Source organism: Diadema setosum, chromosome 9, assembly GCF_964275005.1.
Source record: "Diadema setosum chromosome 9, eeDiaSeto1, whole genome shotgun sequence".
In the NCBI taxonomy this organism is placed as follows: Eukaryota; Metazoa; Echinodermata; class Echinoidea; order Diadematoida; family Diadematidae; genus Diadema; species Diadema setosum.
The window spans coordinates 39,066,368-39,127,315 of NC_092693.1; the positions used below are offsets into that span (position 1 = coordinate 39,066,368).

Sequence of the window (60,948 nt, forward strand, 5' to 3'; positions counted from 1 at the left end):
TGTTGAAAAGGAATTTTGAGGCTTCTATCTAAAAGTTTATAGACCATGAATGATGGCATGAAATAAACTTTCCTCTCGTACAAAGAAAGTAGAAATACTAGAAACCTTGTGGAATTGTCATGATCGTGGCAGTATATGCAGTCTATTTAATATAGGTACTTCTCTCCGCATGGTTACTTGAGTATTTGCTTGGGTAAAGGCAGAGTTACCCGTAGTGACCGGATGGTCATGGCTGCTCGTTTAGGTCATGCTTTGCTGGGGAGTGTTGGTCGTGATCGTGTGGCGATACACTCAAGCAGTGCGCACACTGAAACAACCGCAGTAGCACTATAAAATAGCAGACAATCCAAAGTGAAGCACACACTGTGCACAGCTTGGTACAAAGCATTTTAAATTCATGCAGGGATGGACAGGTTTTGCAGTCAAATATGCATATTTTGTCCAATGAACATTGCATGATGCCTCGCTTTGGATTGCGATTGTAATACCAAATTCATAAGTCCAAGCAATAGATTTCATGTGAGTAAAACAAAATTTGAAGTACAATGGTACAAAGTAGAATCTTTTGTTTTAATGTTTTGTAGCTGTTTCCTACAAGTAGGCAGGGGTATCTCTATGAAAGTGTATGGGTACTTGTCAGATGCAGTGCAAAGCTCAGCTTGTCTGGTCGGGCTATTGGATCATAATCATATTCTTGATGTCCAGTTAAGTCTTTTTGTCATGGTGAACTGCAATTGAAATTTCAGTGGCATAATCATCCCATATTCTAATGCAATGATCAATTTTAATTTTTATTAAAAGTGTTTACTGCTGTCTTCAACACTTGTGTTATACCAGTACAAAAATGCACTGTGATCCAGGAGTCTGACAATTTACACTACCACACTTTGATCTGTTATTTAAAGGACAACACATGATGGCATTTTCCCCCAGTGCAGTATCAACCTTGCTGCTTTTGTGATAAATTAGGGTGAATGAAATATTTAATCATATATTTCTGGTCAGTTTTCCCCTATTTGCTTGAATTCATTTTATACTAGGGTGCATATACACCCCAGTTCATTTTATCAAGTTTTATTTTTCAAACGTAACCCATTGAGGACGGACTAATTTTGCTACAACATGCATTTCCCATAGACACTTGCCCTGGTATACTCGGGACTCGTCCTCAACAGGTTAAGAATGTTGATATAACTAGTATCACTTCAATGAAAATGTCCCTTTTTCTTGTCCACTGGAAAATATAGTGTTATACTGTATATGTTATAAATGTTATATTAACATTTGAAGATCAGTATATATCAGAAGGAAAACGATTCTTGGAGGATATTATTGCAACAGTGTCTTAATTTAGGAATCCATCATGTCATTCTGTGATGTGATTTTATTTTTGATGCTTGCCAGTCAATCCAAATTAATAGCTTCAGTTTTTTCAACAGTGTTTTCAAAAGTCATGTCCCAATATGCCATCAGTCTTTGCTCAATTATTTTTGTGTACTTATCCCCTAAAATTTAATTTTTTTGAGGCATTTATATGTTCTATAAAATCTCAAGTTGCAGTGGTGCTATCTAATTTTTGTAATTTGTGTTGCCAAGCTGTGTTGAGCTCTATTCTATTGTATACAAAAAACATGGAGTACTTTCTCTTTAGATCTCCAAACTACCATAGTTTTGTAGATTCTTAGAGACATTTCATGTGATAATGCGCCATATAAATGTTGTGAATTATCATTTCTTAGCAAAAGGTTACATTTTGGTATTTAGAGAAATATTGAGTTATGAGCTATGAAATTGCATTTTTATTGTGAAGTAACAATATTTTAGTCATGATAAAAAGGGGAAAATTTGATGCAATCATGGCATATACCGTGGTATGCTTTGCCTGTGCTAGATGCACAGTAATTCTGCATTACCAGAAGTGCACAAGTGAACAACCTCTCCATGTTGTGTGTGAGTGCATAAGATCACCTTATTCATCTGCATCACCTGATCACTAGCGATGAATATGTGATAGGGAGAATTAATCCTCGCATATCCAACACTCGATTATATAAACGGAATGCAATCCCATACCATGTGCAAGTCAACTTTAATAATAATTAAATCAAATGAGAAGAAGGGTAAAACTTCAAAACCAGACTTCAAATAAGAAATTTATGGAATTTTCAATGTTTACAAGTTTTCATGAAATCCTGTATACGCCATATATTTAGTGAGTCCAAATTTTTGCGAATCAGGACTTCACAACGATTTAGCGAGTGGTTAAATTCTTGATCGTGGAGTGCAGTACTGGTCAAACGGAGAAATGTCATGTGCATGTTACAATCAGACAGGGATCAGAGTTAATATTTTTGCGTGCCTTCAAATTTGTGAATAGCATCTGGCTCGCGAAATTCGCGAAAATAAAAACCTCGCAAAATATTTGGCTTATTAAAGACAGTAGTAAAACTGGCCATAACTACAATGTATGTGCAAAGTGGCTGAAGTGGTGATATCATCAAATCAGAACTCTCCTATTTGTTGGTTAACAAAATACCAAAACATTGTGTTTTGGTACATGTAGATATCATAAGAGCTACTAAGAACTGTCTCCCCCTAAAAATCCTCATTACCAGGTTAAAAAATGAATTTGGAGTAGATATGTGTTTATGTAGGTCAATGGGAAACCGGTGATACCACGACATAATCACTTTATCTGATGTGTTATATGTTGCTACTAATATCAACATTTTGTATTAACTTGTGAAACCTACTAATATCAACATTTTGTATTAACTTGTAAAACCTTGAATTTCCATAAATGATTCCAATTTTAAGGTCTGATTGTAAAGATAACTCAACCTTTCTGTTTGTTTGATCCTATCTTGACTATTCTGTTTAACCTTGGAGTCTTTGCTTTACTTTGTTATTCTTTTTCTGTAGGTGATTGCCTGGGAAGTGCAATGGAGTCACCAAAGAAGAAAAAACTGGCAGTTCCAGCATGCAAGAGGTCCGTGGATGATGGAGACACTCCAGATACATCGATGGAAGATCTATGTCGCAAGAAATTCAAACCAATTGCTCCCAAACCTGTGATCAGAAAGGACCAGCATCAGTCAGTACTCTCTGCAGCTCTTCCAGTCAAGAATGATGTTGCTGGGGGAAAGGAAGTCACAGTTCTTCCCTCACCGAAGCTGGATGCCAACAACTTGTATGTCATGAGGCCCAGTGGTTCCCTGCCACTGATGTGTGGAGGACCCATGATAATGCCGATACCAGTGCCTGTGGTGCCAGGCAAAGATGGTTCCTACATCCCACTGCAAGTCCCCATCCCCATTCCCGTCATGGTGCCAGTTGTCGTCAGTGTCAATCAGCCGGAGACTTCGAGTGCCTCCAGGAGCCCTGTGACTGTCACAGCAGACTCACAAAAGACCAAAGGGTCATCGGTTGTCAACATTACTGGTGCGCACGCAAGTAAAAAGGACAGCTCATTAGGGGCTTCTAAGCAAGATAAATCACCATCCACAGGAACCAAAACGAAACCGTGCAGATACAAGTATAGCATGATCAAGAATGGTTCCCTGTTCAAGGACATCTTACGTGGTGTCAGTGGGGACTTCATGGCAAACCATGGCATAACTTTTGAATTACCAGTTTCTACAGGTGAAGCTACCAGTACTACACAGGAAGCAAGTCAAGATGCATCTTCTGTGGATGGTATTAAAGACATAAGTAGAGAATCTCATGCCCCTAGTGACATTCCAAAAGAGGCATGTGCAACACCTTTGCAGACCAATCAGAATGGAGTGCAGATGATACAAAGCATTAATGTGACCCCATGTACTACTTTGTCAACATTGGAAGCTAGCAGGACACAACAAGCGCAAATTCCACCAGCTGAAAAGAGACCACCTCCTGTTTCTGTAGAAAGGCAAATTCCCATAACAGGAAACACTCGATGTACAACTCAGGAAGTTTCTGCACCAGGGAAGGGTGGACTTACTACACCTTCTGTCTCGAGCACTGCTGTAGTGCACAGACCACCACATCATGATTTTTCTACTCAGAAAACATATCTGAATCAACCAACTTCATCTTGTTCCAGCACAATCTTAACATCAAGTTCACACCATAACAATCTACAGCATCCATCCAGTACTAGTCTGCAGGTACCTTGTACTCCTACTGCCAATCTACAAGTGAGGCAAAACTCTGATGGAATATCGAGTGATCACCCACAGCCTAACAGAACTGATTCTAGTGTAACTTCATTGATCACAAGCACTCTACAGCCATTTGTCCAACCTATGATTCCTCAAAGCAGTTCTGGTGTTACAGTGACAAAAGCAACTCCGATGTCTTCAGTATCTGGATCAAATAACCCCTCACAAACCAGTTCTGCTTCTAATGTTCCAGTGGTCACCAGCAGTATTGTTCACAGGAGCCTTCCTTCATCCACTGCTGCTTTGGTAGAATCTATTAGTCATCCACAATGGAATTTTAGCCATGTCAATCAATTCAGAGGTATCCAAGGTACCCCTGGAAGCAGATTGCCTTCCCATCAATCCCAGAACATGCCCTTGTCTTGTAGTACTCCAAACAGAAATTCTGCACGTTTGGATGATTCCAGTCTGTACAGTATGGATGAAATGCATACCTTCAGTGTAGAGATGGACCAGTCATCAGGAAGCCTTTTAGGGTCTGATGACAATGTGAGTGCAGTCCTCGGTATGAGTGATGTTGGCATGCCTGTTTCTACCACCACTACTCTGTCAGACAGTCCAACACGACGAGCTGTTACAGCAATTGTCACACCTTTGCCTCGAAGTGCAGCTGGTACAGTGACCACTACAACAGGCGGGTCACAAACACAAGTATCAGAAACTGTCAGGGTTACATGTACTACACATGGCAGCTCCACAACTAATGTTGAATCTTCTACAGTGTCAATGCTTTCAATGACCAATCAGGCCACAGCCACTTCTACTCGCAATCATACAGGTTCATCAACTCAGTGTCAAACAAATCAAGTTTCTGGTGCAGAAGTGCGCAATCAGTGGAGTGGGGGTAATGTTGCAAGCAGCAGACAGCAACAGACCGGCCTTGTTTCTGTCCCCAGTCAGGCGAGTGTGCAGTCCCCGTGTACTGTGTCTACAAGTAACAACTGTGTACCACAGGTGAATGCAGCATTCCAGGGTCATAGCACAAGTACACAAGGAAATCCTCAAATCACTTCATTCCCAACTCAGAATAATATGGCATCTTGTAATGCTGGCCAGAAACTTCAGAGTATAACTTCACCACACAACCATGCAAGAAATTCACACCATGGCATTCACACGGCCACAACCTATTCCTCAAGTTCTCAAGCTGGGCATGAAATACAGAGACAGCAACGATCTGCATCATCGCATACATTAAGGTCACCAAGTGTGAATGTAGGACAAGGTGGGATTACTAACATTCGCTTTCCAAATACTTGCAGAACAGAACACCTGAATGTGCCACCCAGCAGCAGTGGTAAAGCTGTAAATAGCAACCAACCAGTTCCCAGGGATAGCGTTGCCACAAATGTGTCAAGGATTCCGGGTGGAGTTCGGAGTCAAAATGAACAGTCACACTATCCTGAAAATCGAGCCCCCAACATGGAAGTAAGGAATCACTCCCAAAGGGCTGGTGAAAATCAACAAAATCTCATGCAGAATGGTCCTGCTGTCTCTACACAGATTATCAATCCGGGAAGTGATAGGCAGAATATAACCAGTACTCAGAACCATCCTGTGTCAACCGCCTTCAGCAGTAGCACCTTCCATACAGCAACTCAGAGGCCCCAATTGCAGATGAATGCCACAAGAATGCCATCATCCTCAGACGTACATCCCGTCTGGCAACCCCAATGGACTGGAAATGCACAGGTGCGGCCCCACCATCCACCATTTGCCAGCAGTGTCGACCAGCACCATGTCACACGCCCATCAGCCACTGCACAGATGAGGCAGCAACCAGAGAGACCTACGCCTTCTGACGGCAATAATACGAGTGATACACTGATAGCGTCATCTACTGTGCAGTCTGTCCCACTCCAGAGTAATCTGACAGCTAGATCGGACATAGGTGAACAATTTCAAGTGAGCATGAGGACAGGACATCCAGCTGTTCCACCTACCCATCCTCCGCATACGAGAGCAGGAAATACAAATATTATCTCCACTTCTCATGCAGCTCAGGTACCTGTCTTTCCAGTAGCAAGTGAGAAAAGTGTGACTGCAGGTAATCATCCGAATCCTATGAATTTCAGCGCCCCAACAAATGAGCCAGGACCGAAAGTGCCGTACCCGTTGGTTCCTCCTATTATGTTTGGAAATTCTGCACCAGTTCCTGGGCTCCAAGTGGGAGGAATCCATGGTGTTCCTATACCAGGAAATTTCTCGAGTCACAGTGCTATGGGACAGAGTACTCAGGCACCTGCAATGATATCTGCTCCAACATCTCCTGTTCACCATCCCATCACCCCTGCATCACATGACAGACATCGTATGTATCTTCCATCTCATTACAGTACTCTCCACCGTCCTCTGTACATGCCTCCCAGTCCAGCTCCAAACTCTGAGATTCCTCTGCTCTCACCTCACTCATACGGCCAGCTTCATGTCCATGACAGTGTGTTGTACAGTCCAAGGTTTCCTTCATCTTTGCACAGACTCTCTCCTGGTGTGAATAACAACTTTCACCCTGCACCCCTCCATCGCAACTTCCCTTCTACTGATCACCTTGACAACTACGCCAGGAACCATCTCCCTCACCCATCACCACACTATGAAAATTCAATACCCACAGCACCACTGAGGATGCCTCAAGTTGGGCAGTCATCTCATCATACAGCTGATGTAGTAAGTTCTAGCAGCAGTCGGGTGCCTCGGCCTCTCGGCTCACTGCAACACAGCAGCATCCTGGCCAACAGGGAACAGAACTCATTGTTTGAGCAGAACTTACAGCGCCTGTTGGCTCACAGTGCCAGACGCCATAGTGCAGCACTTGCAGGTGCCCACAGGTATTCAAGTGCCCTGCCATGTGAGCACTCTCTGACCCACCATCCCATGGGCAGCTTTTCCTCTGTCTCATCATCCTGCATCCCACACACATCAACCACATTGTCTTTCAGTACCCCTATGACCGGCCCTATGACTGGGCTTGCTCAACCCAGTCAACCTCGGCCAACTCCCAGACTCCCGGAACAACCTCTATCCAGCAGACAAAGTAGTGCTCCACCAGCCATCAGCTCAGCCACAGACATGCCATCTGCAACAACTGTTTCCACTTCCATGACAGCAACAACATCAACTGTTGTGACCAGCCGAGCGATCATCGGCAACACGAGTGACAAGTACCTGCCACTGGAGCTGGTTGCACCGGACACCAGCAATGCTCAGACGGCACCATCTAGCAGTGCAGCTACCACTCCCTCTCAGGTGGCTGGGGATCAGATTGTGAAATGTGGTGACACAGTGCTTCAGTGTAGCCGCCAGGTCTTGCGCGAGTCGGGGCGCACCGTTCTGTGCTGCTGGTTCTGTGACTATCACACGGCGGAGCCACGCAAGATGCGTCGACACCAAAAGAAGGAGTCTGAGCCCCTCAAGTGCCAACTCTGCAGTTTTCACAGTGACTCTCGTTGTGCAGTCAACCAGCACTACAAGGAGGAGCACATGGACAAAGATGACCCATTCCGATCAGTTCCTCCCTAAATCTCAACAAGACACTGATAGTTCGTTCTGTTAACCATTATGTGTTTAGGGCTCTTTTCCTCTGCAGGGGGACTATAGGATTAAAAAGACAGGGACTTTGAACTGGATGACATCATATAGGCATAACTGTTGTCTTGCTTTGAAATTCTACACAACCACACATATGAAATAGGTCTTGGACAAAGAACAGAGGTATGATTTGCTTACAGAGCAATGATTTACCAGATATCAGCAGGCCATAGATTTATAGGTCTGCGTCATGTAAGCATGGTCTAGAAACTGGAAAGTCAATTCCTTATTGCCAAATATTCTTCGAACATAGTTTCAATCTTAGCCAATTTTTGCCTTGTATATGTGACCCTGCATCACAAAACCAAGAAAAAGTTGCCAGACATGGATTTTCAATTAAGGGCAGATTCTTAAAGAGCAGACTCTAAGCTTTAAAATGATGTATAACTCAATTCAAATGGACTCCTCTAACCTATCTTAATACTGGAAAGAAAGCACACACTCTGGAAAAGTGTGAACTGAGAAAAGAGGCTCTGAAGTACAGGGTTTATTCAAGCGCTTAATCTTTACCAAGCCGTGCTAGCCATGCAATCAAAGGGACAAAACACAGGAAGTAAACCACTGGAGCAACAACAATGAAGGAATTATCAGATTAAGCTGAAATTAAATATGTTTTATTAACACATTCTGTCCATGATTAATGCCAACTTTCAAAGCAGTAGGGTTATCCTTTCAAAAGCTATTAGACTTGAAAGTGAAGAGTGTGTAAAGGATTTCAAGAAATGAAAAGGGGACTCTGAGACATACCTGATCATTCTATTCTACCCCCAAAAAGTGTTGTAGAAAAACTGCTGAAAACACACTTTCCCATTCATGTTATGATCCCAAACTAAAGAATAATGTAGAAGGATAGCTCTTTCAGAAAATATGAAAAACTCAAGATTGACTCGGTTGACCCATTTCACCTTTTTTTAGTCGTGTAAAATCAAGGGGTGTGACTTTTTGTTTGTTTTGTGATGCACGGTCACATACTGTAAAAGTGGAAATTTTCGCGGTGTTTAAATTTTCGCGCATTTCGCGCAACCAGAAACTAGCGCGAAAATAAAAACACGCGAATATTTCTGCTTGCCATACGTTCCTGTGCGTGATGTCTTGATTCTGCGGAATTAAAAACACGCGAAACTCTTCTCACCCGGCCTAGCGCGAAAAATTAGTCGCGCGAAAATATCCACTTTTACAGTATATGATCTCTGTCTTTTTGACTGCATTATATTCTTTTCTTATTCTGTTGCCAGAAGTAACTTTTTCTAGTTCCCTTTTATTTCTTCAATATTCCTTACTTTTATTCTTTTTCTTTTTTTGCTGGCACCATACCATATGAGCAATATATGTGTGTGGCTTTTCAAAATATCTCAATCTTAAAGATATTTGTCCCCTTGTAATATGGTTGAATTATTAATCATACACCTAATATGAATTAAATGACAAAATATGGTAACTATGCAATAAAAAGATACTTGTGATATGCAGCAATAATGGTATAGACAGTAGTAGCTATGGTTCATGGATGTCTTGAAAACAGTGTGTGGTCATAACGTTAGGATGGTTTGATTGTAGAACAATAACTTTGTCTTTAAAATGTAACTGGCATTCACTAATGGTTTCTCAACCTACTGCATGGGAAGCCTTGTGTGACTTATTCCCAAGATTATGGCTGCCTTGTTAACAATAATGTAGTTTGTCTTGTTTGGATAATATCACTGCCGCATGACATGATTTTGTCTCAGTCATTAAGAGTCTGTCCACATGTTTCCCTGAATCAAGCATAGATATCATAAGGGCTTCATACTTGTAGTGGAATAGATTATGCTCACAGCTAAATCATTTCCTTTGATTACAACACTGTACAATTCTTGGCTTCAAGAAGTGACATTTTTTTTTGTGTGTAAGGTCACTCAATTTCTCATGGTCGTAATATCAATTGCACGAGTTTGCACGTAAGTTTAGAAATGTGTCTACACGTGGACTGTAAATATGTGCATATTCCATAGTGCCTATAGAATTGGAAGAGAGAGTGCTGGTAACTCAGTTGACATATATGTAAGTTACCATGTGATTTTATAAGTAAAATTAACTTAGGGGGAAATTAAAATACACTGTATGGCAATTTTACATTATCAAATATATTTAAAGAGTTAGAATGCAAAAACAGATAATTTTTCATTCTTTCATAATAAGATCATTATCAAATACAGAAAAATGAAATCTCTTCCTTGATAGTGCACACATTACGTTTCATGGGATATTTCCTTGAAGATATTAAAATTATGTTAAAATTATCACATATATATTTTTATTACTTTCTTTCTTTTCAGCAGGTGTAATGTAAATTATCTCAAATTGATAAAATGGACTCTCATTTCTTCTGTTATTTTTTTAAATCCATATTTTGTGTGTGCCCTGAATGTGAAGTAGAATATGATTCTAAACTCCAACTTGTTGGATGTGTTGACATCCTGCAGGTCAATATTTAGCCTTGTTGAAGTTCTGTAAAATCTCTATCTGATTCTTGAAACATGGCTCAATTCCTGTATAAGTAGGAATTTCCCTTGTTACACTGGATATAAGCTGCGCGAAGTTGACGTTTCTGTGTGGCTCCCACATTGTGATCTTTTGGCGGTGAACGTTTGGGAGTGGTTAACATTTTCCTTCCAAATCCCTCACACCAGTGCTGCCATTGTGAGCTGACTGACTGTCTAGTACCTTGAATGAAGACTAGTAGTTTCTTGATGGTATTCAAATCATATGCATCATTCACTGAATTTAACTGTAATGCTAGCCCTGTGTCAATGGCAGAATGATTTCCGAGTTTGGAAATAGAGGTGATTAATATATCTACGTACAGTTGTATAATGATTTACAACATAAAATGCCCAAAGTCAAAGGATTACCACACAGTATGGGTGGCAGGTCATTGCAGTAAACTCCTATGTTGATTGTTTAACATGTGTTTGCTGTACGCTGGCACACCATAATACATGTACCTTGTCATACAATTTATATCTCTATAGTGTGTGTTAAACTTTGGCTCTGAGTTTGATAATTTGTGTTTCATATGCCACTGCCACAACGGAGGTAGCATACTGCTTGAAATTTTCGCGCATTTCGCGCAAACCGAAACTAGCGCGAAAATAAAAGCACATGAATATTTTTGCTTGCCATATGCTCCAGTAGTTGATGTCTTGATTCCGCGGAATTAAAAACGCGCGAAATTCTTCTTACCCCACAGAGCGCGAAAAATTAGTCGCGCGAAAATATCCACTTTTACAGTATGTTGTCATTATTTGTTGAAGGTAGAATGAGTCTATGCATAAAGTTTGTGACACTAGAGCAAAACCAGCCACTTATATGTTTGTTATTTTGCAAACTTGGTATCACATAATTTCACAAGATGCCGTTACATCCTTCAATGAATGCACCATATTCCATGAATGTAGAGTGCCATGTTTGCAACAACGGTTTTCAGTTGTTATTATTTTATTGTATTATTATTTTGGGTTGGTTTTTTTTTTTTTTTGCCAGGTCTTTATTTTCTCACCTCCCATCTCTTTTTTTTTTCAATTTTTTATTTTCAGGTGTCATTTAAATCCTAGTCATCTTTTTTGACAGCACACAATTTGAAATATCTGTCCATTTTTGGTGTTGTGATGTCAATTTAATCCTCATACACAATCTACTACATTTGTATGTAGAGCAGTGAAAACTACAACTTGCATAAAAATTGTCACGGACCATAAATGTAAAATTCCCCGACAAATGTATCAGTGCATTTATGTGGAACAGAGTAATGTAATACTGAATGTAATCATTGTCTCAAAGTGATATTGACTCTTGGTTTTATGTGTTTACTCTCTTTTCCTTTGTGTCATTGTCATATGTCATCTTTTGTCAAAATGTTTAAAAGAATGTTGAAGTTACTGACCATTTCTCCAAATTATATGGCGACTTTGATTGCTTACTTGGTTGTACATGCGCATGTAAATTGACTTGTATGCCTTTTTTGTGTCACTCCTACACTCACTGGGGCTATGACTAACCTGGAAGGTTCCATAAGTCTTCATATGATATTGTAGCATGCCGTGAATGCCTTGATACTCATTACTTTCTTTTAACCCATTGAAGACGAGTCCCGAGTATACTCAGGCAGGGGTCTATGGGAAAAATGTGTGTTGTAGCACAATCAGTCTGTCCTCAACGGGTTAAAACAAAACCATTCAAGAAATGGTTTTGTTTTGTTTAGTTTGGTTTGGTTTTTTTTTCTCTAGTGCATCATGGGTACAAGGTGTAACCATAACGCCAGAGCTTCAACTTTAGTCCCAGGAGCAGTGTTGGAAAACTGCGAGAAAAAGAAAAGGATATTCCACTTCCTCCTTTATTACAAATAACACATGCAGCATGAAAGTGAAGTCAATACATGACAGAACAACTTTTAGAGTTACATTTCTGAAGCTAGATTTTTTATTCATGATTTTGATTTTGTCTATGTTTGCAGAATATGTGCACAATTCATATGTGAGGAAATTTTGCATGGACATGAGGAATGTTCACCTATTTATACATGACTGGCTGTGTATAGGCTGCTACATATACCAGATGGTCATGGTGTGAAAAAAACAGAAAGTCCTTGAGAATTTTTATTCTTTTCACATCCAACAACCCTACGAGTATTTACCAATGTAATGGACTTTTTTGTGACATTTACAAAGTTCTCTACCAATGTCATTAGATTTTGTGTGATGTCTTGTCAACCAAGAATGCCCCAAAGCAAAAGCTTTGTACAATGTACATAGATTACATACATGTACTTGTCTGTTGAAAAGGAGTCGAGATGAAAGATACTGTAAAAGTGGTAATTTTTGTGCGTTTCGTGCAACGGGAAGCTAGCATGAAAATACTGTAAAAGTATGCATATGTTTTTGCATGCCATATGTTCCAATAATTAATGTCCTGATTCCGACATTCATCTTACCCGGCCGAGCACAAAAATTATGCAAAAATATCCACTTTTACAGTAAGTGGAGGTCTAACAATTGATCAAGACAGCAGTTTAGGAAAACGTCAGTGATTCTAATGTTTATTGTTCAGTTTTGTGCCAGGTGGAAATATAGGTCTGATGTTGGTGACATTTGACTGTAATGTCGTCTAAGAACTGCTGTTCACATTTTCAAATTAAAGAAACATTTTCAGGACAGCCATCAAAACATATGTAGGTGCACATGCACCTCACATCCCTATCCTAAAAATTGAAGAACAAACAACTGATGTGTAGATCTGTTGTACAAATTAAGACTTGGTTAATAAATGTTTCGGGGGCTATTTTACTGTATAGCAATAAGTTGTTGAAGGAGGAGAGCATTCTCTTACAGTTGCCAACATGATAAGTTTTGTGGAGTTCCTGGGTTGATTTCCTTGATATAGTCCAAGCTTTTGTCCATATTTCCCATTATTCATTGGCTTGTATTTCTTGACGAGGGTCATTCTCACATGCAAATGCTATGGTATGTGTTAAACCCTTAAAAGCATGTTTTGTTCACTTGTAGAATGCCATAATATAATTATGCTTGTCTTAAAGTCTGACATTAGTTTACAAAAATGATGTTATCTGCCCATTTTAGCTTCCTGTGCCAGTTTGCAGCTTACAGAAGCTTGACAGTTAGGCATGTGAAGAAATGATAGCCAACATGTAGGGAAGTACGATGCAAATTAGGCATTTACAGATAGTTTGAGCCTTTGTGAACAAAACAAAAGAAAACAAACCTGCTAGATTTTATGCAACAGAATTCACACTTCAAAACTTTTTGATGTGTTCACTTGTGAGTAGTGCAAGCAAAAGGTATCCTGGCAGAACTTCTTGATGTTCAAAGTGTGTACGAGTATTATATTGCAAGCATATAAACTTTTTCTGGCAGCACATGTATTCAGAAGTACAGTCAACCTTGCCTCAGTCGAATCTATTTAGACTGAAGAAATATCTTTGACTTAGAGAAAATTTGATTTATGAGGGATTAAAATCAACAGAAATAAAGAGATGAGGACTTGAAAAAGACCTTCGACTAGGTGATTATTTGACTTATATGAGGTTGACTTAAGCAAGGTTGACTGTGTAACAGTTACAAGTGTTTTTTGTCCCCGCCGAACGAGTTCGAGCAGGGGACTATGAAACGGGCTCCGTACGTGTGTGTGTCCGTGTGTCCGTCCGTGTGTCCGTCCGTGTGTCCGTGTGTGCGTCCGTGTGTGATCAAAATCTTCAATTTGCTACTTCTCTGTCATTTATGAGCCAATTTTGATTCTGTTTGCTTTATATGATAGCACTACAAGGGAGCTTTGAAACTTCTACACAGAATTTCAGTCGTGACCTTTGACCTTGACCTTTGACCTATATTGTACATTTTGCTACAAAATGCTACTCCTTCGCCATTTCTAACCCGATTTCGATTCCGTTTGCTTTATATGATGGCACTAGGTGAGGGCTTCAAAACTTCTACACAGAATTTTGACCTTTGCCTTCTTTGACCTTTGACCTTGATTTTTGACCTATATTGTACATTTTGCTACAAAATGCTACTCCTTCGCCATTTCTAACCTGATTTCGATTCCGTTTGCTTTATGTGATGGCACTAGGTGAGGGCTTCAAAACTTCTACACAGAATTTTGACCTTTGCCTTCTTTGACCTTTGACCTTGATTTTTGACCTGTATTGTACATTGGCTACAAAATGCTACTCCTTCGCCATTTCTAACCCGATTTCGATTCCGTTTGCTTTATGTGATGGCACTAGGTGAGGGCTTCAAAACTTTACACAGAATTTTGACCTTTGCCTTCTTTGACCTTTGACCTTGATTTTTGACCTGTATTGTACATTGGCTATAAAATGCTTCTCCTTCGCCATTTCTAACCCGTTATTGCACATTTTGCTACAAAATGCTACTTCCGGCGGGGACATATATTACGCACCGCGTAATTTCTACTTTTCCTTGTTTTTTTTCCAATCATAAAATAACCCTGTCATTATGCATTCTAGAAACTCTATTTCTGCCAAAATTCATGTTTGTGTTGTACATGTGTAGACATCCACCATTTGAAAGGTATGGGGGGGGGGGGAATAAGAAAGTACTTTTGTAGAACTGTAAGAAGTTAAAGTCATCCATGCCAGTATTCTCTGCAGTCGGTACTGTTTCTTGCTGCATTTATAAATTTATAAATACACTGTACATTTATTCATTTCATGACTTTGTTTAAAAACTGACTTTGTGCTGTGATTTTCTCTTGTTGTACAGCAGTTCTGAAGTTCTTAAATCTATAACCACATTGTATATGCACCAAAGAAAAGAGTAATAAAGTTATAACTTATATACTAGTTTCATTAACAAAAAAAGGTGTCTGGCTAATTTTGTACAGGTGGATGTACAAATTATACTGACATTTTAACTGTGTGTTTGTGTGTGTGTTTTCTTTTTGCATAGAGAATGGAATGTACAATGTATTTGTGATTGAAAAACTTGTGTAAAACATCTGTGCAAATCACTTTTCTTTCTCTGTAGGAGACGAGTGAAACAGAGAACCAGTTTGTAATTACATGTAGGTTTATGTGCAAGTTGGTCCAAGATGCATGTATTCTTTATGACTTTTATTTTTCTCCTTGTTTAGTTGGGCACTTCACTGTTTCCAAAGAACATAATGCACAACTTTGCCCGAATGGTCAGTCAATTAAAACTTGGGGAAGCATACATTTCATTCTTGTGCGTTGAATGCATTAACAAATTTCTCTGTATACATGTATTTAAGCCAGTTTACAGTTTCACTTTGCTCATGAGCAGAAAAAGGTCATTTGTACAATCAGGCATGTTGTTTTTTTAATTCACTGAGATAAGCATCCCTAATGTAATGATTATTCATGTAACCCCTATAAATGGTGCTTGCTATCACATCCACCCGACAGCAAGCCTGGCATTTAGCAATGTTGGTAGAAAAAGTCTATATTATGCATTCAACACAAAACAATAAAATGAATGCCTGCCAAAGTGTCAATTGGCAGACCATTCTTTTCACCTGCTCTGCATAGGTTCATTCTTTGTTTGAACGTGAATTCCATAAATTGTGGGCATGCTTATGCATCATGCTGCTTTAAAAACAAGTGCAGTGCCAAACCAATTGAGAAAAAAGAAAGGTCATTTGTACCAATGTGCCCATGAGCTACCTGTGAACTGGCTTATTGCTAACTAAATATCAGGCTTTTAAATGTATACTCTGTCATTATCAGGTGTATGTGCAGGTTGTATGAGAACCAATTCATAAATATTTGTTGTTGTTTGTTTTGTTTTGACCAGGAACATCACATACCTCAGTGAGCGTTATCCCTATTCCAACTGGGGGGGGGGGGGGGGGTCAAATTGACCCCCCCCTCGACATTTCGCGCCATGATTCTGCAACGCGCAAAGATTTTGCCGCGTCGTTTCATGAGTTTTTTCATTTAAATCTCCCGCATATTTTGAGACCAAATTTGCGACGTCCGGGTACACCGTTCTGAAGTTACGTAATGTTTTGCATATGCATATCAACCCAAAAACAGCTCAGTTTTATGATATCGTGTGCAAATCCAATGCAAATTGTGTTTTTTTTTTTGTTAAATTGCTGTAAAATAGATTGTTTCAACTTTTAACCATTGAAATAAATCAATTCTAATGCAGATAAGCTTGAAAAAGTGCCTGCAACAAATTTTGGCAAAAAAAAAACCCAATAAAAATCAAAGGTCGAAAAAACAATAAAATACATAAGAAATTAACAAAACAATAAAAAAAAGAAATTGATTTTGATTGTGCTATTTTTTTTACAAGAAATTTGTTTGATGTGTCTTGAGGAACTCTGACACAAGAATTTAGCAATCCTTCAGTCTTTTTAATGGAGTTATAGGTGAAAATATGATTTCATGCGTAAATTTGCATAATTAATTTACTAAAAATAGAAAACCAAAATTTTTCTATTGTATGACCATGCAATCTTGTAGTTGACATCTGGCTCTATTGTCAGACAAAATTTTGCAGCGATCACGCGAACGGCGACCGAGATCTGAAGGGGGGGGGGGGGTCAAATTGACCCCCCCCCCCCCCCTCAGTAAAAACTTAAAAAAATAACTTAAAAAATAGCCCAGTTAGAATAGGGTTAAACACCAACATGTCCACTGGTACAAACGAGCATTTTTTGTTCATGTAAAAATGGGACCACAAACTGTTATGGAAATGTTAAATATTGTTAACATGTACTTTGTAATTTAATCCAAGACATTGTGTTTTTGTTTTTTTGTTTTTTTTTTTTTTACTAAACTACATTTAATGAAAGTTTACTTTGTACATGTACAGTATATGTAAATTCAGTGTATGGCAACCACCTGAAACAAGAAAGAAAAACATACACACACACAAACTCTCCACACACTGAACACAAATGTTACAGCACACACTACCCCATGATGCAAAACCTGATGGAGAAAAAAAAAAAAAAGGTTCTTCCAGGCCCTTGGGACTAATTTCTGATCCCCTGTTCATGCTTTTGTTCCATATTTTAATTTAAACTGCAAGCTGCCTTTATGTGTGTGTGTGTGGGGGGGGGGGGCAACAGCAAGAGAATGTGACATAGGTGAGACAAAGCATTAATTTTAAATGTCCTCAGATTATGAAAGAAAAAAAAAAGAACATGTAGGAGCTGTACATTGTACTGGGGAGTCTCTTGCTGTATGGATTAAGAGCGATCATTTAAATAAATATGATCAAACCAACAGATTTTGATACACTTTCACCTCACTGGCCCTTATGTTCCTCTGTGACAATTCTACACTTATTGATATACACGTACAGATTTTATATATGATGACATAAATGGTATCCCGGGGTACCAAATAAAAATCAGCCATTTTGTTGAATTATTTATTTTTTTTAAAAAGGTTGTACCCTGGGTGCCAAAAAGAGGAAATTATTTTGGTGCTGGAGCTAGCGCGCGCTAGCCACTGCACTGCACTGCACTGCACTAAAGCACACGCTAGTGGTATCGCAGCTTTCATGCACGCATAGTATAACATGCAGTGGCATGGGAAGGACTATGTACACACACACAGTGCATGCATTTTTCTCTGACTGTTCTCGAATGGACGTGAGGTGGCGCTACACAACGCGGTAACCCGGGGTACTACGGTACCCCGGGGTAACGTGTGGTGCATCATATATATATATGTTCATCTTGGAATTTTCCACGTGTTGGACTTCAAACATATATACACAGTATACATCGTTAGTTGAAAATGATAAGGACGTTGCCACTAAACACAGTGTTCGAGACAACTTAACGCGCTTCTCATGCATTCTCAACAGACGATACACACACACACACACACATATATATATATATATATATATATATATATATATATATATATATATATATATATATATATATATATATATATATATATATATATATATATATATATATATATATATATATATATATATATATATATATATATATATATACAGTGATTTTACCAGTCTGAAATCGTCAGAACAGTGCCAGTGTTATGCATCAGAATATCATGAAGCCAATTTTTTTCCCTCATTATATGCAGGATAAAGAGTGCTATAGGGCACACATTTCAATTCTCATTATAGTAATACCCCTTCAAAATCAAAACAGCTGACAGTTGAGTCATCCACACATTTTTGCATCTGCAGTCACACAACTTTTAAGACATTCAGATTCAAATTCAGCACATCACTTTCTAGATTGCTTTCTTAATATAGCAGTTTTATTAAATAAATAATGAGTTGGCTAATCATACATGTATCTTCATCTGATAAATGCTTGCTTCATTTAGTCTTCAAGATTCACAATATCACATTTCATAGCATTGTTTTAGGGATACTGCAAACCATTATCATTCCACAAAACTTTAAGAAACTTAATAAAAAAATGTTACATAAGGTGACCTACTTAGCATAGTATAAATTCTTACCTTGCCAATAACTCTAGCGAAGCTTTTGGCACCTTTAAAGGAGAAATCCAGCCCAAGCATAAGTTAGTCTGATAAAAAAGAGTAAAATCCTACAAGTTCGACAGTAAACATTTGACTGAAATCGGAAGAAAAATAAGGAAGATTATGACACTTTGAAGTTTTGCCAATTTCTGCAAACAGTTCTTGTACAGTGGATATGAATACGCAAATGAGTGAGCTAACCATGTCATAACCTCACAATTTTTAATTGATCGTGTACAAAAAATGATGAAAATTTAACGTTTTTGTCATTGAAGTCTGAAACATGATCTTTTTCCAGGTTGAAAAGCATTAGAATAGTGATTAGTAAGATATACGAGGATTTGAGCCTCCAGCATAATTGCGTTTGAATGGAAAAATGTAAATTTCAAAATTTTAAGTACAAACTATATGGCAAGTTGTGAAGGGATGACATGCTCACTTTGCCATTTGTATATTCATATTGACTGTTCAAGAACGGTTTCCTGTAAAAATAGTGAAACTTCAAAATGTCTTAACTTCCTTATTTTACATCTGATTTTGATCAAATTCATACCACTGAACTCGTAATATTTTACTCTTTGCTATCAGACTTACTTATATTTGGATTGGATTTCCCCTTTAATACCTCTGTGTGACCTTCAGTAGTCTAGTCTTACAATGACAACTAGTAAAACTGGGCTGAAAATAGCTGACTGTTTGCATTCATACATAACATTCAAGTGGCATTAACAGGAAGACAGACTTCTAATAATCTGCTAGCTTCAATTCATGTGACACTCTTGGTAAGGATTGGTTGCTGATAAAATAGGAACAAACTGACAAAATCGATGAAGTGCATGTACAATGAGCTGCAAAGCATTTTTTTTTGATAAAAATATCTGAAGTTCTTATTCTTCACAGCACCATCCAAGCTTTGCATCTACATAAGCAATATTGGTACAGCCAGTATATTGCCTGAATATGGACTTATGCAATAGAATTAACACATATACCTAACCAGGTAGAAATTTTCTTTGATTTAACAGATTTGAATTTTTCTTTTTTTTAAATACGATTTTTCAACAGTTAGTAGTGGGTAGGTAGAATATTACATGATGATAAATTGTTCCCGAGGAATTGCATTTTACACCAAGCTGCAAACCTGTGTTGCTTGAAGGTTTGTATGGTGAAGTAAATGAGGGAGAAAGGTTTGACACCAAGTAGTCCTTAAAGGGATGGTACAGTATTGGTAGAGATGAAAATTGGGCTCTAACTATATTGCGAGATACCAAGAAAACACATATGAAATAGTACAGAGCATACCATTTTAAGAGAATTCAAAGTTTATTTGATAAAAATCGGGTTTGGAATAGCTGAAACATCCAAAAACAAAGTATAACAAAACGATCGTAATAAAGTGTGGGTCCCACACTTTATTAGGATCGTTCTATTTTGGATATCTCGGCCATCTTAAAACCAATTTTCATCAAATAAACATTGAATCCCTCTTGGTATTACATGCTCTTTTATATTTGGCTTGGCAGAAGAAGAGCCTAGAAAGAGGAGAATTGAAGAGGGAAGCGATATATGGGGGTTGCAAGGAGGGCAAAAAGTGAAGAGTGGGGGACAGTAATGGGCTGGAAGTTGAAGTTGCACAAGTGGAGACGTTAGAGAAAGGAACAGAGAGAGTGATAAGGAAGAATAGAGTGAGAATCAAGTAAGATGTTCAGACATCGTTAGGAGGAGAAAGATGAAATGGAAGAGGAAGATGGAGGAGTTGAAGGTTGGAAAATCATGGAGATAGGAGAGAGAAGTGAAGATTCATGAAACCAAGAGAAGAACGAATTCGGCGAACAAGGTGGACTACGGAATGCGGAATCAATGGAGAAAGGATGAGTAATCCTGTGAAGGAAAGGTAAGTTGAGGAGAGATGAGACTATGTTGAGAGAAGGGAGAGAGAGAGAAGCTGCAAATCTGTTCACTATTGTGTGGAAGATCAATGGATACTGCTATGGCCTAATTTGTTGATTATCGATGATCGACTATAAAACATTGCGTAGCAACCACGATCTGACTCTCAGATTACAATACTGTTGCCATATATTTTTGGCTATCATTTTGCATTTTCATTGTTGCTTAATGAATACATGTGTGTATTGTCCATTCTGCGCAGGGCCTCCACGAACAAGTGTTCAACTCATGGATGGAGCAAACCTTGTGAGAATAAGAGTAATGAATAACTAAATAATAAAAAGCTTACTGAAATTATGTTATCACAGCTTTATTTCACCTATTTGTAATGGACATGTATGTGGGTCCATTTCAAAGCAAATACTGTATACGCCGAATATTTTGCGAGGTTTTTATTTTCGCGAATTTCGCGAGTCGGGTGCTATTCGAGAAATTAAAGACACACGAAAATATTGACTCTGATCCCGATGTGAATGTGATGTGCGCGTGTACACTTCTCTGCTCAGTACAGGACTCCACGATCGCGACTTTAACCACTCGCGAAATCGTCCGGTATTCCCGATTCGCGAAAATTTAGACTCGCGAAATATATGGCGTATACAGTACATAGTATCAACAGTTTCTGCAAGAGTATGGAAACTGTTTTAACTTTAAACTGAATGCAAAACCAGATCAAGCAGGATTGATGTGAATAACCTACACATATATTTCTGTGGCATATCACTAAAATCACTGCAATAAATGCTTAGTTTCAGAATACAATAACTTTCATGCACCCTGTTTGTGTGTGTGTCTCTCTCTCTAGCAGACTTTGATCTGGCAACAACTCTCTGAAAATGGAATAGCCAAACCAATACATCACGACTACTTCCTTTCATCAAAAACAAAACAAAACAAAACAAAACAAAAAACAAACAAACAACAAAGAACAAAAGCAAAAACAAAACAAAAAAACAGTTCCTTGAGTTGTTAAAATCTGGCTTAACTTACATCTATCGACTTGTGTACGAAAACAAAAACGCACAAAAAACATGGTTTGCATTAAGCATAAAGAGAATGGAATGTTCTTGCATGGGTGCAGTTAATATACAGTGCACTCCCCTTATAACAAGCACAGTTATAATGAAGTTTCTGTTACAACAAAGTAAAAAATTCAGGCCCTAAACATTTCTGCTCTTTGCTTTTTATTGTTTATTTGTTTGATTACAACAAAATTTTGAAATACAGTAATGAAAGAAAACTGCAGGTCCCGAGGACGTCGTTATAACGGGAGTCCATTGTAGTCCAATGTTTAATAACTGTTAACATTTTCTCCTCTGATATCTTTAAAAAAATCTACATTTTTGCTATTTACAAGTCACCAAAGTACCTTCAATTTCTTTTTAAGTAGCATTTTTCAACAACTAAAGCTCTCTTAGATTAAGTGTTAAGACAGCATACAGATCTGATATTTTTTTTTTTTTACTGAAAATCTCTTGTGGGTATAAAATTTCTATTTAATATATTGTCTGACCCAATGTCCAATCTACAGTTTCTTTCTAGTTGCATACTTGTATGTAAACTAGTGTACAGCTCCTGTTCCAAAGACCAAAATATTTGCAAACAATGATATCATAAAATGAATAGACAACATAACTTCGCACACCTTCTTTAACCCACAAGTGTATTATGCATGAACTTGGCAGTATTCAACACTTCGCTTCAAGAAGGCAAGACGAAATATGGGAAGAAAACATCAACACTGGTCATGTACAATCATTGTGACAGTGTATCTCTGAGATGTTGATGAAGCATTCCTACAGAACCTTGCTAGAGTTCTTGATATTGGTGTCAGTGCTGAACTACCATAAGGACATAGCCACTCACCTACCAAAATTACTAACAGCATTATGGCCAGTGTTGTTTCACAACAGCTACCCATACCGTGTAAATTCAATATTACTTACTACATATATTGCACATGAGGAGTCTTTAATAGAACCTTAATCTCTAAATACACCAATTTGCAATGCATTCTTGACATACCACTCTATAGAATATCTTTTAAGAAGCATTTTTTTTTCCTGCAAAGAACAGTACAAAATCTCTTCTAAAATACTTGTCCAGCAAACCAAAACCCTGAATGAAATTTGGGATGCAGAAATTTATATTTTGTTCTTAAATGCAAACAACCCCAAGTCAGCATAGTAAAATACAAACTTGCATTTTTCTAAACTGTTATACTATGCTGAGGAGCAAAATCCCATTACTTCTCGGTAGGACAAATTTTAATGTCTCGCAATATCATTTCAAATGTGACTTTAACTCAACTCTACATATATCAATGAAAATTTCTTTGCTTTTCGTTTGTCATGTACATGTAAGTAGTAGAGCTACACTTTGTGAATCTGTCAGTACAATTATACCTTAACACAAACATTGTTTTTCATCCTTTGAAATAAAACTCCTTAGTTTTGTAATGTAAATGTAAATTTCAGACTTTCAGACTTTGCACAAAATAAGACTTTGCTGCAATATCTATTTCTCTGATGACATCGTGAATAGAGACTGCAGCCTGGAACCTGAATTCACATCCCAATGATCAACATTTCATAATGATCACACAAGCATGTAGAACCATACGACAACAGGATCACAATTGAGTGCTGTCCACCTGTTCATGCAGTCTCACTTGCCAAAAAAGCTGGTCTCTCTTCAACAATCACATCAATCTTTCTGGAAGTATCTTCTCTTTAATACAAGATGCAATCCTTGAGAATGCAAGCTGCCAAGTTCTTTGGGCACAGAACCATCTTCCCTCAGCAGAGACTTCAACCCCAACCACCTTCTGATCTGGAGATTCTCCCGCCTGAAACCCCTAGCAAACGGGAGACTCGACATCAGGAGCACGAAGTTCCTTGCGGCCAGGGTCTAGGGAGTGCTTATGTGTTAATGGAAACTCTAGGGTTCTAGATGCTCTCTCGTGCTATCTAAGGCGTATTTTTCAACATACGATGACACTTAGTAAATCATTTCAAGCGGGAGACTCAGAGCTACGGCGGGAGAAACTGTATCTCAAATGGGAGAACGGGAGATTTTGCAAAAATGGGCTTACGGCGGGAGATCTCCCGTCACAAGCAGGAGAGTTGGAGTCTCTGCCTCAGCACCACCTGCAGACGAGGCCAGAGCATCTCCTTGCCGATGGGATGCTGTCATCCCACACCATCATGACTCCAGCGCATTCTCCTGGTTTCCCAGGGGGCCATGCCGCGCCCGTTTCGCCTTGCCGTGCTCTGACTGGATGCAGTTGAAGTGGTCCAGCAGCTCCGCCCAGTTGATGTTCTTTTGAGGGGAATTCCCCTTGCTGAGATGGGAGATGTGAGGGAGGGAGGGTAAACCATGATGGTAAATAAATGAGACAAAATGACAAGAATAATAACAGGACACATGAAGGGATTGCACAATATCTGGCAGGGGGAAAAAAGCTTCTGCTTGTCACTGTGCACATTTTGAACATGTCCGCATCATTTTGTTGAATTTTGAAGTGTTTACTGGAATCATCATACACCAGTCCCATATCGTAAAACATATGTGATGATTCCATGACACAACATGTGCAGCAACTAATCTAACAGCACTCAGGACAGCTGTGGTGAGTTGTCGAGTTGTTAAATTGTTGCAGATTGTGAAAATTACTGAAAATAATGGTAAACATGATGAAACTGTGGACAATAGTGGCTACAGCATCTGAAAGTGCTTTTCATTCACAAATCATACAATACACATTCATGCAAAGTAAACAAATACGAGCCAAACAGAACCAGCACAAACACTGTAACAAACATAAAGCTTAGTGGAAAAATGAGTAAAGAAAATGGGATTCCATCAGGATTCGAATCCGAGACCTCCAGATGCTAGCCCGATGCTCTACCAACTGAGCTATAGAAAGTCCTAGTTCAGTGTTCGTCCCAGAAACCCTAAATTCACAATGCTCAAATGGTCAGAAGCTACAGCAGTGTGTTTGTGTGTCACACACACATACACACTTGAACCTGTCATAAAGCCAAAGGATTAGGCAATTTGGGGATAAATTCGAGAGATCACCGAAGCGATGCAGCTTTTTGAGTACGTAACAAATGCAAACAGAGCAAAACTGACCAGTAATGAATGTAATTTATTGTGGAAAAATTAGCAAAGCTTGTCACCTTGAAGAATCCACATGGGTCTTGTTTCCTGGCAGGAAGAGTTTCTTGGAGGGTGTGGCTGAGCCCGCCATGAAGGCCATGTTTGGCACACAGGTCAGCCGATTGTGGAGAGTGCTGAATGCCGTGCTCTGTGGTAGCAGCATCAGGAGGCCGTAGAGACTCTTGAGGAGGTACGGATTGTGATCAGCATCCAGGAGCTGCAGGCGAAGATCTGGGTTGGAAGGCGAGAGAGAGTCATAGTTTTCATCCATTATGGAACCAGCGAGAAAATGTAAAATGAAGTGTTCTTCACATCATACACAATGGTTATTCTTCTATGTCTAAGAAAGACATAATTTTTCCCTTGGCTTATCAGTGAAGAAAGGTACAATAAAAAAAAAGAAAGTAAAACCAACATGAATGAGATACAATTGAATAAGGATGAAAACAAATAATTTGCCCCTAGTTATTAAATCATTTAATCATAAATCAATTTGATAAGATTTAATCTTAATTTTCCACTTCTACAATATTAGTCTGCACTGCTCAAGAGTCAACCGCTCTCCTGCTTCCAGTGCAATGATCTCTTTTTAAAGGTATTAGCCCACATTTGTAAACCTGCAGCAATTGGTCTCATAGTTAGCATGGAGTTTGGGTATGATTGCAGTAACACCTGCGCAAAATTTCGTTCCAATTAGTCCATTACTTTCATAAAAATAAATGAAAATGCACTGTATGCATGCGTATAAAAACGCTCGCTAGCTCCAGTCCACGCGCGTACTACATGCATGCGATACACGTAGCTAGCCCGCGCTCGCAATTCGATTTTGGGTCGGGTTGACCCGGTTTGAAAATTGATTTTAAAACGATGATTTTCTCTCTTTTATCGAATGGTATAGACAAAGAGCAACAGGTGAGGTATGTTACTGTTATAACTTGTACTTGAAGTCATATTGGACCGGTTTTATGCAGTTTTGATTTTCGTGGGTTTGCAAATGTGGGCTAGTACCTTTAAAATAACTTTCTGCTGAGGAGAATCGCCATCATTTCATAACTAATAAATCTACATGTATGAGAGTTCCAGGAAATGAGTTGCCTATAATCTAGGCGGAGGAAGCAGCTATTTTCTTTGCTGTAACACTAAACGTCTGATGCGGTGAGATTATTGTTTTTGCTAAGCTATACGTCTGATGTGGCAAGACTATGAGCAGTAGAACCATCCACTGCCAATATCCATTCCTCTTGCTCTAGTTGTTGTTTTCTTTTTATCGACTATGAATCGGCAGTTTTTCGTACAAAAACTGCCACCAATTTGAAATTGAAAATTAGAAAACAATGACTACAGCGAGATGAGTGGATAGAGGTGGTGGATGCTTCGCACACATTCACTGTTCGTAGTCTCGCTTTGCAAAGACAATAATGTATACGCCATTATTTTAGCGTACAGATATTTTCGTGAATGTGGAGGTCACGAACATTTTCCTGAGATGTCGTTTTCGCGAACTGACACGGAGGCCTCCATACACGCATTACTACATTAGTTCATGGTAAGGTTTTGTGTGTTGTTAAATTCGCATTCCAACTGTGATTCACAAAATTTGGGAAAATTAAACTCTCGCGAAAAAAACAGCTTATACAGTACTCTCGCCTCATGAGATATGCTGCATGACAGCAGAGACAATGGCTGCATCTTCCACCTAGACTATAGGCTAGGAAATGAGGGGCATGGCTACCAATCACGTACAGGTAAAAATGGGTGATTCAATCAGCTGCACCAGTTTGTCTATCTCTGTGAGGAAATCTACAGTCACTTCCAGGTCACCACTGATGAGAGCATTGTCAAGGAATAGCAGGACAACAAAATTGCACAACCTTTCATACATTCAAATTTGGTCACTTATCTCCATCAAAACTAACTACAAATAAATCATTTGATGACACAATGACATTTCAATCATTCAGTCAACAGATACTTGAAATATGCATAGTGCATAGTTTCAAGGTATATTCTGACATGTGTTTTCATATTTCTCAATCTCTGCAGCACACCAATAGCAGTGATGATGATAATGATTGTGTGGGTGGTGTGTATGTGCGTTTGTGTATATGTGTGTACATACACACATACACACATACAGTGTACATATGTATGGGTTTTTTTTTGGGGGGGGGGGTGGGGGTAGTTATAGTAAAGTAGTACATGGTTAGGAAGGGTATTTAGGTCAGCTAAGGAGAATTGTTTTTTGGGATTGGTTTTATTTTAGATATAACACACTTTCATTATTTTTCCTTTGGTAATTGATGTACCATCGCCATTTTTATTTGCTATATTGAAACATGAAAATGTATTAATTATTGTAGTTATTTTGAGAAAAAAAAAATCTTATGTTGTACAGAAATATGAAAGTGAGCTGATGTTTCTTGTATTATTTGATTGGAAGTAAACATTATTTGGAAAAAAAGTGTACTTGCATGTTTTTGTTCATACATATCTATGTCTATATGCATCCGGGCCAGTCAAAGTAATTGATCAATTTGTGAATCATTATAGAACCAGAAAGCACCTGAATGAGACTTTCTAAGTGCGTGAACACTGAGCACATATTAACATTCTGATACTGACAAAGTAAGTGGAAAACAAAACAAGGACAAAATCTTGTAAGTACTCTTAGACTTTGTTATCATATAAGACAAGATGATAAAGCACAGAAGGATACAACTGGTAGATGAGATCACAGGCATGTTTGTAGTTCTGGGTGAGAAGACAGAGGGAGACCGTGGCCACGGGACTGTGACACCATGACTTGTAGAGACAGCAGAACAAACTGCAACTTGCCTGTGTGGTGGTAGAAAAGTCACAGGTTTACAAAATGCATTACATCCATCAATTCCCTTGACTTGCAAACATGTGCTATGCTCAAATGACAACCAGGAAACAGTCACTGGTTTCACATGCAAGGGTGGTGCTGTAAATTATACAGTGCACTCACGTCATACCGAGCAAGGTTATAAGAACATTTTTTCACAACGGAGTAAAAATTCACAACGAAGTAAAAATTCAAGTAAATATTCAGGTTAAAAAAAAAATCCATATAATCTTGATATACTTTACTTGTTTGATTGTAACAAAATTTCTACACAACAAAAGAAAATTGCCAGTCCCACAGACTTCAAGTCGCATGTATTTCTGAAATAGTGAGGAATTTTCCTGATGACCAAGATAAAATACCAATAAAAGGTAGTGCCCACAAGCCACCTGCTGAGCTGGGGAAGTAACTCAGATGAATTGTGACAAGATTCATAACTCTTGGTACTGCATTCCCTACAGTCACTTGGCAAGCAGAAGGGTATCAAACTCATAGGTCTGCTTCACAGAGACAATCTTAAGTCTTGTCCATGGATTACCATGGACACAAATTATGATGGCATAAATGTACCGCATACATCACACATATCAGCATCCCCTCATCCAAACTCTACATTATTATTCAGAGCCCGGAGGAGGGCGTCTCACCTCTGACTTGAGCTCCTTTAGGTTGGTGCGCAGCTCAAAGAGTTCGGTGGAGGTGAGGAGGATGGTGTTGAGTGTCTGTACCATGGTGGTGGCAAACTTCATGTCTGGTGTCTCCAGGAGAATCTTGGAGAGAGCCTGGTAGATGTGCTCAGCATTCAGCAGGAGACACAGCTGTCTGTGAGGGAGATTTCAATTTTGACTGGTAGTCATGTTATCATCGGGGCTATTCTTGAAACGAGCTGCAATCTGCTATTCAGTGTATCACTTTGATTTCTACATCCACTGCCACTCCATGTATGCTCGTTCACCATTGTAGCTACAAGAACTGTCAGCATCATTACAACAACTACAACTTCACCTACAATTACTACTACTGTTACTTTTACCGTCACCACTAATACTAATTCTACCATTATGACTACACTGCTACTACTATGGAATGGAATCTCCTCAAACTAGGAAATTATTAATAAATCATCTGTGACTGCTAACTGTAATACCACCTCTGTTTCTACAACCACCACCACCCTACTACTAATACTACTACTGCTACTACTACTATTACTATTATTATCATTATTATTATTACTACAACTACTACTACTACTACTATTACTATTATTATCATTATTATTATTACTACAACTACTACTACTACTACTATTACTACCACTACTACTACTACTACCAATTCTACTACTACTACAACTACTACTACTACTACTATTACTACCACTACTACTACTACTACCAATTCTACTACTACTACAACTACTAGAGATACAAAAAGCTACTGCAACATCTACATCTGGTTTGAGCGTATGCAAACATTACAATGATGCTAAATATGTCAAATTGAACTGGTATCATAAATGGCGGCACCCACTGGCATATGTAAAATCACAGCAGACATCTCGGGTTTGCACAAACCTGATGATGTAAGACCCCCTGTCCTCTAAGAGCTGAGGGTTGGTTCGGAACAGCTGCAGGAGCTCCACCATGAAGACAGTGAAGTACTTGTTAGTGCCGGTCACAGACCGTGGGCTTACTACGGCGGTCGTCGACGACGGCATAAGCTGATTGGACGACTGCTGGTCGGCCACAAACATTGGACCAGCCGACGATGACACGATCTCAGCAAGGTTCTCGAGATCACGCAGAACAACCTGGACAGGGGAAAGAACAAAGTGGATCTCTTAATCCTGACAAGCAATCCAAGACAGTAACGTAAGAATAGGGCCACTTAGTTTGAAGAAGAAATGAGAGTTAGCACAAGAAAGATTTTATCATGTTTTCCTCCCCCCAAATTTTTCTTCATCACTGTTCTCTCATGTGCAAATTATTATTCTACAAACTCAAAACATTTCAATGTAGCAAAAACTATGATTTACAAGATTGTGCAAGGAATTATTTCTTTGTTTAGAAAATTAGTTAAAAATATCTAATTAAAACATTTTAAAAAATCTTTTTATTACCATTTTTTACAATGAGCTCTTCTCAACTGACTTTGCAAAATATTCCTTACAATGGTGATAATCATCTGCTGTAGTAGAATGAACTACAGAATATTGGGGATTATCATTATTACTATTATTATAATTTATTTGGCATTTCAACATACATGCCAAGCGAAAGTCATATTACATGATATAAAGAATGTGGTGATTCTAGGTGATTCAAGGTGAATAACAGAGGGATAACAGAAGTATTTGTGGCAAGCAAAAATAAGTAATCCTAGATGCCTGTCCCAGCATACCAAGCCTGTATTTAAAAACTTCTACTGATTCTTTCCGCAGCTAATATCTCACTTACGGCACTCGTCAATAAGAACACATCATACGTACCTCATCTGATGGGTCCGACAGTGTTTTCAGAAGAACTGGAAAGAGCTTTTCTACATGGTAAAATATCTACAGAAACAAAAGATAAGGACATGCAAAATGAACTCATCAATAAGATGACTAAAAAATTAGTGCAAATGCATTAAACATGAATTTTCTCACAGCATTAATTATGTCTTCACTGTCAAGTGCAGGTGATTCCAAACACACAAATGTACGTGTAAACAGGATCTACTTGTTTGTTTGTTTATCTATTTTCTAAAGTTTGTACTTGTAGACCCATTGTTGAAAAATTCACAATACAAAAGCTCCAACTCAAAAAGTACAATCTAATTCTAAGTCTCTCATGCAGCGTAATTTGGTTTATTCTAAATCCTGTATCTCTTGGTATCTGCCACATGAGATCTGCACAAGGAGAAAGTTACCTTACAAATAATGCCTACATTTTCATGGCAAACACATGTGTTCAAATACTGACCCATTCATCACCTTTTTTCTACATAGAACAAAAGATTGGGTGTTCTAATACCACCTTCCTCTTAGTGCATGATAGAGGAGAAAGAGATAAATAAATGAGGCAAAGAATTATTGAATTTAATTAAATTGCATTGTATGTTTCAAGTGGTAGCTAGGACATGCAAGCAGCCACCGGACTGATGATTTACGTCTTTTCGGAAGGACTAGCCAATGAGGATGGAGTGCTTTGCTGAGGGGCCCAACCACCACAGCCAGGGGACTTGAACCAGGAACCTCATGATTGACTGTCTGTAGTCTAAACCACTGAGCCAAGACAGCTACTCAATCTAGTATGGTGAACCTTCATACTGAAATCATGGTTAAACTCACTCGTGAAGGTAAGATCTACAGCACTGTCTCTATAAATCTATGATGGAATTAGGAGTATATTTGAGGGTTTGGTCTTCCACAACTTAAGTAGAGGCTTTTGTCATGAATATGTACATTATGCAAATTAATGTATGCATAATTAGTTCAAGGAAACCCATGTGGTACGAAGCTTCTGAAGATGGCACATGTAGCGCTCAAGGGATAAAGTCAAGTTTTGTCAGTTTCCTCCCAGATGATTTGCGATGATGTGGCTTTATTATTGTCCAGCGTCACAGAAAATGAGAAGTGTGTTGCTAATCATCGCCATCTCCTTCAGGTTGTAACACCTTGCTTCTTTCCACAAGATTGGCATCCTTGCCCTGTGGCACACCCGAGCAACCAGAGAGGAATGTTCTCAATCTCACCTTCTTCGGAGTCTTGATGAGTAAATGGTAAACCCACTTTAAGACAGCATCCCTGGTCTGCATAGACTTGTGTCCCAAGTAGCGGGTGAGGACCTGGACTATGGGAGCTAGCTGGAGCTGTGTGGGTGGGACAGCCCACATCCTGAAGGGCAAGCATAGATGGAGAGAGGTGGTGTAGGGAATATTAATGGGTTATTACTGCAATTCAAATTTATGAAATTTATGTCGATGTAGGGCAATTTGTCAATCAGCTGCTATTACTGCAATTACTTCATTTTTATCACAATATAATTCACAATCTATGCTTTTAAAGGGTGTGTACAGTTCTGGTTGTGGTGAGGATTTAGCTTTAAACGTTTTGCGAGATATTCAGAAACCACTCTATGAGATGTCAAAGAGCATGCAATTCTAAGGGGTATCAAAAGTTTATTTGATGAAAATCGGTTTTGAAATGGCGAGATATCCCAAAACAAGGTGAAACAAAGAGATCCTAATAAAAGGCATGGCCTGTCACCTTTTATTATGATCATCACTTTTTTTGGATATCTCTGCCATTTGAAAACTAATTTTCATCAAATAAACATTGAATCCTTCTTAAAATTACATGTTTTTTCATATTTCATTAGAGGTTTCTTATTATCTCACTTAGGAATGTTCACAACATGAATCCCTTCCTTAACCAGTACTGTACAGTCCCTTTAATTATGACTGTCATCTTTTGTGTCTTTGGTGACCTATAAAGTACTGAAGTAATGATGTACAGTCTTTTGTTACAGCTTGGGCTGGAACCAGGTGTTATCATAAACACTGGGGGTAGGTGAGGCTGTTTAGAATGAGTTTCCATGGCAAGGAATGGCTATATCACACGTTGGTACTCTAATGTTGCTGATACACTACCCTAATCTTCTGCACTATGATCTCTCATGATAATTAGCACTATTATCACTACATAATCTCTGAAAATGAAAGAGTGGACATTAAAGGTAGGGAATCCCATTTGCATGCCTTAAATGAAGAGTTGTATAAATACAGTGGTATGTTGAAGAGAGTATCATTTTAGAAACTCCCATAAAGTATTGAAAGTGGAAGGTAACATTTAGTACATTTTTATTGACCGTTAGATTTTGAATTGAATTTTTTTCGGGGCTCACCGTAAATTCCAGTACATTACTAGGCTACCTTTGCAGACCCATGCACTGCATGTTTGTCCATCATGTATATTTTGTGAAGAAAGTTCATCCAAACTTACAAACATTTCTATATACATTCTTGCCACACACTCTATATGTTATTACATCAGCTCTTATACTTTTAGATTTGTGTTTTAATAGATAAAAGATACAGAAGACTGCAACAAAAAGGCTTAAGTGTGGCTGACACACAGAACTTCTGAGTAGTTGAGTTTTGTGCATTATTCAAATTGTAGATAAATGTTGACTTCCAAATTTCTCAGCAGTGGCCTAAACAAGTCCCCTGAGGTTCATATTTAATGTTTTGCTGCATTTTGGGAAGTCTGCAAAAGGTATCCCCTACCTTTAAGGAAAGTACTGAGCAGTCTCATGTTTTAATCAGCTGGGATCATTAACAGCAAAACCAGTCCACTAAAATGGAAGATGATACCAACATACTGTTCAAGTAAAGCTCATGACTGGATATGCTTCTCTGTATTGCTGGAGTTGGTAAAAAGAGGCTACCTCATGATCTCTTGCCCACTCTAGCAGAGACAACTATACATGATATGTTGATGACTTGATGGAAAGAAATAACTGAAAAATATTATATTCACAAGATATTGATCACAAGAATATAGCTCACTGGGTTTGAAGACTGGTAGCCTGAAAGGTACACATATACCTTTAAGGCGGAGGAACAGAATGAGTAGGGAAGTCTTCCAAAATCATCTTACCCTTCTGATGTCTTCTCCTGGGTGTTTGAGTTCATTTGTTGAGGTGCATCTTCATCGTCGCCATGGGTTACCAGCCGCATCAAACTTTGATTGACCGTTGTGGCTACTTCTTTGATATGTGAGTGATGAAGTCAAGGATCCACACATTCTCCCTCAGGAGCTGATTGTATCCAAACAAAGTCATTAATATGTAACTTAGAATGCAGCTAAAAAACAAAACAAAACATGGAGGTGATGATACTGTTGACATCATGTACAGATTGAGATATACAGAAAATATACAAAAAATTCAGCATATTTCCACTTTTCTAGCATGATAAAAGAGCACTTGACTTACCTATTTAAGAAAGCAGGGGAATAATGTTAAATTTAACACATGTCACTTACAAGTCGAGGGAATGTATACTTTTCATTTTTTTTTTTTTTTTAAATCGCTTTTGTAGAATTCTCTTCATATTTTCATATTGGTATACAGAGGGTGCATGATGTCACAAACTGTAGTCTAGTCTTCTTATCTAATGATGGCAGAACCAAAACTTATAACTAATAACTTTTGAATGGATAGTCTGACTCTCCTTAAGATTCTCTGATATGTTCTACTATGAATATTGCTGCATTCACTCAATCTACATTTATATTTGAATTTCATTTCCATTTCACCCATTGAAGTCCGGTCCAGAGTATACTCAGGCAGGTGTCTATGGGTAATGCGTGTTATAGCAAAATTAGTTCGTCTTCAATGGGGTTAAAGAAGATATCCGAATAATTTTCAGATTTTTACATTTGAACAACTATAAATTAGTTATACTGAGGACAGAGATTCAGAATTTATGATAACTGGGATGAAGAATTAGAATTGTTTTTTGAAATTCATAACAAATTGCAATGAACAAGGATGATGACATGGCAGGGTCACCATAAGAATGCATGAGTTGGGGCTCAAGGAAACAGAACAAAAGAAGAAGACATGCAAAGATTATACAAAGGTGAACTCGCAAGCAAGTGGTACAGTACTCTCCGCATAATCAGGTAGGCTCGGGCAGAGCGTTTCTTACCCCATTAAGCGGAGTACCCGATTAACAGAAGAACACGTCTCATTCACAATTGACACACACAATGTGCATTTACATGCATTGTACACTGCACCAAACACCTACACTGTATGCTTAACACACGTGCTTGTACGGCACATTATGCATACCTTACACTTGCTCAGTCATGAGCAATAACTTACACTCTTTTTATGGACAAATATGTCTTCAGAAAACTTTGTTGTTTGACTATAGACTCTTTGCTAACATGCAGACGTTTTCCGAAATGAACACATCTTTTTGTGTGCACTAGTCACGTAGAACGTTGGATTACTTTTCGAGAAGTGATTGGGGAAAAGCAAAATTATGGAGCTGGTGCATGGCCTGATTTTCGTTGCAAACTTCTCGTATTGTAAATGTTGTTGCGGAGCAAGGGAGGAGCGTAAGTGTGTTCAACTCCTGTCTGTCTATGCATTTGTGAGTGCCAGCGACAAGTGTAATGCTCGTTTTCGTGTGGAAAGTCAGTATGTACATGTACATGTGTTTTCATGTTTAATCACTCCCCAAATGATCGGTCTCCTTTGCAAATTAAGCAGAGAATGCAATTAGCCATGGAAAATTTGACATGCATGATTTCTTAACATGTTACATCTTCGATAAAATGTGGGTAGAAATTAGATTAGAAGAAAATTATTTACCCATTTATGCGGAGAGGCAACCCGATTATCAGGTCATTTTAATGTGCATTGGAACTGACTTTGACATTACTACCCAATCAAACAGAGTACCCGTTTAAGCAATACCCGATTACGCTGCGAGTACTGTACTGTAATGGAATTACACTGCTACATTTCTGAAATATGTGAGCCTCCTATGTCATCAACACTGTTCAGTGTAATTTGTTTATAAAGCTTTTTCAAAGTTATGTTTCTCTTCTCAAGAACCACAATAAATTCCACAAATCTATACATGGAGCTGCTGATTTATATACTATATGATGTGAGATCATGAAAATCATCTGGAATGCCCCTTTAAGAGTCCAAAGGTCTCTCTGAACCAAACTTGTTCAGAATCAAGCAAGGATATTTCTTCTCTGTGGTTCCTCATAGGCCAGGCAGGGGAGCGTAGCGGCCAGCAGGGCAGACAGAAAGCTTAGTAATGTCCGTCCCGCCAGTCCCAGGAATTCTCTGATCCACGTCATGGCAGTGAACTGTATCAGTTCATCTACAATCGCAGCACAGAAAGATAAAATGTACAGAATGTCACAAAGAAATCCAATGAACATGTGACATGCAGGATTTTGTTACATGGAAGAGAAATCAAATGGTGACATCTAATCCCTTTCACATTTTACCCTGTGGATATTTTTTTTTTTTTGATAATTATGAATTAAGTGAATTAAATTGAATTGTATAACCCTCTGTAATTGATCATTGCGCAGGTCACAAGTGTAAATATGCCTCTTATTAAGAAAAATGATCATTCATCTATCAGAATATCAATATTTTCATGTAACACTATGTGGCGCAACAATCACAAGAATGATTTGATACCTTTGTCACCTTGTGACTGTAGGATGCTATAAAGCACATAATTTCAGGAAAATATCCCAGGTATTGTCATTTATTAGCCTGTAAAATACAAATATCTCAAAGCAGAGACATTGTTTGACTACTGTACACTGATATTTCATTAAGCATGGAATATGCATTAAAACAGTAGTAAAGTAAAATATCTAACATACTGTGACATGTTTGCCTCTAATCTACGAGAGTCTCAAAGTACAGACATTGTTTGACTACTTTACAAAGATAAAGTTTTGCCATCCAGGAAATACAGAGCAAACTAAACTGAAATTATGACTCAAGACTACCAATGGTATCAAAAAACATAAAGGTTGTTTTGGTAGAAAAAAAAAAGAGACAGAAAAAGATGTTTTTGCTCTCAGCAAGCTATTTCACAATTTTGCATTCATGTCCATGACTTTCAGATTACATGGTATATATTCTATATGTTTCAGCAGTATTAATATCCCTTAAACTATTTTTTTCTCTGCTTTTATAAATCTCCCTTTTCATGGAGACAAATGCTAGCACATTTAAATAAGTTTTATGAAGGAAGAAACAGTGACTGAAAAAACATTAAGGACTTAAAGATAAAGATTTTCTGCATTGCTATGTGATATCATCTCATAAATATGACAAAACATTCAATTCACAGGTTGAGTTCAGTATTGCATCATATCAATTTCAGTTCATTTTTCTGAAGCCTAAAACTCTTTGGTCATTAAATATATGTATAAGAAAAACAATGTTTAATTGTTATTACCAAAATAGAAAACAGTGGAATGTTATGTTGACAAGCATTAATAAAGATGATGACATTAATGATGATTATGGTGATAATTATACTGACAATAATAACAATAATCATCATCGACGTCGTCATCATCATCATCATAACAATGACGATAATAATGTCCATTCTATTACCAATACTACAGCTACAACTAATGATAATGATAACAACAGCTATTTGATCAGGCCGCTCTGGCATACATAAGTGCTCAAAGCACTTATAAATCATTACCACTGACACCAAACACTGGCTGCCGATTGACTTTCAGTGTGAGATGTCAGGGTTGTAAAATTAAACAATTATTGCCTCTGAATTGGAAGAATGGAGTCAGCTCTCCTGGCGCTGGTGATACCAAATGCAAACTATCACTGTCCCTAATAGACCAATAAACTTTGATCTAGATTTCGACAGGAGATTCTAATTGCATATGGCTACCAGTCAAGAATGTATATTAGCTCTTGTCAGTTCAACTCTCTTTTTGAAAACTGATTTCTTATAGCTGTTACATTTGCGACCTCAACTACTGTTAGCCTAAATTTCTTTCAGTACGTAAGATAATAGATACTGCAACTCGGCAGAAACATTTAGGTGAATTTCATTGATCCTCACTCAGTACACAAATTCTGTAGAAATTGTCGAGGAAAAAAAAAAATCTAACCTCCATGTATATAATATGGGATATCATCATTGCAGTGAAACAGGTGAGATACTGCTTATCTGCTTTCAGAAATATTACATTCACGTTATTATGTCAAATCCCTCACAAAAAACAACTTAACTAACAAACATGTACCAGACGTACTTGGGCACTGTCATTAAAGATCTAAAAGGAGTGAGGAAGAAACATATCCATGTGCAAGATTACTACTACTTGATAATAAAAGACATAGCTCACACACATTAATTTCTTTGGCTACAGTAATCTTCTCATCTGGTATATGTCTCTTCAGGAAACTATATACATGTAACTGTGACATACCTGAGACCTTTTTTGTTTTGTTTTGTTTTTGTAATGCACGAACCAAAACAATAAGTTTTGTTCTCCCTAAAGATTCTTTCTACAATCTCTCTTGTTGTCATGAGACAAGACAAAAAATAAAGAGTACATTTGAACTCTTAACATAATGAAACTTGCAGAACATCAAAGTACTTCCACTTCTGAAACCCAGATTGTAATAAAAAGCTTGCCAAAAGGAAGTGAACATGCTATAATAAAGTCAAGGGCATACCATGTGACTGGCTCTGTGCTGTCAGGATGTTCACCATGCTGGCAAAATTTGTGCTGCTCGGAGACTTACGGATGCCCTTCAAAAATTCATCCAGACAGAATTCACACCTTTAGAGACACAAAAACAAGATACATACAATCACTATATAGTGACCACTCTCACTTACATTGACTGTGTTAATTTGATGACTTTATGTAATCATAATTTGATGGAAGTAAATTTGACATTGATTACTGAAAAGTGGCCAGCACACATATCGTCCCTGGGGTGACAAGACCTCGTATCTGAAATTTTAGTGAAAATGACTTTTTTGGATAAATGGCCAGATAATCATTTAAGTGATGTCCTGTCCAAAATCATAGCAGTCTTGCCCCCAAAATGAAGCCACCACAGCATGTCAAAGGAAAGGCTTTCCCATTTGATACAGTGCTTTGGCAGCCATGTGCTTTTGCTCTCCTGAACATTTGACATTTTGTAGATACGAGGTCTCGTCGCCCCAGCGACGATATGTCTGCGATTGTGTTCTATGTTTGACCTTCAATTTTGCTTTACAAATATCAAATTGTTTCCAATGAGAACTTGAGACAAAAAGACAGATGACTGAAATTAATAATAATAATAATAATAATAATAATAATAATAATAATAATAATAATAATAATAATAATAATAATAATAATAATAATAATAATAATAATAATAATAATAATAATAATAATAATAATAATAATAATAATAATAATACAATACATTTATAAGGCGCTTAATATGGATGTTTCTAAGTGCACAGTTTACCGGAAAAATTAATATTTACACCAAAAATTAGGCATAAAAGATATCTTTTGCAATAATTACCATTTCTACAATCATTTAAAAATGGCATCAAATATCCTGAAGGAGTTTAGATTTGATCATCAATCTATCATACAATATAAATTTGGTCTTTGATTCATCATTCTGTCTTCCAAAAATGTTAAGTACAACTTTTCAAAATCTCTGTAAGGATTGAGCATCGTATCAAGGTCGAATGAATTTCATCATACAATTTGAGAATAAAAGCACAAATGAAATAATCTGAAATACAGTGTAGGCCTTTGTACCTGATTTAACTTAGACTCACATATAGAGTTTATTGCCTTATCATAACTGCACAAGATATGACTGAAATTAATCCCATACTTCTTGTTCTATCACCTGAAATCAAACGTACATTTGTGTATTTCACTTTAACCCTGTGACATGTCACCTTTGATCTCATGATCCCAAAGCTATATCAGAATATCTTGCGTGGTTACCCATTTTCCCACTAAATCTCATTTTGATACATATCATAAATGAAAGGACATACAGACAGCCAGAAACTCACAGACACAACATTTCCTGCACTATTTTGAGGCAGTACTACTAACAAAAAAAGTAATAATAAATGAAATAATAAAATAATGATAATCAACTAAGGCACTGGTGAGTTGCATTAGCACTTACATTTTTCTAACTTCCTTATTCTGATCGCTGAGAATGTGGAATAATCCGTCGAGGATTTCTGGCAAGTAGACTAGCATGTTGATATCTGGCACTGCATCTAGTGTGGTGACCTAGCAGAATAGATTACATGACATCATCATTTTTTAAATGCTTTGTCACAAAGATCAATGTGTGGAGAGTGAAGAAAAACAAGTATAAAAAATCCCCATTACAGTCAGGAAAACAAATAAAAACAAAACTGTACTGCAAGTTACCCACACTACTGTCCAACCACAAAGAAGTTTCTACCATACAAATTGTCATGCCATTATCTGGTGTGACACCTTATGACTCATTTGTACATTGGATACTAATCATAACAGGGAGAAAGGGATGTGACGTTCCTTGTGATGGATGTATCGTCTTGCAAGACATCACTCGCCTGCCACTTTCTGTCCTGCTATGCGCTTAAAGGGACTGTACAGTACCGGTTGAGGTGACGATTCAGCTCGTAACGTTTTGTTTTTTCAGCTTGTAACATGGTTAGAAACCACTCTATGAAATGTTAAGGAGCATACAATTCTAAGAGCGATCAAAAGTTTATTTGATGAAAATCGGTTCTGAAATGACTGAGATATATGTCTAAAAACAAGGAAAAACAAAGAGATCCTAATAAAAGTCATGGTCTGTCAATTTCATTAGGATTGCTTTTTTGGCTATCTCGGCCATTTCAAGGCAAATTTTCATCAAATAAATGTTGAATTCTTCTTGAAAATACATGCTCTTTCAAATTTCATGACAGGTTTCTCATTATCTCATAAAAAAAAAAAGTTAGAAACCTGAATCCTCACCTCAACTGTATAGTCCCTTTAAAGGGGTAGTTTCCTAAAATGCATGTGGATCCAACAAGTGCGGAGAGCTTGAATAGCAAAAATACTCAGTGAAAGTTTCATGAAAGTCATACAATCACTTCAACAAGGCAAGTGCCATAATGTGTCTCGCCCATTCGTGCACAAGAAATTATACGCGAATGGGATATAACAGATAAAAAAAAAAGAGATATAACAGATAAAAAGAGATACATGTGTAAAAGGATAAAAATTTATGGCAAAAAAGAAACATGCCATAAAAACTTAACATTGGGCCCTTAAAGTTCGTTGACCCCTGCCTGTGACCTTTGACCTTGTGGTGACCATCCACTCCCCAAGGCACATCTACCATCCAAGTTTGGTCACAAACGGACCTATGGATCAAAAGTTATGACCCATAATAGAAACGCGCCATAAAAACTTTGGGCTCTAAAAGTTTGTTGACCCATGCTTGTGACCAGTGACCTTGTGGTGACCATCCACTCCCCAAGGGACATCTACCATCCAAGTTTAGTCACAAATGGAGTTATGGATCAAAAGTTATGACCCATAATAGAAACGTGCCATAAAAATTTAACATTGGGCTCTAAAAGTTCGTTGACCCCTGCTTGTGACCTTTGCCTTGTGGTGATCATCCACTCCCCAAGGGACATCTACCATCCAAGTTTGGTCACAAATGGAGTTATGAATCAAAAGTTATGACCATAATAGAAACTCGCCATAAAAACTTAACATTGGGCCATAAAGTTCATTGAGCCCTGCCTGAGAGCTTTGACCTTGAGGTGACCTTCATACAATGTATATGGTAAAATGTGAAACTTTGTATGACCCCTCTTCCCTCGAAGTTTGATTGCAATTGAAGCCCAGAGTTAAGAGTTATTGAAGTTTTTGTAGCGTTACGGACAGACGACGGACGGACGAAGGACGGACAGACGCCGCAGGCGATCCCTTAGTCTCCCCTCACCTCCGGTGGGCTCGACAAAAATTACAAAATGTTCAGAGTTTATGTGAATTTCTAAGAAACTGCTTATGTCAACTTGTACCACCATTATTATCCATTTGAGGAAGTGTTTGTAGTTTTTCTTATAATGTCAATAACAAATATATCCAAATTTTGTAATCCATCAATAACAAATCTTCCAAACTTACCCATGAGAGAATGAACTGACCCACAAAGGAATTCTGGGTATATATCCGATCTCTGAGAAGTGTGATGAAGGCATTCAAATCAAAGTTGGGACTTTCCGTCACTATGTCCTGTGAGTGTAACCACACAAAAAACATCAAAACAGCATGATTCTTCTAACAAGCCTGCTTTAAAAACAATGTAATAAATCAATCATGATGTTGAATTCCTCAAAAGCACACAGGGAAATAACTCTTCCTTGCATCCGAGAACCCACTCAAATAAATTGAGCCAGCATTGATATACATGAGGAAATGTAATAATTCAGACCACACGTACAGGAACTGCAGTTGAAATGCATTACGTCCCACTTGCCATGAGATGAACCAACACTATACATACAACAGCTTCTCCACCTGTACAACAACTCCATACAATATAAGTGAGCAACAAAATTTAGAGTAACACACACATTTTCAGGGAATGTTTTGGAATATCAATAAAAATTTACGAGAAAAATACTAATAATTGCAAAAATGATAGTAAAATAGTAATTATGAAAGCAATATTAATATTAATTAATAATGATTGCAGTAATAATGATAATACTACAACAACAACGATGACTACTACTAATATTACTACTAATAACAATCATTATCATCATTATTATCACTTTTCATTATTGTTATTATTATGATGAAAATGATGATGATGATGATGATAACAATAATAATAATGATAATAATAATAATAACAAGGACAGGTAGAAATTACGCGGTGCGTAATATATGTCCCCGCTGGAAGTAGCATTTTGTAGCAAAATGTACAATATATGTCAAAAATCAAGGTCAAAGGTCAAAGAAGTCAAAGGTCAAAATTCTGTGTAGAGGTTTTGAAGCCCTCACCTAGTGCCATCACATAAAGCAAACGGAATCGAAATCGGGTAAGAAATGGCGAAGGAGTAGCATTTTGTAGCCAATGTACAATAAAATGTCGGTCAAAAATCAAGGTCAAAGGTCAAAGAAGTCAAAGGTCAAAATTCTGTGTAGAAGTTTTGAAGCCCTCACCTAGTGCCATCACATAAAGCAAATGGAATCCCTCACCTAGTGCCATCACATAAAGCAAACGGAATCGAAATCCGGTTAGAAATGGCGAAGGAGTAGCATTTTGTAGCCAATGTACAATAAAATGTCGGTCAAAAATGAAGATCAAAGGTCAAAAAAGTCAAAGGTCAAAATTCTGTGTAGAAGTTTTGAAGCCCTCACCTAGTGCCATCACATAAAGCAAACGGAATCAAAATTGGGTTAGAAATGGTGAAGGAGTAGCATTTTGTAGCAAAATGTACAATACAGATAAAAAATCAAGGTCAAAGGTCAAAGAAGTCAAAGGTCAAAATTCTGTGTAGAAGTTTTGAAGCCCTCACCTAATGCCATCACATAAAGCAAACGGAATCAAAATCGGGTTAGAAATGGCGAAGGAGTAGCATTTTGTAGCCAATGTACAATAAAATGTCGGTCAAAAATCAAGGTCAAAGGTCAAAGAAGTCAAAGATCAAAATTCTGTTTAGGAGTTTTGAAGCCCTCACCTAGTGCCATCACATAAAGCAAACGGAATCCCTCACCTAGTGCCATCACATAAAGCAAACGGAATCGAAATCCGGTTAGAAATGGCGAAGGAGTAGCATTTTGTAACAAAATGTACAATATAGGTCAAAGGTCAAGGTCAAAGGTCACAACTGAAATTCTGTGTAGAAGTTTCAAAGCTCCCATGTAGTGCTATCATATAAAGCAAACAGAATCAAAATTGGCTCATAAATGACAGAGAAGTAGCAAATTGAAGATTTTGATCACACACGGACGCACACACGGACACACGGACACACACACGTACGGAGCCCGTTTCAAAGTCCCCTGCTCGAACTCGTTCGGCGGGGACAATAATTACAATTATGGTTTTATCTATTGAGGGTAGCCTCCTAATTGTTCCCTTCAATGTTGCCGCTACTTTACCATTAATATCCAAGCATTGCCAAATTTCTAGTATGTTGCACAAGGGGAAAGGAACATAGGGAAAAACAGTTTGTCCAAGGAAATAGGCACTACCCTGGATTTGAACTTTGGACCACTGACTGTAAATCAAGAGTCTTATCCACTACACCACAGTGTTCCTACTAAGATTACTAATGACAATAACTTAATGGTCATTAATTCTCTGCTATCTGATATCACATCATGCTATCTACTTTCATTGCTACAATGTATGGTCTTCGTGTGACTAGTCCAACGAAGAAAACAGATTTTCACGGTCTGTTTGTGTTCCCTCACAATTTCTGGTGTACTATCCATAAGCTTGCAGGAATGGAAATCAATATGATACTTCCTACAGCATTACACAAACACTTGACTCTCGACTAATTGTATTCATATAAGCATATTCCTATATCAACAATATCTTGCAAAAATTTTTAGACAACTGCTTCATTGAAAAACAATACTCGAGTTGTATACAGTACTCATCAAAGTAATAAGTTATATATCCCATTTTATAAATACAATGCTTCTAGACGTACTTTAAGGTATGCTGGCCCTCTTTCGTGGAATAACTTACCAAACATTAAAAGTACCATTAGTCTTTCGTTCTTTAACAGAAAGTATAAACAATTTCTTTTGATTCAGTAATCTTGTTTGACATACGCATGAATGAGTTAGATATATTGCTTGCCTAGTCACTTGTTTAACAATGTTTTTGTCATCTGTATAGTCCAATGTATTCTGTAATGTTTTATTATGTGATCGTTATTAATAATTGTACCATTTTTAATTGTCAGGGATCAGCCTTTGAAAGGCCATTATGGCCTATTGTTGATTCCCCCACATGTTATATATTTATTGCATCTTGCATGATGTAAGTTGCACTCATTGTAATGTTTGTATGTCTTTTTATTTACCCTGTGGACATAAATGAATGAATGAAAGTTGCAATCTTTTATTTGTGAATGGGGAATCAGCTAAAGACATGTATCGTGGACATAACTTCCCCACCTTCATCAGCCTGTCAAGTAGCTCCGAACCATTCTTCACATTGAGGTCAGGGTCTGCAGAAAGCTGTCAGATCAAGTCAAACCAATAATAAGAATGCGTTTTTGAAACATGGAGGAATCACAAGGAGACTCGATGAGGGTTTTATGTCACAATACATAGTTCTATACATATTGTAATAACATAAGAGTGAATTTGAACTTCAATCCTTTTGATCATCAGACAAAATATTGCGAGGAAATAAAGAGAAAGTTGCTTCTTATCAATCATTACTTCATTCTAATTGACAAGATAAGTCATATGATCTTTAAATACTCGTGATAGAGATTCTAGTTCCAAAGTGAAAACTGCAAAGGGAAAGCATGACCAACAATTCAGTACAGTAGTTCACAGTTATTGATAGTTCACAGCAAAATATCTTGTAGAGTTTCAAGATCTAGCAGTCAGCCACATAGAATTATGCATGTTGTCAACAAAGTCTCCACTTATTCATAATGCGATTAAATGAAAATAATCCTCTTTAATATTACAATTAACTATTACAAACTCTATTTCATTCCTACTAAATGTCAAGCAAAAGTTACACATGTTATGTACTAAGCTACAAAGGAATGAGTAAATACATATCAAAATCAACTTTGCAGCAATTGATTTATCAAAAATAGAATCTACAATAATGACTTTTATAGCACACTGACTGTTTTATGGTCATGAATGCAAAGTAGTAATCAAATGAATCAAAGATTTCCACAATATCCAAATGTCTGAAGAGACTATTCAAACTTACTACAAAGAGCACATTAAAGATGGTGTTGAAATGTTTGAGGATGGCATTCCGCGTAACCTTGACGATGTTGTAAAGCGCTTCGCAGGCAAAGTAGCGAGTCCTGCTGTCAGGGTCCTTGAAGCAGGGAATCACAGGTTTGATCAGGTCTGACACATATCCTGCCGACTCCTGAGGTACACAAGAGACAGAAAAAAGAAATGCAGGAGAATGTTGAAATTGGGGTCTTTATCTGTTTATACAAATTACACACTCAAAATTCTTTACAATTTATTTCAATGATGCGGAAAAAGAGTCCTACATGAGACTTGGATGAAATGCATTCATCTAGCGTGATTAGCTCAGCTTCATATTCCTCCATATTGTCTTTCATCAACAATGGATCCTTCAATCCCGATTCACTATAAATAAATCATGATTAAATGCTCATCTATTTCCTCCCTTCTATTTCTTGTTTCCTCACTTAATATTTTTTTTTACACTTCCTTTTTCTTTCTACTGTAAACTCTGATATTTTTGCGTGATAGATTCTAGTGCTGAGAGGCTCAAAAACATATTCACCGGTTCTTGAATGCATGAGCTGTGCAATTGTCAACCTATTCAAAATGTGCAGATAAAACTGTGAGGATATTTTTGCGGGTTTTAGAATTCACACTACCCATGTAATGTAATGTAATACTCATGTCTACTTTCAAATCATTATTGTGCATATCAAAAATTCTGTCAAGAAAAGAAAAGAAAAGAAAGTTTGAACTGCACTGAATTGAAAAGGAGATGGTAAATATTGCAGAGCACTGTGTCTGAATCTCACCCTTCCAAGACCGGTTGCCGTGGCAGCCAGTCCAATCAATCCTCCTCGCTTCATGTTAGTGTTTGCCGCCAGGGCAAATTCATTTCCGAGGACCTCTATCAACTTCTTGATTTGGTCCTTGCCCCCATTGGCAGCCAATTCTCGCACCAACCTGATGATTAAAAACACAGTGAACAGAGAATAACTTCAGGAACCTCTGTACAATGTTGCATTCTTGTGAGCATTAAATGGGGCACAATGTTCTCTATTCTACTGCGTCACTTACTACATCAGAAATGCATGACATATGAGGTAACATTCTTGATAGACGCACATCAAATTGACAAAGAAACATAAATAAAAAACTTCACTATCATATCACAAATTTAGTGGTTGATTTTTCAGGACATTAAAACCTCTTTCACAAACAGCTGTGTTGATACTCTGAAATATAATTTACACACCCTTTAGCTGTAAATCACTGTGCTAAATAATTCATAACATTTATATTGACTGGACATAAAACAAAATCATACCTTCCATATAGTATTAGAACATGTCTTCAACAATGACATCATATTAGAAACATACAAAAGTGTAAGGCTGGTTCATGAATGGGAACATGAATATTGATAATCTTTGATTATGATAACACATATGCGAATTATGTTAAAATGTTTTAAAGGGATGGTACAGTATTGGTGGAGATGAAAATTGGGCTTTTAACTTTTTGCGAGATACCAAGAAAACACTTATGAAATAGTACAGATCATACCATTCTAAGAGGAATTCAAAATTTATTTGATGAAAATCAGGTTTGGAATAACTGAAACATCCAAAAACAAAGTAAAAAAAGCGATCTTAAAAAAGTGTGGGTCCCACACTTTATTAGAATCACTCTGTTTTGGATATCTCAGCCATTTCAAAACCAATTTTCATCAAATAAACGTTGAATTCCTCATGGAATTATGTGTTCTTTCATTATCTCACCAAAAAATGTTAGAAAAATGAAATTAGGTCTCAACCTAAACTATACAATCCCTTAAATAACAAAAAGAACTACATGTAAATATTCAGTAAACTACAGGCTGGGAATATTTAATGTCACTGCCTATCTTGCCATGCTGCTATATTTCTGAGCATTTTTGACATGGTGCCTTATATCTTACGACTCATAGAGTAATTATTTTGTTTCAGATTACTGTAAACACAAAATGAGAGTTCAAAGGTTTCAATGACAGTAAAATGATTACCACTCATTAGAAGTGGCAGTCTAAAAATAGCACAGATGCATATTTCTAGGTCACTAAAAAATTCAGAGCAAAAGTTATAATATTCACACATGTAATTTCAATATCAAAATCACATATTTTTGCAGCTCTATGATGTACGCTTGAGTGATAGTTAGAGGCACCCTCATAAGAAATAGGAAACCTTGGGCATGGCCATGACAAGAAGCACTTGGAATATATCTAAAAGCATACTCTGATCTGGCACTACTGAAGCAAAAAATAAAGTAAGTGCATAAATGTGACATCACTTCATATCAAAGCCATCCTGGATGTCACCCGACTCTGCATGAATTTAATCCTCTGTCATTGGTTGCGGAATACTCAGACTATTCTGAGAATGGCTGCCACTTGAACAAATTTGAAGCATCTGGAGTATACATGTACAATGTACAGCTGTATGTACGATGCAAGTTCAGAGTCATCTAATAGAAACCTGTTCTGCATACGTCATGACAACTGTGAATGCTGCACGAGTGTTGGTGAGGCCATATAGTTGATGTTATTTACTATGATGCTTCAAAACAAACTAATTCTCGAAAGTGAGAGTGTGTTCCCCACCACTTGAGTCTTCCTCATGACAGACATGGTATGTCTCTTGGTGACAAGTACCACATGGCATGTTCAGTACAGACTGATTCGGTGTGAGTGAGTCCGTTTTTTATGTTATACATATTTCAGCCACAACTGGGGGTGGGGGGGGGGGGGGTCCGGTATGTCTAACAATAGTTAACTTATGCACTGACATAGCAGCACTTGACTTATTGCATATATATCCCATTGAATCATATTTACTTCTATGTTGGAAGGCCCCCCCCCCCCCCCCCCCCCAGTAAAGGCTGACATAAGCTACAGTGTTTTAAAATCCCAATTGGTATACAGGGTAAGCTCCAAGCTATGTGCTATTTTAACTTGAAAATTATCGGACACTACAAGTTCCAAAGCTCTTGGCTAGACCCAGGGGCTGGCACTCTGACTAGTCTGATTCACATGGCCCATTCTCAGTAAAAGTGTTAAAATACGGAATTTTGGTGTCGCCGACATTCCATGACAGTTTGCGGTTCCCTGAAACCTATTAGATATTATTTAAATGTTTATAATATATCACAGGGACTTTATTTGTTAAAAATAAACACGATCAAATGCGGTTGTCTGCCTTTTTGTATAAAATTTTGCTGTTAAACTTCGTTAAGACCCCCAAAACGCAGTGTCGCCGGCTATTTTAGAATTATGTTTTATTGCTCCTCTCCGTCTACAAACACACTTTCCAAATATCATTTGCATGGACGATGAGCATATCATATGTGCTAATCACAATATTCGAAAAGTTCCTAAATTTTTATTGACTTCTTTTTTATAGCCTTTTGAAATCTGTCGCAAAGTTCACCGCCAGATACGTTACCAGTATCTTTAGTGTTACAGCATTGCGAAAATAACAAGAATAAACAATGACCCTGTGTATATGAAACCCTGAGGATATACTTCATACATTGCAAGTACTTGGATTTTTTGTGCAACAGCTTTTTATTGAGAATACGGTACAATGTTTGAAATATCGGTTTTCTACATTTTTATTTGGACACATACGTTACATACATTTCATGCCACCCACTGCGACAGATATTGCAATGTCAGACAAATTGTATATTATACAATACTCCTCGGAATGACGCATCGATTCAACATTAAAGTTTAGTACAAGTGAGAAATATTCGGTAGATGTCGCTCTCATAATAACATGATCGACCATATACGTTACCACAGATACGTTACCACAGATACATGACCGAATTTTGCTCATTGGTCTTGTGCTTTCAGGGGATCAAATCTGGTCAAAATTCATCCCTACACATTACATGCTTCATTTTGTTGGACCTCAGGATTATATTCTTACATCAAAAGGACAGGGAGGTGAAAAAGAGCAACACTTCCACATGATTTTTCTTTCTGCGTCAGTGTCTCACAACTTAATGCCAAGTTTTCCGACAGATACATGTACGTTACCACATAATCAAAATGCTGAAAAAAAATTGTAAATGTTTTGACAAACAAATCGTTGTGTGCTCACAAACTCCAAAGTTCTATTCTATAAAACCCAGCCACTTTCATATTCTACATGTATGCAACAACTTTTAACGTTTATTTTACAAGATGAAGCTATGATTCAGCAGATCAGTTTTTTGCTTTTCAGATTTAGCAGATACGTTACATATAATTCAGGGCACCCATGGTGACAAATAATGTTATGTAAAACAAAGTGTTCATAAAACCATTCTGCATAGAATGACACTTCCATAGAAAATTAAAGCTATGTTCAAATGAAGAATATTCAGTAGAAATTGCTCTGTAACTTCACCGACAGATTCATTTACGGTACGCCAGATACGTTACCTAACTTTGAAAGAGGAAAAAGTAGTTTATGAAAAGCTTCTGAGAAAAGTTTCAGTGTTCTGTTGCATATTTATTCTAGTGTTTTTCAACATATGAAGAACTACTCAAGATTCATTGATAAGTTGAACAATTATTTATTTATTTTCATTAAAAGGGGTGAGCCAAATACGTTACCATAGGTCAAACAACTTTTTAGTATATCGAGTTCATAGAGACTGTACCTACTTCCTTCTAAGTGCCTGCAAAATATATTTTTTAAACCTTGTTTGCATTAACCATCAAAACTTAATGAATATTTATAGTCAGATGGATAAATACATTCAGACGTAAGATGAGAATATTCTGTGAATGAAGAACTCAGCTTTCACATTTAGGGCTCTTTTCCACTACATTTCATAGTTTAAATATTACGTACAATGTTTAAAATGGTTAATTTGGGCTTACATCATTCATTTTTACATCAAGTCACAAGGTAAATAATTAAACAGGTGATATTCATTAATTCATACACAACTAAAATTATTAGTTATATTTTACCAGATATGTTACCAAAGGCGATTCGATGTTTTTCAATACTTATTTCCCAGGAAAGCCATTCATATTTGTTTCCTGTGCAAATTCCAGATCGGATCGTTCCCTTTGCATGATTTGTGGGATTCGAAACTTTATTTGTAAGCGAAATTTGTTAGAAATACATTTCAGCAAAAAACATATTTCAACCTACCACACAGAAATAATTTCTACCAATTAGCAAGGGATGACAATATCTTTAGGGGGGACAGATGTCTTTTCCTGAACAGAAATTGGATCAAAACAATAAATTTAATTCCAAGTTAGGAGTCCATTACAACATGTAAATTTGCGGTGATCAAAAATCATATTATATATGATGCTCTATTTCAATTCATGAATGGCCATCATTTAGAATGTTCCACTTTTTGTTTCGTATTTGACCGGTTTTGAAGTTACCGAAAACACATCTTTGAATGTATTACTTTGTGGTTGATTTTTCGGTTTTACTCGTATGAAATTGAACACTTAATCTGAGAATGGCCCACATGTGAGTTCAGACTTCAGTGTTGAGCCTAATTGACCCACCTTTCAGAATACAATTGATAGTGATTATTTGATCAAATGTGACTTTGTACATTAAAATCAACAAAAAGTTATCATATCAGATTTTTGAAGAAAGGTCAAAATTTCACAGAGGAATTTCATAAATCTTACCTTAAAGGGATGGTACAGTATTGGTGGAGATGAAAATTGCGCTTTTAAATTTTTGCGAAATACCAAGAAAACACTATATATACAAGTAGTACAGAGCATACCATTTTAAGAGGAATTCAAAGTTTATTTGATGAAAATCGGGTTTGGAATGACTGAAACATCCAAAAACAAAGTAAAACAAAACGATCATAATAAAGTGTGGGTCCCACACTTCATTAGAATTGCTCTTTTTTGGATATCTCAGCCATTTCAAAACCAATTTTCATCAAATAAACATTCAATTCCTCATAGAATGACATGCTCTTTCATATTTCATAAGAGGTTTCTCATTATCTCACCAAAAAATTAGAAACCTGAAATTAGGTCTCAACCGAAACTATACGATCCCTTTTCAAGGTAGATACATAATTCCTAACCAACACCATTTTAGTTACCGTAATGATTGAAATCAAAACAAGTCAAGCAGGAATGCTAGTTTAGAATACCTGAGAGTGAGATGAATCTCCACTATTACTGACATCACAAACTTAAGCCAGTCCACTATTTGTTTTATAAAATGGTTAGTGTAAACTATTCTTTATATGTCTTCATGGTTAGATACTAGCCACCTACATGTAAAACTTGCTCAAAAGCCAAGACGTCTGGAAAAATGTTTGAAACACACTGAACACAAACTTAGAAACTGTTTACAGTAAATAAGTGATTGAGCAGGCGCTTTAATTGAACTATTCAAGTGTGTAATGCTAGAGTACCCAAAGGTATGCAATTGTGATGTCACTAAGCTAGATTACCAGCAAGCCACAATCATACATTTGAGCAATGATATCGCTAAGCAGTCTTTTATTACCAGACATTGGTTTAAAAAAAAAAAAAAAAAAAAAAAAAAAATCTGGACATGTCGTTCAGCTAAATGAAAGATTGGTCATGTGATTGCTTGCAACTAATCATGTGGTTAGGATCCATTGAACCATTTAAACCATGCATGATTAATGCCTCATAAAAAGTAGAGATCTTCAAGGTCTTTAATGGCAAAGTAGCAGAGCTACTACTCTAGGTAGCAGTTGTGGAAGCAGGGTGTGGGAAGTGATGGTAATCAGCCAGTATGTGTGTGTGCATTAATGAGTGACATGTTTTTCTGCTAGTTCTTCTGCTATGCCAGGAAATGTTTCCATACACACACGCCCTTTCAAATATATCCTACCAAACCCACATTTGTTCTTGTGTCTGCACAGGCGTGACATCTCTTTCAGTCTTTTGTTGAAATCAAAAGCAATTGTTTGTGCAGGGCAGGCAAAATTTTTAAGAACTAGAGAAGCACTCTGAGAGCGCAGACCTCCGCCAAGCATGCAGCTCATTTCCACCACTGATCTTGTTCTTCCATAGAGATATCAGTGATTTCCACCCATAAGTACTTGGGTCAATCCACGTCAAATCATCCAATTTTCAGAAAAGTTGTCACCCGACCCCCTCCGATTTTCTTTAAAATCGCACCAAATGTTCCCCAAAGTGTCTGACGGAAAATCCCAAAATATTTTGCCCCAAGGTCAATTGGTTGCTAAGATACAGCCTCACATAGCAGCCGGTGCGCATTCCAAAATATTAGTTAAAAGAAACTTAGGCATTTTTGAATGACTGTTTTAGCATGGATATTAATGCAAAAATGTTCATTATCTGGAAATTGAGAGAACTTTATAGTCTTTGCAAGAAAAACTTACTGTGATGCGAAATTGACTTTTCGTTAACGTGCACGAGGTCACCGAAAATTGTGTTAAATGTTAATTTTGAAAATTTTAATGCATATTTAGAGGCTAATATCTTCCACATTTCATCACCTTAGGTTCTAAAATATTATGCTGTTGAAGGCTTTGACTTGCTCAGTAATTTTGAAAAAAATCAGCGCATTCATGCGCACCGTTTTTACGGAGAGCGCCCTCAAAGTTGACAAAAATGAAAAATGTGCCAAATTCAAGGTCACAGATCACCCTTCGTCCCACCTAGGAATGGCATCAATTTTTGTGTATTGATAGACATTTACCTATATTATCTTGGGTTACCAAAGAAATTTTGCTACCGAAATGTTCAATGGCAAATTTACCCCACCGAAAATGGTCGTAAACGGCCAAATTTCCATGTAATATCACATATTGGGTTTAGAGGACATTTCAAATGTCCACACTTTCAAGATGAAAAGCACTAGCCCTGTGATATTTGCAGTAGGCATAGTCTGTTATACATATTTCAGTAATATATACCACAAAACACTTTTATTACTTAATGATGACCTTGAAATTTAATCCAAAATTTGATGAAAACAATAAATTGCTCCATTTTCCTCATTGCACTGCATATAAATACGTGTTTTGAAAGACATTTCACAGAGCAATATTTCAAGAATTATGAAAGCTGAAAGCCTACCTTATTAAGGTTCCAAAGTATTTGTGCTCTTCTTTCAGATTTAGTATCAATTTGATCATGAATGTTTTACCCTTGACCTTGAAGCCCTTCTAAAAATAGCTGTAAATTTGTTAACTACAAATTACACACACGACAGGTGTATTATGGCATGATAAATTTCACAAACACAAAAGCTTTTTATGGTGTAAATGTATATACTGGAATTAATCTACACTCATGCTTGCAAGATATGTTACAATTAATAACTTTGTTCTGACAATGACCCTCTATTTATGACCTTCAAAATCATGAGAAATGCCTATTCCTCTCCATAAAGACCTGTATTATGTACTGAATAGTTGATAATTGGACGTTGCGCCCAACATAATATAGATTCTTATTCTAGCCTGTGAAACGCACATTAAAAGGACTGAGAGGGGGATTTGTTCTGTACCTTATGAAAACTTCCAAAATCATTTCAATTCTTATGTATTTTCTTGTTTTTGGAATTTCTTATGTATTTCTTTGTTTTTCATTTTCTAAAGCATAACTGTGTTTTCTTTTATTGGAAATTGTCACGGGCCACTTTTCTACCATAACCAGAATAAAATTAGTCAATCAAAGTGATAGATTGTAAAAATGGTCAAGTTTTTATGAGTTTCCAAACAAAGCACTGTTTTCCATAGGAAATGCACACAAAATCACAAAACATTACTGTCCCCTTTTTTGATTGAAATTGAGGGTCATTGTCAGAACAAAGTTATTAATTGTAACATATCTTGCAAGCATGAGTGTAGATTAATTCCAGTATATACATTTACACCATAAAAAGCTTTTGTGTTTGTGAAAGAATCACAAGTATAATCATGCCATAATACACCTGTCTTGTGTGTAATTTGTAGTTAACAAATTTACAGCTATTTTTAGAAGGGCTTCAAGGTCAAGGGTAAAACATTCATGATCAAATTGACACTATTAAAATCTGAAAGAAGAGCACAAATACTTTAGAACCTTAATAAGGTAGGCTTTCAGCTTTCATAATTCTTGAAATATTGCTCTGTGAAATATCTTTCAAAACACGTATTTATATGCAGTGCAATGAGGAAAATGGAGCAATTTATTGTTTTCATCAAATTTTGGATTAAATTTCAAGGTCATTATTAAGTAATAAAAGTGTTTTGTGGTATATATTACTGAAATATGCATAACAGACTATGCCTACTGCAAATATCATATATATGACCTTGTGCACGTTAACGAAAAGTCAATTTCGCGTCACAGTAAGTTTTTCTTGCAAAGACTATAAAGTTCTCTCAATTTCCAGATAATGAACATTTTTGCATTAATATCCATGCTAAAACAGTCAATCAAAAATGCCTAATTTTCTTTTAACTAATATTTTGGAATGCGCACCGGTTGCTATGTGAGGCTGTATCTTAGCAACCAATTGACCTTGGGGCAAAATATTGTGGGATTTTCCGTCAGACACTTTGGGGAACATCTGGTGCGATTTTTAAGAAAATCGGAGGGAGTCGGGTGACAAGCACTGGATGATTTGACATGGATTGACCCACTTATAGCATTGCGTGCTGAAAGTCGCCCGATTTCCCAATATAGAAGCCTTTGTTACGTCATAAACCCTCAGTTGCACGGCGCGCCTCGCCCTAGCAGAAACTTGAGCATCCACTTTAGTGCGCACATGCAAACCTCAAATACGCGCAGCCTGAACTCCCAAGTTCATTGACCCTACCTGCAAATATCAAAAATCCTTCATAAATTCCCCCAAAATTCTCGGATCACTACATGGTACCAAAAGTTAATCGTTTGTTACTTGTGTCATACTCAACCTTTCCTGCAAGTTTCATCCAAATCCGTTCACTACTTTTTTAGTTATTTTGCACACGGACAAACAAACAAACGAACGAACACACAAACCAACGGTAACGAAAACATAACCTCCTCCCTTGGCGGAGGTAACGAGCAAGAGCTATGCTATTATACTTATGCATAATGGATTTAAGCAACTACAGGTACTTGAGCTTGATCTTTTGCTTGACAAGCTTGTGCTTGTGCTTGAAGCAATTGCTACCTTTATGTCTACGACCCAATATCTTGCCAGCCAAAGAAAAGGAACCTTCTTGGATTAAATTATTTGGAAGTTGGTTTCTAGGAGCATACCTATAACTTCACTCTCCGCAGGCTTTGGGCTAGACACAGGGGTGTATCCAGGATTTTTTCGGGGGGGGGGGGGGGGGGGGTCGTAATCACAATTTTTGGACCTTTACCTTTGCGAGGAAGCAGAGCGACCGAGCGGGGGGAGGGTGTGGGAGGGGGGTGTCCCCCTCCCGAGGTAGGGAGTTTTTCAATTTGGTGCATACAAAAGTGACTTTTTCAGCATGTACTTAAAAAAAACCTCATTTACGTTAAAATTGGTGATAAAACCTGTGTTGGTCACTTACAAGTTCGTTAATTGGTAAGTTGAAAACTGCATTAAGTGCATAAAAAAAAAGAGTCTTTTTTTTTAACATTATCGCTCTCCTGGGGATCCGTGAAGCCAGACGCAGTCTCCGTGGAACATTCCCCAATGACCCAGACCGATCTTTCGGTCAAGCTTTGAGCCTATGTTAGAAATTGTACTATTTTCTAGTGATGTTAGAAATAGAGTTTTCCATTAACACTGTTTCGTAGAATTAAGAATTTTTGATCTAATGTTAAAGGGACTGTACAGTACTGGTTGAGGTGGGGGAAGATTCATATTTTGAACATTCCTAAGTGAGATAATGAAAAGCCTCTTATGACGTATGAAAGAGCATGTAATTTTAAGAAGGATTCAACGTTTATTTGATGAAAATTGGTTTTCATATGGCTGAGATATCCAAAAAAGTGCTAATAATAAAAGGCGACATGCCACAATTGCACATTATTAGGATCTCATTGTTTCACCTTGTTTTTGGATATCTCAGCCATTTCAAAACCGATTTTCATCGAATAAACTTTTGATACCGAACAGCATGCTCTTTGACATCTCATAGAGCAGAGTGGTTTCTGAATATCTCGCAAAACGTTAAAAGCTAACCCTCACCTCGACCAGAACTGTACACACCCTTGTATATGAAAAACAACATGACATACTGTATAGGAGGGGATTCTTCTATACCTGCTAAACGTTGTTAAATCTAGTAACAATCGAAACATTAATATTTGATCACGAGTTTATTGTCTCGCCCACTCAATTCGCTAGACACAAAAGGTCAAGGAACACGTAGAGACGTACAGTACACAGGCACATCAGTCACCCATTCTGCATTGCGACTTCAACGGTACGCGACAACAAGCGTACGGGGGAGTTACCGCGACATCACGACAGTACACGCCCTCGTGCCACCTGAGGTCACACCTCCACTCTCGCTCGCCTGACCGAAGTGAAGAAAACAACCTTAATCAGTCCTAGAATATGAATACTTAAGAGATAAACTGACCTTTCTATTTCTAGTGCAGCTCCTTTTCTTTTCTCATACATCTTGTCACTAAGAGCCCTCGCGATGGTTTGCGGAAGGGGTCCATAATCAGGTTGGTTGTTCGACATGATGGGAGTTGAAATCGTTCCGACTGCTGCTGCTCGCTCGTCGGTCGGTCTAGCTAGCTAGCCAGCTTAGCTAGGTTGAATCACAGCGATTTTGCACAAGCTGACAGAGCATGCAGAACCTACTGGCATGCAGCTAGCTTCCTTTATCTAATCCGCTGCTCGAAACAAGCTGCAGCTTTGTTATTCCTGTAATGTTAGCTGTGGTGAGAGCACAGGGGGCGTCGGTGCCGTAAACTTGCCTGGAGATATTGTGTGGTTAGAGCCAAAGATTGCTCCTTGGTTACACTTATAGCAAAGATCGTAGGCTCTGAAAGCTAGCTTCAATCAATGTGGTACGTAGTTGCATGGACCTACATGGTACACCTGTAGTAGCAATATTGGTCTGATTGATCGACCGTCGTACCCGTTTCAGTCATAGCGCCAGCTGCTGCCACTAGCACTTTGCAGTTACAACTTACAATGGATCATAAAAGCAAGCCTGCAATAGTTATTTTTCAGTACATCTATCAGAAAAGTTTGAGGAATATAAACACACATGAGAAATATGTATTATATATTATATACTCCCTTTTAGTTGTATACTGACATTATATGCATGGGCATATCATACTGACATACTCCCCTGCTATCTGTAACACATAAAGCGCTCGTCCGTAACAGCTACAGGAAAGTGAAAATACAGGGGCGGATTCAAGGGAAGCGCCTTTACAAAATTAAAGGAGGGGCGCACAACCCCCCCCCCCATTTTCTTTTTATTTCTTTTGTTTTAACAAAAAATAAGAGGGGCGCGCCAAAGATATTTTTCTCCTCCCCACCACTGGGGAAAATCCTAACATTCGATCCTTATTATTGTCCATTTGACGGGCTTCACAAAATTTCAGTCTTCTCATCCGGCGATGGTGGCAACAAAGAAACTCTAAAAATCCATAACTCAAAGAACGGATTGTCCGATTCATAACCCTCAAGGTTTTCTGACATGTTAGTGTTCTGCAACGATTACATTCCCCTAATCCTAGACGATTCAAACCTCAAAATATTGTACACAAACAACTTGCTGATTGTAATGAGAGCATAAACAGAGGTAATCCTCATGTGATACCATTGTATACAGGGGATAAAACTCTTGACTTTGAACTGATAGGTCCCCGTGACATTGAGTCCTGCTTAGAATATAATGCCCTTTTTTTGACGTTTCTATAGGCCTATATAAGAGTTAAACATGAAGTCGACCTATAACTTTAGAAGAAATAGAAAAAAACAACAACAAAGCACTGCGCACTAAAATGTTGTGGAGTTTAACTCACGAAGTCATGAGATATTGGTCTAGACCTCTAGTTTGTGTGTGTGTGTGTGTGTGTGTGTGTGTGTGATTTTTTTTCACCATTCAAATTTACATCATGCTTATATCATATCTCGATCCTCCACCAAGGCACTTTTGTTCTTAATTACACTGAAAAACAAAAACAAATGACAAAGTTTGTTGGCAGAGTATTTCATTACAGGCCTACATTAATTGTGAATACGGAAGAAACTACCACAGATATGATTTACATTTATGAAAATCGCCCTGCAAATCGCTTAAGTCGTCAGCTCAGTCAAGGCTGACGACATAGACATCGCCCACCGAATCGGGAAACCGAAGGAAGGAGATCGACGACCTCGGCCTATCATCATCAGATTTAACAACCGCCGCGCTAGTAATGCCGTGTATGATGAAAAAAGGAAACTCAAGGACTTCACCATCAAGGACCTCGGATTCCAGGGCAGAGATCGGATCTACATCAACGAGAATCTTCTTCTTCTTAGGGTTACGCCCACGTCCTTCACACTTTAAGATTATTGTAGGCTTGTGCATTGTGTGCAGGACAGATATAATGCTCTGATCAGCAGTATTCGCGAGTTGCTGGGAGATTGAAGTCAACAAGGCCAGGAGGAGTGCAGGCTACAAATTCCTATGGACATTGATACGGGAGAATCTATGTGAAGAAGAATGAGACGGCCTTCCCGATCATCATTCATGGAAAGGAAGACATGCGTAAGATTAAGTAAACCCTTTCTCTCTAATATCTTAAATCGCTAAATGTATTTGATACGGACGATGTTGAACTTGAAAGGAATGATTCTTTTCTGCAAAACACAAATGATAATTTTGATATAAATGTCAGCTCATTTCGATTATTTCCCAACAATGTTGTAATTTTACCATTGAAGAACTTATCGAGAAGTCATTATCTATTTTGCATGTAAATATACGATCACTATACAAGAACTTTGATTCTTTACAGGAATTTTTATTGTACGAAGAAAGTTTTAAAAATAAGTTTAAATTAATTGGATTATCTGAGATTTGAAACGTTATAGATATTGACCATTTCAAAATATACCTGGCTATAACTTAGAGATACAGTGCAGAGCAAAACAGAGAGGTGGTGGTGTGGAAGCATACTATTCCTTCTTGAATTATTCACGAATTGCTCTTGTCAATGCAGAATCTATTTGGCTTAAGTTGAATTTATGAATAAAAGTATTGTCATTGGAGTGGCGTACAGAAAACCTGGAACGAATTTTGAAGAATTTAAACATGAACTCGAGTTTGTTTTACAAAACCTGAATCTTGACAAGAAGCTAGCGATTATAATGGGAGATTTTAATGTTGATCTTACGAATAATGAAGACAAGAGTAGTGAGTTAATACGTCTTACAGAGTCATACGGCTTAGACCAGTTGATAAAAACAGCAACAAGAATTACTGATACAACCTCAACGCTAATTGACCATAAAATTTCGTCGTGTTGTATTCAGTCAGGATGTATTGAAGCTGGTATAACAGACCACCTTCCAGTTTATGCTTTGTTTGACAATTTTGAGTTTAAACCCACTAAAAAGGTGATGAGACGTCTATGAAATTTCCGGAATTATTCAAAGGATTCTTTTTGTGATGATTTATCAACTGTGCAATGGAAAGCAATTTATGAATGTACTGATTCTGATGAAGCTTATGAATTATCTTATTCTATATTTCTGGAGGTCTGCAATAAACATGCACCAGTTCAACAGATATCTTTTAATTCAAAGAAAAGGTCAAATCCATGGATAACAAAGTCTATTAAAAATCCATACGAAAAAAAAAAACATGTTTTATATTAAAAAAAAAATCAAGTCTGGGTTTGATGCAGCACATGTTGACAAATTTAAAAAATATAGAAACACTTTGACTTCAGTTAATTAGAACAGCTAAAAAACTCCACTATGGAAAATTATTTCAAAAAGAAAAAAACGGTAAAAAAACAAACAAACAAAAAACACCCTGGAACCTTATAAATGCACTTTTGAAAAAGACACCTTCGCAAAATAACACAAGAATTGATGAATTAGTCAGGAAAGAAAATGATGGGTCAGATGTAAAAGTTACTTCATCGACAGATATAGCAAGCACTTTCAACGATTTTTTTGTAAACGTAGGTGAAAATTTAGCAAGTAAAGTTCAGATTGATAATGACAACTTTGCAAATTATCTCGGTCCGCATCAACAAGAAACGTTCTTTTTCTTGCCAGTTGTAAGTTCAGATGTAAATGAAATGATTTGTACTCTTGATCAGTCTAAAGCAAGCGGGTATGATGACTTACCTGCTAGAATGTTAGTGGATGCAAAGGAATTCGTCAGTGAACCTTTAGCATTTATTCTAAATTTATCATTTTCGAGAGGTATTTTTCCGAGTTTAAGCTCAAAATAGCTATAGGGTATATAGTGCCAATTTTTAAGAAAGGAGATAAAAGTAATCCAGGTAATTATAGACCAATTTCGATTTTACCGATAATAAGTAAGTTATTTGAAAAGTTAATCAATAAACGTGTTGTAGATTTTTTGAAAAAATATGAAATTTTATATAAACATCAATATGGATTCAGGCATGGATATATACAGTACCAAA

At 37.4% G+C, this 60,948-nt stretch overlaps 2 protein-coding genes across 2 annotated transcripts; one reads left to right on the forward strand and one right to left on the reverse strand.

The window, feature by feature from the left end:
• Positions 1-2,942: 2,942 nt before the first annotated feature.
• On the forward strand, positions 2,943-7,721 carry LOC140233387 (uncharacterized). Its single transcript, XM_072313493.1, has 2 exons — positions 2,943-3,910; positions 4,571-7,721. Exons 1-2 carry the CDS (start codon positions 2,943-2,945, stop codon positions 7,719-7,721), a joined length of 4,119 nt encoding a protein of 1,372 aa, XP_072169594.1.
• Positions 7,722-23,967: 16,246 nt separating this feature from the next.
• Positions 23,968-57,026, reverse strand: LOC140233388 (protein VAC14 homolog). The gene is made up of 17 exons (XM_072313494.1): positions 56,910-57,026; positions 46,151-46,301; positions 45,343-45,510; positions 44,559-44,621; positions 41,538-41,645; positions 39,541-39,650; positions 38,056-38,162; positions 35,550-35,692; positions 33,438-33,550; positions 31,532-31,673; positions 30,285-30,350; positions 29,371-29,606; positions 28,441-28,615; positions 27,644-27,762; positions 26,671-26,750; positions 24,948-25,158; positions 23,968-24,106 (listed from the first exon to the last, which is right to left on the reverse strand). The coding sequence occupies exons 1-17, from the start codon at positions 57,014-57,016 to the stop codon at positions 23,968-23,970; spliced, it is 2,238 nt and encodes a 745-aa protein (XP_072169595.1). The 5' UTR covers positions 57,017-57,026.
• Between the last annotated feature and the right edge of the window lie 3,922 nt (positions 57,027-60,948).

Excerpts from the sequence above, each read along its gene's own strand:
- LOC140233387 (XM_072313493.1), top strand. The coding sequence starts at position 2,943 with ATGGAGTCACCAAAGAAGAAAAAACTGGCAGTTCCAGCATGCAAGAGG. Across the intron at positions 3,911-4,570 it reads CCTCCTGTTTCTGTAGAAAG|TACTCCAAACAGAAATTCTG; the intron begins GCAAATTCCCAT and ends CTTGTCTTGTAG.
- LOC140233388 (XM_072313494.1), bottom strand. The coding sequence starts at position 57,016 with ATGTCGAACAACCAACCTGATTATGGACCCCTTCCGCAAACCATCGCG. Across the intron at positions 46,302-56,909 it reads GCTGCACTAGAAATAGAAAG|GTTGGTGCGAGAATTGGCTG; the intron begins GTCAGTTTATCT and ends TTTAATCATCAG. Across the intron at positions 24,107-24,947 it reads ACCCATGTGGATTCTTCAAG|CAAGGGGAATTCCCCTCAAA; the intron begins GTGACAAGCTTT and ends CTCCCATCTCAG.